General features: G+C 36.6%; 3 protein-coding genes and 1 non-coding gene across 7 annotated transcripts; 2 read left to right on the top strand and 2 right to left on the bottom strand.

Annotated features, from left to right (window-relative positions):
- The first annotated feature begins 19,047 nt into the window (after positions 1–19,047).
- On the top strand, positions 19,048–21,801 carry LOC127797762 (PLASMODESMATA CALLOSE-BINDING PROTEIN 3-like). Its single transcript, XM_052330902.1, has 4 exons — positions 19,048–19,332; positions 19,916–20,155; positions 20,260–20,296; positions 21,126–21,801. Exons 1-4 carry the CDS (start codon positions 19,275–19,277, stop codon positions 21,388–21,390), a joined length of 600 nt encoding a protein of 199 aa, XP_052186862.1. The 5' UTR covers positions 19,048–19,274; the 3' UTR covers positions 21,391–21,801.
- Positions 21,802–42,668: 20,867 nt separating this feature from the next.
- TRNAN-GUU (transfer RNA asparagine (anticodon GUU)) lies at positions 42,669–42,742 on the bottom strand. The gene has a single exon. It is a non-coding gene; the product is annotated as a tRNA-Asn (tRNA).
- A 1,439-nt stretch (positions 42,743–44,181) lies between these two features.
- On the top strand, positions 44,182–46,522 carry LOC127797761 (uncharacterized). The gene is made up of 3 exons (XM_052330901.1): positions 44,182–45,222; positions 45,684–45,746; positions 46,269–46,522. The coding sequence occupies exons 1-3, from the start codon at positions 44,409–44,411 to the stop codon at positions 46,301–46,303; spliced, it is 912 nt and encodes a 303-aa protein (XP_052186861.1). The 5' UTR covers positions 44,182–44,408; the 3' UTR covers positions 46,304–46,522.
- Positions 46,523–46,982: 460 nt separating this feature from the next.
- On the bottom strand, positions 46,983–52,884 carry LOC127797760 (ninja-family protein AFP2-like). Of its 4 annotated transcripts, XR_008022277.1 has the most exons (5): positions 51,838–52,884; positions 51,610–51,682; positions 47,946–48,155; positions 47,708–47,804; positions 47,432–47,580 (listed from the first exon to the last, which is right to left on the bottom strand). XR_008022277.1 is itself a non-coding variant. In XM_052330900.1 (2 exons), exons 1-2 carry the CDS (start codon positions 52,508–52,510, stop codon positions 47,165–47,167), a joined length of 1,089 nt encoding a protein of 362 aa, XP_052186860.1. In that variant the 5' UTR covers positions 52,511–52,882; the 3' UTR covers positions 46,983–47,164. The 4 variants fall into 4 exon arrangements, 1 of the variants encoding a protein (XP_052186860.1); XR_008022275.1 differs by having other exon boundaries at positions 47,530–47,580; positions 47,708–48,155; XR_008022276.1 differs by having other exon boundaries at positions 47,530–47,580; positions 47,708–48,155; positions 51,610–51,664.
- Positions 52,885–72,089: the final 19,205 nt, after the last annotated feature.

Genomic DNA, 72,089 nt, shown 5'->3' with positions numbered 1-72,089 from the left:
AGACAGAGAGATTGAGGTGTGTTGGGGTGGTGGGTGGGGGCATCTTGGCATTGTGGGTGGCTGTGATATTCTCTTTTTTGAGTTGGTAGGAATTTTCAGAGGTCCATCCAACCAACAATAATAGAGACTGATGATGGGGGAAAGCTACACAAAAAGCAAACCCCCCTCCCCCCTTAAAATTCTTAGAATACAACCAATTATTCTCTGGCTTTGCCTAAACTGCTAGCTTTTAATTTAATTGCCCTCACCCCTTAATAATAAAAGATAACAAGAAATGGCCCTCCTTTGCTTTCTTTCATCCCTTTATTCTTCTTCTGGGTTTATCCGTTGTTTATTTTGATGTGGGTTGTCATAATTGATTATAAATTTCACATAATAGTTTATTATAATAAATGATGTATATATATATATATATTGTTGTTCGGTTAATTACTTTTGAGTGGTGCTATATGTACATCATTTATGTATATTTTAAACTACACAATGCATATAAATGACATAAATATCTCTCGCATCACTGCGCCTTAGCGTCTTAGGTGAGTGCATTTTATACATTGAAACATTATTATGTAGCTCAAGATATACACCATGATATACTAATAATATTTTTTATTATTTTTGTAGCATTAGGCATTGGTAAGATAATAAATATGCAACAGGATTAACGTTATTCAAAATCTTTTTAATTATTTTAGTCACTTATGGAGATAGATTTAACGATCAAGTAAAACAAAAAGTTTGAAAATATTATTTAACTATATTTGCTAAAATAACCAAAGTAGTCCAAGTTATTGTTTTGGTGGTAATTGTTAAAGTTTTTGTATCATTGAGAGTTATCTATTCAATGGAACACTCCGAGGACAGTAATGAGGAATTGGGGGACTTTAAGGGGGGTGTGGGTGGAAAAGTAAACAAATGAGATCAAGACTTCCCCTGTTTAGCGTCGGTTGGCATTAATTATTATTAATTGTTGTTTTATATGAATTGCATTTTTTTATAATTTATATATATATATTTAAATCGTCAAGCAATTACATATCACTAATTATTCCGTTGAAAACAATCAATCAAAGCATCAGATTATAAATTAATTAAACCAAGAGTTCTAATGTCTCTACTTTGTGCTAAACTAAGTTTTCTTTAGTTGTAAGAATCACTCTCAAAGAAAACAGTTTAAGGTTTATTGGTTCAATTATTAGAAAAAACGCTTTCAGTGAGTGATTGATTAAAGTGTCTCTTTTAGAATAAAATTATTAAAAAAGATATATCACAAAAGTGTCTATATATGTAGTTAAAACTACATAAGTATATAAGAATAAATTTACTATTTTTAATTTTTATGATTAAATATTACTACTTTTAATTATAAAACTAACTTAAACCACATAATCACATTAATTAAGCAATAATAAGATTTTATGAAAATGGGTTATTATTTTTAGAATTATTATTTTTACGCGATCTCTCATCGCTTGTGTCTTTGATTTTAGCAGAGGAGATAAATCGCAGATAAAAATTTTGTCTCATTGTGCAAAATAAGAAATTGAACCTGACTCCTAATTTATTATAATTCAACCACTTAATTTATGAGTTTTTATTTTTCATTTGTAAGTACTTAAAAGTTGAGCAGAAACATAATTTGATAATTTTTTTGTGAGAAATATATGATGCTCTTAGAGTTGAGAATTATGATACCAACATTACCTATATATACAGATCAAACCCACATTTAGCATTTTAAAGATTAAAAAAAGAAGTCATAGGCACACTGACCTACAAACGTTTTTCAATGTACAACCCATCAAGTACAAATGTTGCAATTTAGTTTTTTTTTTATTATTAAAAAAATTAGCATATTATATATTAATCTCAATTTAAAATTACTTAATAAAGGGATTTGTGTTAATTTAACATTAAGCAATTTTTAAGTTTATATTAATATATATCACATGCCGGTTTTGGTTAACAAAATTTGATGAATATTAAAAAATAAATTAACTTATAACAAAAATTAAATTTAATAACTATAACAATAAAAATTAAAATATAATAATTAATTTATTATAAAGTGTAAATTTTAAAAATTAATAATATAATTTATCCTCTGCATTGTGAAAAAGCATCTTTCAATTTCCACCTCACAATCAATTAGGGGAGTTTGATAGCCCTTTTTTTTAAAAAAAAAACACATTTTTTTTATCTAATTTTTCATTTGTGGTTGTGTTTGACAATCAAATTTTTTCAGGAAACTCATTTTCTCATTTCTTGTCACATGATTGTTTTTTTATTCAAATATTGAAAACCAAATTCTTTAGGGAGGGGAGGAGCTCCGATTGGAAGTTTAAGCAATCATGTGATTTGAAGTTTAATTGGAAATGCAATTACTTGAATTTGTGAAATTGAAAGTTTAAGCTGTTTTATTAGAAATTAAAAATATTTTTTTCTTCAAATAACATTATTTTTCAAGTAAAAAATTATACCAATTAAACAGCTTATTTTTCTAAAATTTAATCTCTTAAAATTCATTTTTTTTCTATCCAAATTTTACCCTTACAATTAAATGCATCCTTAGACATAATAAAACATAGTGCTTAGTTGAGAGGGAAACTTGTTTTTTAATAGATTATTTTGTCCTTACATCAACCATCACAATTTTTATCAATACTAAGTCTAAAATGAAAAAGAGAAATTTGTTATGATTCATAATTGTTGTACTAATAAAAAAATTAGATTTAACTTTAAAAAGAGAAAACTCAAAAAGAAAAGCTCTAGAAACTAAGGTGGTGTTCTCTATGTGTTTGAGTTTTGTGTTTTGAATTTTGAATTCATTTTGAGTTTTATATTTTGAGTGTCTGTTTTGAAATTTTTAAAAATGCGTTCTTTTTGTCATTCTGAAAAATTATTTCTCAAAATAGGAAACTAGAAAACGCGTTTGCTTTAAAATTTTAAAAACGATTTTTTTTTTGTTATTATGATATTTTATTTAACAAATTATAAATTTGATTCAAAAATTTTAAACTATAAAATAAAATTCAAATAAAATAAAAAAATCAACAACCTTAGAAATATCATTTAAAAAAATTAATACAAATAAAATATATCACATATTTAGTTTAATAAATAAATAAAATAAAAAATTTAAATAACATAACAAAAAATCAAATCAGCTGCAACCCATCTCATCTTCTTCGTTCTAGGGTTTTCTGTGTGTGTGTTGGGGGGGGGGGGCAAGTGGTCGAGGTGGCTGCGGCGGGTGGTCGTGGTGGCTATGGCAGTGAAGGGCGCTGGTCGCGATACTGTCGCGGTGGCGATGGGGGGCTGGTCGCGGTACTGTCGCGGTGGCGATGGGAGGCTGGCCGGGATGGCGGTGGGGGGGTCTGGTCGCGGTGGCGGTGGCTGTGGGGTTGAAGGTGGTGGAGGGAGGTGCTGGTCGCGGTGGCGACTGTGGGGTTGAAGGTCGATGACGGTTGTAACGGCCCGCCTCTCGGAGCCTCTACCACCAAAAGGATCCATGAGAGAGTCATTACTAAAAAGATATCGAACAATGACACAACTACAACACACTCACAATAACATAACCCTTATTTAAATCATAATCTCTTTTTATTATAACATCTCATAAACATCTTTACAAACCTTTCATCACTTGGCCCCACTTGGGCTTACATAATATGCCTCCATCTCACAAACATAAAGCATTACTTTCATCCAGACACACGACACTCAGGATCTAGGTTCAGGAGAGCTCTGCACTTGCTACCATGACATGTCGATCTGGACCCAACCCCGATGAACGTACCTGGAATGATGTAAAACAATATGAGTCGCGAGACTCAGCAAGCTCTAGAAAAGAAAGGCTGAGGGCTTAGGATAGGACTCTTCCCATGACACCCCATGCAACCCATGCCAATGCAACCACACCATGCCATGATCCACATGTACCTTACTTCTACATGTATAACATAAAATTAACTGCACATAAGGAACCAATGGCCCACATAAGTCACACATTGGCACCCGAGTCCCGTATACATACCTGTTGGCAGCCTTTTATAAGCTACCTCCATACCATGTCCTTAACCTGCCCATTCCTTGCTCACATCATAATCTGTTGCCGTGGGTCTCACCCCAAGGTCTTTAGGTTGCCGTGGGTCTCACCCCAAGGTCTTATCGTGGACCACGCCGCCGTGGGTCTCACCCCAAGGTCTTACCGTGGCCATATCGTGGATCACGCCGCCGTGGGTCTCACCCCAAGGTCTTACCGTGACCACGCCTACCACCCATACTTATCACCTAAAACGCACATTCTCACCATGCAACAAATAAGAAATGCAACGGCTTTTGTAGCATAAACGTGATGACAAGGCCCCATAAACCAAGCATCAGGCCATGCTAACGCCCACATAAGAATTCACACATGCGAGATGCCTCTAAATGTATATGCTCACCTAGGGTACCCAAATTGGCTCTTAGACCAACCGGGTCATGTAAATGCTCACACATCCCATCACACACAAAGCATGTCCCCACGTGAATGCAACCCAGCCCTTTGTAGCACACACATCATGAAATGCACAAACCAATGCGGGAATCTGGAGTACTAGCTCTTCTGGCCGTCTAGCGCTTATCGTAACAACCGATGACTGGCGCCCATACATTCAACCATCAACTGCCACGACCCACGATCAACAGTCAGTGGCTTTGTACCGATACCCTTAGACACACTTACCGACACTATTGACTTTATAACTTCCCAGCTTAACTTTACATAACATTTCTCCATAACTCATAACTCTTCATGTACATATCCACATATCATCAGATTACCATTCTCATTCCTTTTAATTCACATAAAGCCATCTCAACATACATAATAAATTATTAATAAAACCCCATTAAACCATAAACAACTTTTCTAAGAACCTAGCCCAACGGGTACGGCATCATTCCCAAGAAAAGCGGAACGATACGAAGCTCCGTAACGGTTGAAATAAAAAACGCCATGACATCCTTTCTTAGCTTATCCCATTAACAATAAACTCATTAATAAAATAAAAGTCGTAAAATGGTTACTACGCGGATTATTATTATTTATGCGTAGAATCGAGTCACAGTAAAGGAGGGTTTAGAGTACAAGAAACCTGAAAGACTTTCACGGGAAATAAATAATGCGAGGGGAGGGTTAAGAGCTTGCCTGAAAATAGCTGCTTTCAGCCTCTCTTGTACTCCCGATGCGAATTAAATCATTTCCTAACAAATAACACAACCGGAATTTAAATTAATTATTTCTAATCGCGCAAAATTTATAATTTACACATATCACACTTCTACTAATTTTTACCCACGTACCTGATCATTTTCTATGCCAAAAAATTCTAAAATCCTTTTATTTTTCTTTATTTCCTTTTCTTTCCTCTCTTTCCTTTCCTTTTCTTTTTTTCCTTCATTTTCTTCTCATTCTTCATTTCTTCTCCTCCTCCCTGCGCCCACTGCCCCCTACGCGCTGCTTCTTCTCCCTTCTTTCCTTCTTCTCCTCCCTTTTTCCTTCTTCTTCTTCTTCTTCTTCTTCTTCTTCCCCGCGCACTGCTCCTTCCAGCTTGCTGCCCAAGCTTCCCTCAATTCTTATCACTTTTGAGTGGCTTTTAAGCCATACAAAGCTAAGGCCAAGAAATGGCCACGCACACACACATACAATTATATATATATATATATTAATTAGTTAACTAATTAATTTAATTTAATTAAATATGTTATTATCATTATTATTTTTGTTCTCATTATTATAATTTCTATTATTATTGTTATTATTTTTATTATATTTCATTTTATTATTCTTTTCATAAATACATCCAATTAATTTAATTAATCATCTTAATTTTCTATTTCTTCAAAATATCATAAATAAATATTTTCTTAAAAATCTTCAAATATTCTAAAATATCCTCAAACACTCAAATTAATTATTTTTACTTGTCTCCAAATTTTTGGGATGCTACAACGGTGGTTGTGGTACTGGTCGCGGTGGCGTTGAGGGGCGCTGGTCGCGGTGGCGACGGAGTTGAAGGTCGACGGCGGCAGTGGTGGCTATGGCTGTCGATGGCCAGAAGATGAGAGCGAGAACAGAGAGAAGATGGGGGGAGAGAGAGAGAGAGGGGGGGAGTGGTTCTACGTGTGCTCGCGGGGGGTTAGGGGCTGTTTTTCGCGTTTTCAAATTGTTTTGTGTTTTCAGTGTAGTTTTACTGAAAACGCTCAAAACAACAAAATGTTGTTTTGAGTTTCTTTAACAAAATTTTTAGTTATTTTTTAAAATGTATTTTGAAAAATGACAAAAAAAAATGTATTTTCAATATTTTCAATATTTTTAAAAATTAAAAATAAAAAAACGGGAAAAGAACAGCCCCTAATAATTTTCAGGAAACGCTATCGAAAGGCCACTCCCGGGTACTATTGGGAGATGCTCTTGTGGGCCTTTCTGGGAATCTTGGGAAACTCTCGCGAGGATCTTTTTTTTGGGTATCTCAAAAGAGACTTTCCCTTATGTTCACTAGTGTTTGAAATTTTTGTTTGATAATTCCTAAGAAATAATTGTAAAGAATTAAAATGTCTCATTATTTGATAGTCTCAATCTCTACAAATAAAAAATAATTTTTTAGATCGAGAGATGACCAAAATTTTAGTTAAATTATATTTCTATTACTTTTACATATTCTCTGAAAAATAATTTAAGTATTGAATTGTTCAAGTAAGGAACACTTCACCTTTGATTGTCTTCTATTTTACAGATTTCTCGAAAATCGAAAGTTCAGGATAGATACTCTCAGTAATTATAAATTTATTATTATATCTAAAAAATAATAATAATTAGAAAGATGCTTAAAAAATTAGAGTGTAATCTTCAATAATTAGTAATTACTTCAGCAATCACTTTTGAAAAATTATACATTTGAAATTCAAGTGTTGAAAAGTCATTTCTTGTTGAATCCATAGTTTCCAAACTCACTTAAATAACATATTGGGTTAGAAAATAACAGCTTAATCCACAGACAGACAAATTAGCGGAACTTTTTTCTTGGCAAAAAGATAAGTTTAATGTTAAAAAGCTCAGTTTATCTTACAAAGACAATCTTTATCTTAGGGGATTGAAAAGACCATTTGGCAGACTTAGGCTCTGTCCCTTCATAACTTAAACTCAGCAAACAATAAGAAAATTAAATAAATAAATAAAATAACATGTTGGAGCCTTGTTTAAAAGACAAATCTGCCATGTTTCATAATCTCATTTTTAATTCCTCATCCTAAACATTTTTAAATCATTTTGCTTGATAATTTTTCTGTCTTGCAAGATTTTCTCATTTGGTTTAAAAGATAAACCCATGAATCACCCTGAGACATTAATAACTTTCATTGAAATGGGGTTTGCAACTTTGATTTGCTCTCAAAATTTGCTTGTTGCATGTGACAATCTTGTTCTAGAACTATCTCCCTTTTTTTTATTTTTATAAAATTATTTATTGATGTTGTTTTATTTATCTTTTCTACGTCTCTAATTTTCAATTTTTTTACTTTGCAAACCACCAAACTTTCTTCTTCTTCCTTGTTGTCTCTCATTTATTGTGCATATATAGTGACCTCATTGTTGACTCAATTTTAATTAAGTTAAGATTAACTTGCAAAACTTTTTTTTTTTTTTTGGTTGTAAAAATTGGAAATTTGTCTTGGTTTGGTGAAAACTTGACATAAATTCAAACTTCACCTTCCGTTGTGGTCTCCAACAGCTAAAAGATTGGAGGATTGTAAGGAAAATTTTTGAGAGATAAACAAGTTAACAAATAAGCTTACAGAATTTGGATTAAAAAATTAAAATGCTCTCGTCCACATTACATTTCACTTTTTTCAATATAATATGAGTGATGACATTTTAATATTTTAGCCCCTATTCTGTAAACTTGTCTGTCAATCTGTCTGAACGTGTAAAAGAACTCGGATTGTAAAGAGTCTTAACTACTACCAATTGAACTCACTTATTGAGCATTGAAATTGGCATTCAAAGATAAGGTATTCAAACAATTAATTATGTTTGAGTATTGTAAAAAGTAATGCTATTCATCTTCCTTGTCCCTTGCATGCATTTTCAATTTAATTGATATTTTTTTTATTGAAAACTAAAAAAGTGCAAGTATTCATATTTACATGTATATCTCATCATTTTCCAATAAAAAAGTGTCAATTAGACTAAAAATCTATCTCCATGTCCACTTTAGATGAATAACATTATTCATTGTGAAATAATATGTGTGAATTTATTTTATTTTATCTCATTATTTTTGTGAGATGGGCTTATTTTATAAGAGTTTTATCTTTATTATAAGCCTTATCTTATTAGCAAAAAAGTTTATAATTCGAGATTTTAGTTCATGTGCAAAAGCTATAACTTATATCTTTATACTTGAATCTTCAAACTTTTGCTTGCAGAAAGAGGACATAGATTTTGTAAGTGAGAGACATATAAAAAGTTTGTTATCTACTTGCTTAATCATTTCATCAACAAATTAGACTTGAAGTCAAACTCATTAAAATGGAGACTTTTTGAAAAAAAAGTCTTTAAACTTTCATAAAATTCTCTCTATTGTTAGACTGCCACCCAATGACGATGAGATCAATCCCATTGTCATTTTGTGAAGTCATTTTACATAATTAATTCCTAAATAAATATTTGATGATTAATAAAATTTAAGTTTATTAAATGCTTAAAAGGGACTTCTTTCAATATGTTTTAATGTCTAAAAGTCAAAATTTAGAAGTTTAGATTTGAGATTTGAATCTGCTAAACAAAATAAAACGATTTTTACACTATAGTTGAGGTTAGAACTGAGGTTTAGATCCAGGCATGGATGTACGCGTAAATAGCCCACTATTAAAATTAATTTTTTAATATATAAAAAATTAATTTTTAATATAAAACATAATTTTGTTTAAAAATTATTGAGGTTAGAATTGAGATTTAAATCTAGGGCGCAGATACACGTGTGAACTATCCTGAATTGAAGTCTTGGGCAGTCTACTATTAAAATTAATTTTTTAATATATAAAAATTAATTTTTAATAATAACTCACTAAAAAAATTATACCCCACCATCCTTTACATAGATTTTTTAATCTGCCCCTATTTAGATTACTAAAAAATGACAATTGAGTTTAAATCTACTAAACCAATATTTGACTTAAAAAACATTATGACTTTTGGTGCGGCTTAATACATTCGGAAGCCCAGCCCCCTCAACAGTTAATAAGTATGACATTTTAAAGTACAAAACAGTCAGATTTAGTACGTAAATCGTTAAGAATTGTTGATTTAAATTTTTACTAAAAATAAATTGAGTTGTTATTTGTGTCATATAAAATATCATATCACATAAAATAAAAAAAATACATTAACGAGACAAATCATATTAGGTTTAATATATAAATATGACATTTGGTCCCTCAACAAATACAAAAATTAACATTAGATCCTTAATATGAATATTAAAAACTAAATTTGAATATAAAAAACTTAAATTTTATAAAAAAAAGTCTAAAAATTTCATTTAATAAAGGTCAAGATATTAAAAAACAAAGACCTAAATTTCGTAAAAAAAAAAATCAAAAAATAAGAAAAGACCTAAATTTCACAAAAGAACCCTAAAAAATTCATTAAAAACCCAAAAATAATAAAAAGTCCTAAATTACATAAGAAGACCTAAAAATTTCATAAAAGACCTAAAAGTATTTTTAAAAAAATATCTGAAATTTTTAATCAAAAAACCTAAAAGTTCAAAAAATACCTAAATTTCATAAAAGACCTAAACATTTCGTAAAAATATATAAAAATAATAAAAGACCTAAATTTCATAAAAAAAACCTAAAAATAATAAAAAAAGACTAAAATTTCATTTTTATCTTTTTTATTAAAATTTTAGTCTCTTTATGAAATGTTGTTTTATTTTTAGGTTTTTTTAATGAAATTTAGGTATTTTTTTTGAATATTTTAGGTATTTTTTAATAAAATTTTTAGTACTTTTTAATTATTTTTAGATCTTTTTTATGAAAATTTTAGGTCTTTTATTATTTTTGGGGTTTTTAATGAAATTTTTATGTTTTTTTAATGAAATTTTTAGTTCCATTTATGAAATTTGGGTATTTTTTTATTATTTTTAGTTTTTTTTTTATAAAATTTAAGTATTTTTAAAAATATTTTCATGTTCTTCTATGAATTTTTTTTGTATATTTTTAATAATTTTGTTTTAGTTTTTTTAAAATCAAATTTGATTTTTTTTTTCATATCAAGGACCAAATGTAAATTTTTTTAATTAATGAGAGATCAATTACTATTTTTTTATATGATGTGACATTTTACGTGATGTAATAATTATTCTATTTACTTTTAGTCACGATGAAATTTTAAAATAATAATTTTAAATTGTTAAAATATCTAATCTTCATGTTATACATTTTGTAGATGTAAGGACATATCTTTTAATTATTAAGGGTTCTGTATGAATTAAGTCATTTTTGTGATGTAATTATTGTGCATTGAATGCAATTTAAACTGTTGGCCTCGCGGACTTTAAAATTAGCATATGAAATATATAAATAATTTTTTTAAAAAAATAAAAATATTATGTAATATTTGATCTGAAGTGAGGAGTTAAAAATTAATTTATCTACAATTATATCTATTATTTTTTGTGGTGTTAGATTCATAGAGGTTGATCAAATTTAAGGGACTGTTTGGAAACCTCAATGTTTTGATATAATAATAGAACACAAAATGGGTTTGCCTTGTTAAAGCGCGAAGATGGCGTGGTAGATGCAAAATCACTATAAGTTCTTTATATATTTTATATAATTATTTTAAATATCTTGCAGTACTACAAATTGCATGTTCATTCTTAAACATAAATATAATTAAATAAAATTTAAAAAATAAAAACTGGAAGAAAATTACATTAGACTCCTCAATTTGCCTCGTATCTAATTACAAATAATAACCAAAATCTACAATACCTTGTCACCAAATTTTAGTGGGTTATTATTATTTAAAATAGATTATCTGTAACGAAGAGTAATAATCATTTTTAATTGTCTAAACTAATAATAATAATAATAATAATAATAAATTGAAGATAATTTAAGAAATATATATTAGAATTTTTAATGATGTTTGAATGAATCTAAACTAAAAACACTAGAAAATGGAAGAAAAAGGCCCAATTCCAAGTTGGAGGAGAGGCAAAGCCATCAAGAGAATTCCTAAATGACTGCAAGGAAAGGATGGATGTCTCTTTTTGACTTTGGATGGAGGCCTTTTTTCTTGTCTGGACCCATACTTACATACATTTAATAAATTGCATCTGTTAAATAAAATTTACAATACTAACTAAGTATCCTTATAATGTAACAACAAAAATATTAAAGTTTTCCCATTTAAAATATAATAAACCGTAAAATACATTGTGCATTCTTATCCATGCATACAATATCCCTCACTTTTTAAAAATTAAACTAATTATCTCTTCTCTTCAAAAAATTATGTCACCCCGCCCCCCCCCCCCCCCCCCCCCCCCATTAGTATTAGGTTCACCATAGACATCATATCTTTATCATCTTAGGGCTGCTCAGTTTATTGTTTTCAACCGTTAATTAGTTTTTTAAAACACTCAAGAAGAGTTTATTTACCCATTTTTAAAAATACATTTTGCAAAACACAAATAAAAATTTGTACAAAAAACCCATAACGGTGAAATCACGTTTTGACTATTTTCGGCCAAAATCAATCAAAACACAATCACTAAATCCAAAACACATAAAACATTCCATTCTCTTCCACCTTTCTTCTCTTTCTCTTCAATCTTGGTCGCCACCATCATCCACGCTCGCCACCGCCCTTCACACTCGCCACCGCCATCCAAGCCCGCCATGCCCAAATCCGCCATCGCCCACCACATCTAGATTTGTCATTCACGCCCAGATTTTACCATCACGTCCGTTACCTCCAGCTATTTCTTCTTTCTGCCCTTCTACCATTTTTTCCTATCGCTACCACCCTCCACGCCCAAATTGAATATGTAATATGGGTTTTTTAATTAATTTTTAATTTTAATGATATTTTTAAAATTTTAGATAAATCAATATTTTGCTATTTTATGATTTATATTTGTTTTTAAATTTATGTTGTGGGTAACTAAATCTCAAAATTAATGTTAGATTTCAATTTGTAAGTAAAAATAAATTTATCATGAAATTAATAGTTGAGTCAAATTAAAAATGGCTTTAGAAAGTACTTTGTAATTTTAATATATTATATATGATTAAATTATCAGTTATCTTTTGTATTATATTTTGAATTTTTTGAATTAATTTTATAATTAATTAATAAATATTTACAATTTACTTTGAATCAAATTTATTAAATAAAATATTATAAATTAAATTTTTTAAAATTTTAAAATAAACGCGTTTTTTAGTCTTTTATTTTAAAAAATAATTTTTTAAAATAACAAAAAGGACACGTTTTAATAATCTCAAAATAGATATTTAAAATACAAAAATAAAAATAAATTCAAAACTCAAAACTAAAAACTGAAATATAAAGATAATACCACCTTATATATTTGACCAAATATTTTAATGTATATTTAAATACTTAGAAATCAATGTAGTTTAGTTAGACTGAGTTATTTTGAATTAAAAAAATAAGAGGAAGGATGAGAACAGGAATGACTATTCTATTACATGGTCATGTTTGCTACTTGTATGAATAAAATAATTATTTTATTTCATTATTATTATTATTATATTTAATACATCTTAATTTTGATGGAATAGAATAATAAAAATAATTAGTTAACAAGAATTTCTTTTATATTATAAAAGTGATATTTAATTTTAAAAATATATAATTATAGAATATGTGTTAAAAATTATGTTCCTTTTTTTTAGCCGGAAAAATTGAATAAGAATAAAATTTTATTTAATTGTCCAAAAAAATTCTTTAATGACAAAATACATATAGAGTACTATTTAAGTAACATTTAGAGTGTATTTGATTGTACATATTTTTCATAGAAAATATGTAATTATTACACATTTTTTATGAAAAACAATCAAACATTCTTAATTTTTTCATAAAAAAATATGTATGGTACAACCATTTAAAGTTTCTTTCCATGGAATTTATTTTCTAAGGGGGTGAGATGGTTTTTGTTTTCTACCTAATATTACCTAGAATTAAATTTTAAGTAATGCAATCAAACACACCTTTAGAGTGTGTTTGATTGCACACATTTATCATGAAAAATATGTAATTATTACATATTTTCTATGAAAAACAATCAAACACTCTTAATTTTTCTATAGAAAAATATGTATGGTACAAGCATTTAAAGTTTCTTTTCATGAAATTCATCAAACACACCTTGAAAGTATAGCAAATACTAATTATTCGAAAGTATAGATGTATTAATTGAATACAACTTATGAAATTCATTTTTACTGTAGCATCCCAAAAATTTGGAGACAAGTAAAAATAATTAATTTGAGTGTTTGAGGATATTTTAAAATATTTGGAGATTTTTGAAAAAAATTACTTAATTGTGATATTTTAAAGAAATAGGAAATTAAGGTGATTAATTAAATTAATTGAAAGTATTTATAATAATAATAATAATTATGATGATGATAATAAAAAAGGTAATCAAATCAAATTAAATTGAATTAATTAATATATATATATATAGATAGATAGATATTTGTATGTGTGAGTGCGTGGCCCATCCTTAGTCATTTCATTTTGTGGCTTAAAAGCCAGTTAAGTTGATATATAAAAGGCAAAGCTTGGGCAACAAGCATTGGAGGCAATTTAAGGCTATTCTAGTGGCCATTTTGGCCACATTTTTCTTCCAAATTAGAGAGGAAAAGAGGGAGAGGAAGGAGAGAAGAATTGAAGAAGAAAGAAGAGGCACGTGACAGTGAAAAATGGAAGAAAATGAGGGAAATTAGGGTGATTTTGGGATTAATTGGTGTCTAAAATTTTTAGATAAGTGGGTAAAAATTAATTTTAGTGTTATATGTTCAAATTACAGTTTTTATATGGTTAAATTATACAGTTTGTGCAGTTAAAATTAATTAATTTAAGTTACGGGTGTATTAACTGCTAGGAAATATTTTACTTCGCATTGGGAGCACAAGAGAGGTTGAAATCAGTCGTTTTCAGGCAAGCTCCTAACCCTCTGCTCGCGTTATTTATTTCCCGTGAAAGTCTTCGAGGATTCTTGTATTTTAAACCTTCCCTCACCTTGACTCGGTTCCACGCTTTAATAATAATAATTCGCGTGACAACCACCTTGTGATTTATATTTTATTAATGAGCTTATTTTTAATGGAATAAGTTAAGCAAAGTTATCTTGGTATCTTTCATTTTGACTGTTACGGAGCTTTGTATCGCTCCATTTTCCTTGGGAATGATGTCGAACCCACTAGGGCTAGGTTCTTAGAAAATGATATGATATTATGAAAATATGTTAAAAGTCTATTATGTAAGTTGAGATGGTTTTTCTGCGAATGAGAAGGAAATGAAAATGGTATTATGATGCTATGTGGATATGTACATGAAAAGTTATGGAGAAATGTTGTGTAATGTTAAGTTTAGAGGATATAAAGTTAATAGTGTCAGTAAGTGTGTCTAAGGGTATGGGTACAAAGCCACTGACTATCGACTGTGGGTCGTGACAGCTGATGGCTGGATGTATGAGCGCCAGTTATCTGTTGTTACGATAAACGCTAGACGACCAAAAGAGTTGGTACTCCAGATTCCCACCTTGGTTTGTGCATATCATGATATGTGTGCTATAGGGGATTGGGTTGCATTCACGTGGGGACATACTTTGTGTGTGATAGGATGTGTGAGCATTTGCATGAGCTAGTTGGTCTAAGTGCCAATTTGGGTATCCTAGGTGAGCATATGCATTTAGAGCATGTCGCATGTGTGAATTCTTATGTGTGGGCGTAGTAGGGCTTGATGCTTGGTTTATAGGGGCCTTGTCATCACGTTTATACTACAGAAGCCCTTGTATTTCTTATGTGTTGCATTGCATGGTTCTAATGTTACTGTTATTCTGGACGGGAGTACCGTGCCAGGTGTCGGGAGTACGGACTCGGTGAGCTTCGGCTCGGCTTAAATATTAGGTCGTGGTTGGCCCGAGGGAAGACCAAGATCAAGTATGGGTGGCGGCGTGGTCCACGATAAGATCTTAGGGTGAAACCCACGGCAACATAAAGACCTTGGGGTGAGACCCACGGCAACAAAGTATGTTGTGAGTGACAGGAATGGACATGTAAGGGAAATGGTATGGAATGGTAGCCTATAGAAGGCTGCCAACAGGTATGTATGTTGGACTCGGGTGTCAGTGTGTGTTTTATGTGGGCTTCAAGGACCGTTTATGTGAGATTTATTATATGTTTGTGCATCTAGAAATAAGGTAGGTATTGGGCATGACATGATATGACGTTGCATTGGTATGATTTGCATGGAGTGTCATGGGAAGAGTCTTATCCTAAACCTATAGCCTTTCTTTCAAGAGCTTGTTGAGTCTCGCGACTCATGTTTGTTTTACATCATTCCAAGAAAGAGAAACGTTTGTGATAGCAGGTACGTTCAGCAAGGTTTGGGCCCAGGCCGTCGTGTCATGGTAGCAAGTGCAGAACTCTCTAGAAACTAGATCCTAGGTGTCATTGTGCTTTTGTTAAGGTTAATGTTTACGTTTTTTAGATTGTCGTATATTATGTAATCCCAGATGGGCCCAAGTGATGAATGGTTTTGTAAAGATGCTTATGAGATATTATAATAAAAAGAGATTATGATTTAAATAAGGGTTGTGTTTTTGTTCGGTATCATTTTAGTAATGACCCTCTCACGAATCCTCTATGCTAGCGGGGGCTTCGAGAGGTGGGCCGTTACATTTACATTCTTAATAACTAAAAAAATATTTAATTAATAAAAATTAGTTGGATGTCAAATATACATCATAGATAAATTTCAATTCATATATGTAATAATATATATTTTTAAATAAAATTTGAGGATAAAATTAATTCTATTCTCCCGTTAGAATCAAATGCTATTCGGAAGGAATTCTATTTTTATTCTCATTCTCATTCCATAAGTCTCCATTTTTTGGAACCAAACGCAGTCTTAGAACGTTAAAATCTCCATTTAATTTATGAAAATCAGGTGACGTAATTGTTTTTTTTAGGCTTAACGTTCTTTTCAAATTTGAGGATAAATGCGCGTTATTTTCAAGTAAGAGACTTTATTGTATTTTGTTTTTAGTTTTAAAATATTTTTATTTATTGATAAAAAATTACAAAATATGATACATTTATCTTCAATTAATATAGGTGTTTTGAGACTAAAAATAAGACATAATAATAATGCTATTATTGCCAAAATATAACAATTAAAATTTGTGATATGGGGTCCACTCGAGCTCGGTGTCGGGTGAAATTAGGTTGCCGTAAGAGATATTGCTTCAAGGGAGATTGCCGTTAGGATGCTCGCCGCAAGGATTTGCCGCTAGTTCTCGCCACTAGCTCTCGCCGCTAGCTCTTGCCACAAGATTTTGCCACAAGCTTCGCCGCAAGGCTTTGCCTTCGCCGCTAGGTTCGCCCCAAGACTTTGCCTTCGCCGTTAGGTTTGCTGTAAGACTTTCCCTTTGCCGCTAGCTTCGTCGCAAGACTTTGCATTCGCCGCTAGCTTCGCCGCAAGACTTAGCCTTCGTTGCTAGGTTTGCCGCAAGAATTTGACCCTGTTGATACTCAAAAAATGGGTTAGAGGGCTCGCGGGAATCTTCCCCCGCGAAGGCCCTCCGATGCCAAAGTCAGTCTCGGATCCCAATGACTATTCACAAAAATCGTCAAAGTGAATTCAAAGTGACAAGATTTACCGAACTTGGAGGAGGTCCCCATCAATGTCCTGTAGCTGGGTATTTATAGGGCACGATTCTCAAGGGTGTCTGGAGCCGACACGTGGCGATTATTAAATGGAGACAATTTCAACGAATAAGGAGTATCAACACGAACCTGCCGTGGGGCAACTTGTGACAAGGTGCCGCGGGGCTAGCCCTCGCGGCCAGCCAACAAATGGCCGCAAGGCTTAAGCAAGGCTGAGCCTTGCGGCCAGCCAACAAGCGTCGCAAGGCTAGCAGCCTTGTAGCCAGCTTATGTGGGGCCGCAAGGCTGGCAGCCTTGCGGCCAGCCCTCTGTGGGGGCATCAGCCTTACGCCCAGCATTTGTGGGGAGACTTGCGACCATCCTTCCCCTTTTGCTTTTATTTTTATTCATTTTTCACCTCCCCTTTTTTCCATGGCACCACAAATGCATTATCTAAAATATAAGATGCATTTACATATTAAATTTTTATCTTTTTTCTTTAACATAATAAAATATATTACCTGATGCCATCTCCAATAACTTCGCTAAGTATATTCACCAAAGCAAATATAAGGAGTTAACCCTAAAATTAAGCCTTCAACAAAACTTGCCAAGCCAAATCTCAATCGCCAGATATGACGAACTAAAGTAGTAGTAGGATCATCGCATCTCAATGCAGAAGAGATTGACCAATCAAAAAGGAGAAAGTTCACATGCAACAATAGCAAATCAGAGAAGACGACTAAATAAGAGAAAATGCAAGTGCTGCGGAAGATGAACTCGACCACTAGATCCAGCAGAAGCATCAACGGCGGTGACAAGTAGAACGATCGGTGGTGGGTTGTTCATCGTCCATCCTTTGTGATTTTGTTTCTAAACTTTTTATTTATTTGTGTATTGAATGAGTGATATTATATATTTTTATATTTAGTTATTGATTATTGAGTTTGTGTATGTGCGCATTTGATTATTTTGTTTATTTGATTATTAATTTTTTATATGTGTATCTGATTATTTTATATATTTAATTATTAATTTATGTATTTAATTGTTAATTATAAATAACATAAATAGAATAAAAATTTATTAATAAATAAATAAAATAAAAAAATAAATAAAGAAGAGAACAAAAAATCTGATTGAAAGACGCATAATTTTTGAAATAAAATTAATAAATTATTTTTAATATAATAGGAATTGGGAGTGGAATTGACATTGAAATTGCCTAAGACGTGATGAGAGAAGCAGGGTAATTTGTGAGGCTTCAACCATCCTCATGATAAAATCACGTTTAATTAAAAAAAATAAAAGGTCTCCCTTAAATTAATAAGAAAATATAACTTTACAACAAAATAAAAAGAAAAAGGTAATAAAAGAGGTTCATATACATACATATATATATATATATATATGGTGGGTGGATGCACCAAAAAAACAGATGCTGATGCTTCAATGAAAGAAAGAAAGAAAGAAAAGCGAGCGCAGAGCAGCTGGGCATCCCACCGGACCAGACCACACTGTTCTGTGAGTGCTGGGTCAATGTCCCAACACCACATCAATTACATCATCAAAACAATTATTTTCTAAAAAACAAACCGGGTACGGTACTACCGGGTACTGGGTTCTCGTGGTAACTGGGCTAAAGCTTAATCCAGGTTGGGTTAACTTTTGACCATGGTGCACATGGGTGGGTGGGTTTATGACCGTTGGAGAAAAAAACCCTCACGTAACTAAAAGGGCATTATACGACGAGGGAGTGGCCGCCATGCTGGCCATTTGCTCAATTCCCAATGCGCTTCACCCTTTATTATTATTATTAAACTACAATATAATAAAAACATTAACCAGTATAGATTGTTAAACTGAGCATAGTAACGTGTGATGATTATATACATACATATATATCTTCAAACATATACTTGCATTTTGTTATTTTAACTATAAACAAATAGTTGATATTTTATTAATTAATAAAAATAAAATTTAATAAATATACTTTATTTATTTAAAAATAAAATAAAAACTGAAGAATTATTAAAAAATATGGGAAGAAAAGAGACTATAAACAGGAAGGAAAAGATCCACCACCACCGCCTCCCCATCCACCTACCGTCGGTTCTCGCGTATTATTGTTGTTGTCTAGAAACCTCCGGGCTCTATTCCAGTCCCCCACGCACCTCCCTCTCCCTCTCTCTCTCTCTCTCTCCGCAACCCGTCTTGATTTCAAGCTCAACCAACCTTGTAAAAGCACGCCTTTCTGGTTTCCCTTGATTTCCTTTTCCCCCAGCCTAAATCTTCCGACAATCATGGGTGCTGTTCTGGTGGTGTGTTTAATGCTTTTCCTGGCTTTGACTGGTCGCTCAAGTAAGCTCCTGGATAGGTCCCTTTTCTAATTAGGGTTTTAACTGGCTTATTCTCATCGTGTCTCGTGTGTTCGGAAATGGGTTTTTATGATGTTTCTGTGTGGTGTCCCCTGTTACAGTCACTCTCTCTGCCTCTGGTGATACTGGAAATTTTGTTAATATTTGTTCCTTTTTTTTTTTCCTTCTTCTAATATTTGGTCCTTTTCCCTTTACTGGGTGTTTGATCTTAGTTTCTATTCTGTTTCCTTCTTCTATCAATTCAAATCTTTCAGATCAAACAAACTCTTTCCGGTGCTACTGGAAGATTTGAAGAAATGTGTTTTTTTTTTTCCCTTTTTTTTAATATCTTGGTCCCATTATTCAGTGGGTGTTTGAGCTGAAATGGGTTCCTGGTTCTACTGCAAGATTTAATGAAATGTTTTATTTTATTTGCTGCTTCTACGGTTGAAATCTGTCAGATCAAAAGGCCTTTTATTATTATAGTTATTATTATTATTTTTCCTTTCATCATGTTCTTTATTCAGGAAAGACTGGGATGTAGATGAGCTGATTCTTTATTATGTGGTTGGAAATTTCGAAAACAGGTGCTACTTACTGTGTATGTAAAGATGGAGTGAGTGATTCTGTTCTTCAGAAGAACATAGATTATGCCTGTGGAGCTGGAGCTGACTGTACCCCAATCCATGAAAATGGTGCTTGTTACAACCCTAACACTGTCAAAGATCACTGCAGCTATGCCGTCAACAGCTACTTCCAGAAGAAAGGCCAAACTACTGGCAGCTGTGATTTTGCAGGCACTGCTGTGACTTCCCCTACTTCCCCAAGTAAGTCTCGATACAGAAAAAATTTGGCGTGGTTCGGTCAAAATTTGCATGTTTTCCGTGGATGACTGATTTATGGGTTTCCTCCTTTCTTGTGATATTTGTAGGCCAAAGCAGCACATGTGTTTATCCTGCAAGTGCCAGGTTCGCCCTCTCTTTTCTTCTCTTAGGATTGCTTCTCACTTTTCCCCAATATTTTCATTTTCATTAGCATGATGAATGATGTCTCCCTTTTCTCAAGCTTTTTGTGATGGCTTCAAGGGAAAAGGGCAGTTTTTGATTGATTGCAATTCTAATCGCTTACTTTTTACCTGCGTATGAACTAGAGGATCTTAGTTTAGTTTTAGGTAATTCTTCTTTACTTGCACCAGTTATTTGGTTCAAATTAAGTTCTGTGTTAGCAATAGATACGAACTATACTCTCTCTTGCCTTACAAATTCCAATCTTTCTGTACCAGCAATAGATATGAATTATGGTTTCAAGTTGGGTACAAGATATTCTTGGCAGTGATCATGGAAAGTAGATCTATATAATACTCATCTTATAGGGGAAGCCAGGACCAGATCTGATCTGTGAGCTGTCATGATGTAGAAATTTTGTATGTCGACCTGTCCTTTTATGCACCAAAATACTGATTGCTTTCACTTTCAAGTTGTTGTATTCTCCCCTCAAGTTAGGTCTCCTGCTGCTGCCAGGCCATCATTATTTTTTTGTGTTTTGTTGACATTTTTTAACATATATAAATAGTTAAAACATTTTTTCCTTAACCATGTTAAAGAAATCAAGTTGTGATATAATCACCACACAGAGCTCTCAAACTGTGCCTGAGATAATCACCACCAAGTTCATACAAGCCTTGTGATATGGCAATCCTTTTTACTTTACAACTATGGTCTAATAGGGTTGGATTTCGATTTGGTGTTTGATATTTCGATTTGGTCTAATCTTTGAGTGCACTCGATGCTTGATCAGCGCTGCCGGGACCCCATCGACGGGGACCCCATCGACAGGCACGGCCACGGGTCAACCCAGCACCACCCCTTCAACTGGAACAAACACGGGCACCGGCAGTGGCATCGGCACCAGCACTTCTCCCTCAACCTTCGGGATGGCTCCAAACGGGAATGGAGGCATCACCAACACCGACAGCGCCGTCAGCCAAAACCCGAACTTGTTTTGGCCTTTGATTCTGACCCTTTTGCTCTCAGGGCTCCCGGCCATGGCTTTGAGGCTCTGAAATGGTGGTGGGGGGCTGGGGGGGAGAGGAGTTTGGAGGACGATGTCTTGCCATCATCGCCGTAATAGAGATATGATGAGGAGGTGAAGGCCATGGATGGGGATTCTTGAGAAGCATGAATCATGTGGATAGGAGACAGCTTCCACTAGCGTGATTTTTGTCTTTGTATGTGAAAAAGCTAGGAGGAATTTGATTCCTTTTGAGTGGGTACTGATATGCTGCTAGTACTTGTGGGTAGAAAGAGCCTCCATCTCTTTCTTTCTTTCTTTCCATCTTCTTCTTCTTCTTCTTCTTCTTCTTCTTCTTCTTTCCATCTTCTTCTTCTTCTTCTTTTGTAGTATAACTCACTAGAGAGAGAGATGCCTGTATTTTTTCTTTCCTTCTAAATTTTAATGAGGATTTTCTGCCCCATCTGCCCGGCTCTTTACCTTACATAATTTTGCTTTGCTGGAAATGTGTGTAGAAAAAGTTCCCTAGAAGAATGCCAGTAATTTTATAACTTGTCCGGGTGGGTGGTGGTGGGCGCGTTGAGATGAATTTAACGTTAAGACAGACATCATAAACAATGTATGTCCAACTTAAAAGAGAGTTTCTTAATCACATTAATAAGTGCCTCAGAGAATTTAAACTGAACTCAAATTTAAGTTTTAATTTTATGTAAATATATTTTTCCCTTAATTTTTTTTTCTTTTAAAATATTTTTTTATTTACCTAGTTCGAGCTTTATCCTATTAATTTTCGTCTTCCAAAGATGTGGCTTTCTTCTCTAATGTATTCTCAAATAAATTTAAATGCGATTATAATTTATTTATATTTAGAGTTGGTATTCGAGATGGTTTATGTAAGATTTTTGTTTTTTAATTTTATTGTTATTTTTTTAATTAAATATTATTTTTAATAATAATTTTACTTTTTAAATCATTATATTAATTTAAATTTTTATTTTTTTTTTATGTAAAATTTTATGTGTTTTACCTGTATTATGGCTCTTTTAAATTTTTCCAGTTTTGGATGGGTTCTGTCTTTGTGATTAATCCAAATACTCAAATCTGAATTTCGAATCAATTGCTCTCTCTTAGTGGTGAGCAATCATTAAAACTCATTGATTGTTTTCCTTTTTAAAAGTTAAAAGAGAGAGAAAACACAAAAGAGAAGGAAAAATGTAACATCCCAAAAATTTGGGAAATAAATAGTGATTATTAATTTTGACGTTTGACGTCATTATGGAGTATTTGAGAAATTAAGAGAAAATATTTACTTATGTTATTTTGAGAAAATAAGTAAATAAGATAATTATTAATTCTTGCATTTATGGAAATTATTAATTTATTTGGGAATTTGGAGATATAAGAAAAAATAAATTAATTTAATGGATTTTTGAAAGTTTTCGGGTGTAAGTGCAATAAAGGAAATTGGAGTCTGGGGTGTGTGTGCCAATAATGAAAGTTCTGGGGGCTGAAATGTGATTTGACGAAGTGGCCGCAAATCACCTTAAATATAAGTGAAGGCATTATATGGTTAAAGGAGTCGGCTAGCGCGGGCGGTCGCGAGTGCTCGTGTGCTGGGTGAGGTCGCGGGTTCGAGCCCCCTCGGGTGTGCGCGCGCGCTGGAGAATTTTGGCTGATTTTTCAGCCAAAATCCTTGCCCAAAACGGCGTCGTTTTGGGCAAGGCGGTGGCAGCCATGTGCAGCTGCTGGGCGCGCCACGTGGCGCGCTGTGGGCCGCCCATTTGCCTCGCGTTAAAGCAGCATTTTTGCTGCGATTTTAAGGCCGATTTCGGCCAAATTTGAGACAGAACCAGAGGAAGAAAAATGAAGAAGAAGCAGCGCGCGAGGGTCATTTTTTAGAGAAAAATTGAAGATTAAATTACGTTTAATCGTGATTTAATTAATCAGGTAAGTAAATAATTATGTATTAATAATTTTGCTCGGTTAGAATTTAATTAAAAGTTTGATTTATTTAGTTTGGGTGATTATGCTTTGTTATGTGTAATAATTTGTTGTATAAATATATATATATATGTATATATATCTACACGAGTGCATTGTGTGCAAGTGATGAGCTTTGTGTGTGTATATTAATTTGATTGTGAGGATTTGTGAGGCAGTGAGTGTGCCGTATGTATATATGTGTAATCAAAGTGAGTGTGAATCAGTGGTGAGTCCAATGAAATTGAAATGAAAGAACAATTAAGGAAAGCTAGCCGTATGTGCATATAGGTGAGTTATTATTATTATAAATTAATTAATTAATTATATACATTGAGAATGTTATTGGTGTGATATAATTTAAATTAAATTTAAGATTCGTTGGGATTTTATTTATAGAGTGCCTACGTAGAATTTTAGACGGTTAAATTATTTATATTACACTGTTAGATTTAATTAGTGCGAGTTAGGGTTTTATTAATAATCATCAAACGTTTTACTTCGCAGCGGGAGTGCAAGAAAGAGAAGAAACGGTTTTGTAAAGGCAAGCTCCTAACCCTCTTCTCGTGTTCTTTAATTCTCGTGGAAGACCCCGTAATTTCCTGTATTTTATCACCTCCCTTACTTTAATTCGGCACCTTGCCTTATTGGTTGAACTATTATTCATTTGTTTTAATTTAAATTAAATCCGAGGCTTCTATAATTTTATTCGTTGTGAGCCTACGGGGGTTTGTACCACCCCTATTCCTTTCGGGAATGATGCTGAACCAGTTTGGGGACTAGGTTCCTAGACGTGAGGGTTTATTTACGATTTTATTGGGTTTACTTACAGTTTTTCTCAGATTTATTTATGGTTCGGTTAGAGCTATCGAGCAGTAGGGCAGGGGTCGGTTGTTGGTGACGCTGGGGTAGACTATTGTACGGCCTTGATGTGGACCGTCGGGTGGACACCCCTAGTCACTGACCGTTGACCGGTGCCGGGCATTGCTGACTAGCTCTGCCGGTATGTGATTTACTGCATGATTAGATACATTGTATTACTGTTCATGATTTGATATGCACATGGGTACGGGATGCATATTGGGATATCCATTTATTGAGAATGCTTGGACACGGACATTCTAGTTTAGTTAGGTTGCATCCAGCACGAGCATATGCATGGCGTGTGGTTTACTATGTGGGCGGAGCATGGCCTGATGCCTGGATGTATGGGCGCCTTGTATCACGTTGATGCTCACTACGCCATTGCATTTCTATGTGCATTGCATGGATACTGATAGTATTTAGTTCTCGGACGGGAGTACCGTTCCGAGGGAGCCTATGGCTCGGTTGTCGGGAGTACCGACGGATACAGGTGACGGGAGTACCGGCCTGGGACAGCGCGCGCAGGTTTGTGGAGACACTTGTTGCCTTTCAGGGCAGCGACAGGTTGGTATGGGACTTGGGTGCCAAGTGTCTTATGTGGGCCCCAAGGACCGGTATGTGCTTTTATTTTGTTATGCTATTGAGCTGTTGTGTTGTAGCGTCTCATGGCTTGTGTGTACCTGGGGTTTATTCTGGGGTGAGATTTCTGGTTTTGTGTAGCCTTCAGCCTTTTCTTCCTTATGCTTGCTGAGTCTCTCGACTCACCTTGCTTTCCATCATTCCAGGTAGTGGCGGCGTGGGCCATAGCAAGGGAGTCAACTTTAACGGCAGAGTCGGTGTGGTGTACAGGCAGTCTCGTCAATCCCTATCCACTCTGATGTCTAGGTAGAATTTACTCTATTATTTCGTACTGTGCCAGGTCTTTTCTCGAGTCTTGTGTATGTCGGCACAGGAGTTTGTGTTTATTTATTTATCTTGTGACCGCTGTGTTAGCGGGGTACCCATAGTGCATGCATGTCTTGAGCTTTGCTTCCGCTGTTCTTATTTTCGTGTATGCATGCCGGGGTGGTCTTTGTCTCTGTGTTTATTACTTTTCTCCTCCCGTAGGCGCTCCAGTTCGGATTGTCCGGGCGGCTGGGATATCCGGGCGGGGGTGCTTACAATGTTGGTATCAGAGCGTAGTTTGAGTCAGTTTTTGAGGACGAGTTCCTGTACACCAAAGTTGTCGGGTAGAGTTAGGGATGTTTAGGTGAATCGAATAGGGTTAGGCTATGTCCCAGTTGAATCGAATAGGGTTAGGCTGTGTCCAAGTTGAGTTTTGCTGATTCGTGTGAGAGACTGTATCTCGATTTAAATTCGTGCAGGGGTGATAAGTGCACGTTAGAATGGGACTGTGAAGTGGTATGAATAGGATTTCTTTAGAACTGGTGCCTACCCCTAGGTGTTCAAGTAAGAGGTTGGTTTAGCCTTAATAAATTTACTTGATATTTGATGTTATATGTAGATTTTGAGTATTCCCGATGGAACCCGAAGGCCTAGATCCCAGTGTACCCCTACCCAATTCGGATGCCTTCCCAGAATTGCATTGTTTATGGTGTCAGTGGCAACAGGAGTTTGCTTCTGGATGGGGAGGCGGGCAAGACGAAGAGGAGTACCTAGTGGGTTATGTGTATCGGCTTGACGAGTTGTCTCAAGAGATGATTCACGAGATCTTTTGGGGACTGTCAGAGAGACAAGTCATGTTCGCCCGCGAGCACATGAAGGACATGTGGAGGCGACTGACTAAAGTAGTGATGAATGATGGGAGCCTTACTAGGGATTGATACAGAGTGTGCCCAGGATTGGAACACTACCTGACACTCAGTCAGTCTGAGCCACTGTGAGGGTGTCGTCATAACCACCGGAGGGACTTGTTGGACTTAGCTTACTTGGCAGATGATTTGCCGGGCTAACTCTGAGGTGTTTTCTAAAGAGGTCTGGAGTTCCTTGGTCTCGCTAGGTGTTGTCGACGTCCTATTAAGGCTAGCGTCAATGTCATGAGAGATGAGGTCATGGTAAAATGTGAGATGGAGGTCCATGATTGGATTTTGCTAGGGGTGATACGGGAAGGTCCCACATGGTGGAAAATGTGCTATAGGAGTCTGATGGTAAATGGTAGACCCGTAGGTACCAAAATGTGTATAGGGGGTACTGAGATGAGAAACTGAAGGTTGGGTAATGCGGTAGCTCGTGTGTAACAGTTAAATTGTCTGTACATATTTGGTCGAGAGACGTGTTATTTGATGAGGTATGGAGGTAAATTGAGGTTCTGAGGGGTTTGCATTTTCTTGGAGGTTTAGGGCATCCACCCTAAGTTTAATCGAATCTAGAAGGATAAATTGGAACATTAATACGAAGTCCCAAGAGAGATCTATGATGGGAATTTATTGAGGGATTATTATGGACTTATGAACTTGGAGTTTACAGTGGTTATGCTGTTTGGAGATTTAGCATCACGACCTGGCTATGGTGTGTAGGTGTTTAGTTTTCACAAGTGGAGCGGAGTACAGGTGACGTCGCGGTTGGCGTGACGAAGAGCTAAGGCTGTGAGGTTCTGTAACAAATAGGGTAAAGTAAAGGTGGTAACAGGTGTTTTAGGCTATCGTGGTGCATCCGTGATAATGTGAATTAGAAGTAAGGAAAACCCCTCTACGTTTGGTGTTGTGGGAGATACCCCGGTGTATGGCCACGGCCGAAATTGGATACAGGTCTAAGTAACTATTGGGTTCTGCTGCAAGGATAGTAGTTGCTATGAGTACGCGCGGTGCTAATCACGGACCACATGCCCTAGGGTCGGATTATTGACCGAGAGAGGAGATGAGACTCCTTTGGGTGCTGGTCAAGTGGTACATCGGCAGAAACATGAGATGGCTTGTTATGCCAATCAGAGGAACGCTTAACCCACATCGTTAGGTTGCTTTTCGTTTTTGAGGCGACTTATGAGATGTCGTGGGAATGGAATAGTTTCTGATACGGTGAGGTGTTTTTAGTCGTACAGGCTATAGAGTAAATAAGATCGGTTCTAAAGATCGAGTCCCAACTACCGTATAAGGTTTTGAGGAGGTCAGGGTTAATATTTAGTGATCGAGAAGAAGTATGGCCAATTAGCTATTTGGAATTAAGATCAGCAGCAAGACCAGACTAAGGTTGGGTGGTCACTAAATAAGTCATCGTGGGTAGGTCGATTCCTTTAAGGAGGGGAGAACATTTGGTGACATCTTAGATCTCGAGATGTATTGAGTGGAGAATGTCTATTCCTAGATAGTCCTGGTTAAATGATCACCCCTACTTATTGACGGAACCTCGAGCGTGAGCGGCAAATTGGGGGAGAAAGTACTGCCGAGAAAATGATGTGTATCTGGTTAAGAATCAGTTGGCAAAAGTCAGACTAAAGGATATTACTGCTGAATCCTTGAATGAGGGTGTCGTATCGTTTCCATGTTCCAGTGCGTCGTAAGTACGTGGCAGGTTTAGGTCACGTTATCGAATATTAGCTTCTCGCCATGCAAGAGAATGGCCCTACTCCTATCGTTATCAGTTGAGTTATGAGATGGTAATAGAGGAACCTTGATGATGTCTCTTAAGCTGGTTAAGGTATTAGTGGTCATATCGTGGTTCACTTGAGGTGATGGATTAGGGAGATGTGCTAATGTATTAAGTCAAATCAGATGTGTAGTAGACTTGGACTTGTGGGAACTGGAAAATGATGATATGGTATATCCTGGAGGTGATGTTGGGTAATATCACGAGAGGTGTGAAGCGTATTTTGAGGGCATGGATTGAGCGCGAATTTCGAGGACGAAATTCTTTTAAGGAGGGGAGGATTGTAACATCCCAAAAATTTGGGAAATAAATAGTGATTATTAATTTTGGCGTTTGACGTCATTATGGAGTATTTGAGAAATTAAGAGAAAATATTTACTTATGTTATTTTGAGAAAATAAGTAAATAAGATAATTATTAATTCTTGCATTTATGGAAATTATTAATTTATTTGGGAATTTGGAGATATAAGAAAAAATAAATTAATTTAATGGATTTTTGAAAGTTTTCGGGTGTAAGTGCAATAAAGGAAATTGGAGTCTGGGGTGTGTGTGCCAATAATGAAAGTTCTGGGGGCTGAAATGTGATTTGACGAAGTGGCCGCAAATCACCTTAAATATAAGTGAAGGCATTATATGGTTAAAGGAGTCGGCTAGCGCGGGCGGTCGCGAGTGCTCGTGTGCTGGGTGAGGTCGCGGGTTCGAGCCCCCTCGGGTGTGCGCGCGCGCTGGAGAATTTTGGCTGATTTTTCAGCCAAAATCCTTGCCCAAAACGGCGTCGTTTTGGGCAAGGCGGTGGCAGCCATGTGCAGCTGCTGGGCGCGCCACGTGGCGCGCTGTGGGCCGCCCATTTGCCTCGCGTTAAAGCAGCATTTTTGCTGCGATTTTAAGGCCGATTTCGGCCAAATTTGAGACAGAACCAGAGGAAGAAAAATGAAGAAGAAGCAGCGCGCGAGGGTCATTTTTTAGAGAAAAATTGAAGATTAAATTACGTTTAATCGTGATTTAATTAATCAGGTAAGTAAATAATTATGTATTAATAATTTTGCTCGGTTAGAATTTAATTAAAAGTTTGATTTATTTAGTTTGGGTGATTATGCTTTGTTATGTGTAATAATTTGTTGTATAAATATATATATATATGTATATATATCTATACGAGTGCATTGTGTGCAAGTGATGAGCTTTGTGTGTGTATATTAATTTGATTGTGAGGATTTGTGAGGCAGTGAGTGTGCCGTATGTATATATGTGTAATCAAAGTGAGTGTGAATCAGTGGTGAGTCCAATGAAATTGAAATGAAAGAACAATTAAGGAAAGCTAGCCGTATGTGCATATAGGTGAGTTATTATTATTATAAATTAATTAATTAATTATATACATTGAGAATGTTATTGGTGTGATATAATTTAAATTAAATTTAAGATTCGTTGGGATTTTATTTATAGAGTGCCTACGTAGAATTTTAGACGGTTAAATTATTTATATTACACTGTTAGATTTAATTAATGCGAGTTAGGGTTTTATTAATAATCATCAAACGTTTTACTTCGCAGCGGGAGTGCAAGAAAGAGAAGAAACGGTTTTGTAAAGGCAAGCTCCTAACCCTCTTCTCGTGTTCTTTAATTCTCGTGGAAGACCCCGTAATTTCCTGTATTTTATCACCTCCCTTACTTTAATTCGGCACCTTGCCTTATTGGTTGAACTATTATTCATTTGTTTTAATTTAAATTAAATCCGAGGCTTCTATAATTTTATTCGTTGTGAGCCTACGGGGGTTTGTACCACCCCTATTCCTTTCGGGAATGATGCTGAACCAGTTTGGGGACTAGGTTCCTAGACGTGAGGGTTTATTTACGATTTTATTGGGTTTACTTACAGTTTTTCTCAGATTTATTTATGGTTCGGTTAGAGCTATCGAGCAGTAGGGCAGGGGTCGGTTGTTGGTGACGCTGGGGTAGACTATTGTACGGCCTTGATGTGGACCGTCGGGTGGACACCCCTAGTCACTGACCGTTGACCGGTGCCGGGCATTGCTGACTAGCTCTGCCGGTATGTGATTTACTGCATGATTAGATACATTGTATTACTGTTCATGATTTGATATGCACATGGGTACGGGATGCATATTGGGATATCCATTTATTGAGAATGCTTGGACACGGACATTCTAGTTTAGTTAGGTTGCATCCAGCGCGAGCATATGCATGGCGTGTGGTTTACTATGTGGGCGGAGCATGGCCTGATGCCTGGATGTATGGGCGCCTTGTATCACGTTGATGCTCACTACGCCATTGCATTTCTATGTGCATTGCATGGATACTGATAGTATTTAGTTCTCGGACGGGAGTACCGTTCCGAGGGAGCCTATGGCTCGGTTGTCGGGAGTACCGACGGATACAGGTGACGGGAGTACCGGCCTGGGACAGCGCGCGCAGGTTTGTGGAGACACTTGTTGCCTTTCAGGGCAGCGACAGGTTGGTATGGGACTTGGGTGCCAAGTGTCTTATGTGGGCCCCAAGGACCGGTATGTGCTTTTATTTTGTTATGCTATTGAGCTGTTGTGTTGTAGCGTCTCATGGCTTGTGTGTACCTGGGGTTTATTCTGGGGTGAGATTTCTGGTTTTGTGTAGCCTTCAGCCTTTTCTTCCTTATGCTTGCTGAGTCTCTCGACTCACCTTGCTTTCCATCATTCCAGGTAGTGGCGGCGTGGGCCATAGCAAGGGAGTCAACTTTAACGGCAGAGTCGGTGTGGTGTACAGGCAGTCTCGTCAATCCCTATCCACTCTGATGTCTAGGTAGAATTTACTCTATTATTTCGTACTGTGCCAGGTCTTTTCTCGAGTCTTGTGTATGTCGGCACAGGAGTTTGTGTTTATTTATTTATCTTGTGACCGCTGTGTTAGCGGGGGTACCCATAGTGCATGCATGTCTTGAGCTTTGCTTCCGCTGTTCTTATTTTCGTGTATGCATGCCGGGGTGGTCTTTGTCTCTGTGTTTATTACTTTTCTCCTCCCGTAGGCGCTCCAGTTCGGATTGTCCGGGCGGCTGGGATATCCGGGCGGGGGTGCTTACAATGTTGGTATCAGAGCGTAGTTTGAGTCAGTTTTTGAGGACGAGTTCCTGTACACCAAAGTTGTCGGGTAGAGTTAGGGATGTTTAGGTGAATCGAATAGGGTTAGGCTATGTCCCAGTTGAATCGAATAGGGTTAGGCTGTGTCCAAGTTGAGTTTTGCTGATTCGTGTGAGAGACTGTATCTCGATTTAAATTCGTGCAGGGGTGATAAGTGCACGTTAGAATGGGACTGTGAAGTGGTATGAATAGGATTTCTTTAGAACTGGTGCCTACCCCTAGGTGTTCAAGTAAGAGGTTGGTTTAGCCTTAATAAATTTACTTGATATTTGATGTTATATGTAGATTTTGAGTATTCCCGATGGAACCCGAAGGCCTAGATCCCAGTGTACCCCTACCCAATTCGGATGCCTTCCCAGAATTGCATTGTTTATGGTGTCAGTGGCAACAGGAGTTTGCTTCTGGATGGGGAGGCGGGCAAGACGAAGAGGAGTACCTAGTGGGTTATGTGTATCGGCTTGACGAGTTGTCTCAAGAGATGATTCACGAGATCTTTTGGGGACTGTCAGAGAGACAAGTCATGTTCGCCCGCGAGCACATGAAGGACATGTGGAGGCGACTGACTAAAGTAGTGATGAATGATGGGAGCCTTACTAGGGATTGATACAGAGTGTGCCCAGGATTGGAACACTACCTGACACTCAGTCAGTCTGAGCCACTGTGAGGGTGTCGTCATAACCACCGGAGGGACTTGTTGGACTTAGCTTACTTGGCAGATGATTTGCCGGGCTAACTCTGAGGTGTTTTCTAAAGAGGTCTGGAGTTCCTTGGTCTCGCTAGGTGTTGTCGACGTCCTATTAAGGCTAGCGTCAATGTCATGAGAGATGAGGTCATGGTAAAATGTGAGATGGAGGTCCATGATTGGATTTTGCTAGGGGTGATACGGGAAGGTCCCACATGGTGGAAAATGTGCTATAGGAGTCTGATGGTAAATGGTAGACCCGTAGGTACCAAAATGTGTATAGGGGGTACTGAGATGAGAAACTGAAGGTTGGGTAATGCGGTAGCTCGTGTGTAACAGTTAAATTGTCTGTACATATTTGGTCGAGAGACGTGTTATTTGATGAGGTATGGAGGTAAATTGAGGTTCTGAGGGGTTTGCATTTTCTTGGAGGTTTAGGGCATCCACCCTAAGTTTAATCGAATCTAGAAGGATAAATTGGAACATTAATACGAAGTCCCAAGAGAGATCTATGATGGGAATTTATTGAGGGATTATTATGGACTTATGAACTTGGAGTTTACAGTGGTTATGCTGTTTGGAGATTTAGCATCACGACCTGGCTATGGTGTGTAGGTGTTTAGTTTTCACAAGTGGAGCGGAGTACAGGTGACGTCGCGGTTGGCGTGACGAAGAGCTAAGGCTGTGAGGTTCTGTAACAAATAGGGTAAAGTAAAGGTGGTAACAGGTGTTTTAGGCTATCGTGGTGCATCCGTGATAATGTGAATTAGAAGTAAGGAAAACCCCTCTACGTTTGGTGTTGTGGGAGATACCCCGGTGTATGGCCACGGCCGAAATTGGATACAGGTCTAAGTAACTATTGGGTTCTGCTGCAAGGATAGTAGTTGCTATGAGTACGCGCGGTGCTAATCACGGACCACATGCCCTAGGGTCGGATTATTGACCGAGAGAGGAGATGAGACTCCTTTGGGTGCTGGTCAAGTGGTACATCGGCAGAAACATGAGATGGCTTGTTATGCCAATCAGAGGAACGCTTAACCCACATCGTTAGGTTGCTTTTCGTTTTTGAGGCGACTTATGAGATGTCGTGGGAATGGAATAGTTTCTGATACGGTGAGGTGTTTTTAGTCGTACAGGCTATAGAGTAAATAAGATCGGTTCTAAAGATCGAGTCCCAACTACCGTATAAGGTTTTGAGGAGGTCAGGGTTAATATTTAGTGATCGAGAAGAAGTATGGCCAATTAGCTATTTGGAATTAAGATCAGCAGCAAGACCAGACTAAGGTTGGGTGGTCACTAAATAAGTCATCGTGGGTAGGTCGATTCCTTTAAGGAGGGGAGAACATTTGGTGACATCTTAGATCTCGAGATGTATTGAGTGGAGAATGTCTATTCCTAGATAGTCCTGGTTAAATGATCACCCCTACTTATTGACGGAACCTCGAGCGTGAGCGGCAAATTGGGGGAGAAAGTACTGCCGAGAAAATGATGTGTATCTGGTTAAGAATCAGTTGGCAAAAGTCAGACTAAAGGATATTACTGCTGAATCCTTGAATGAGGGTGTCGTATCGTTTCCATGTTCCAGTGCGTCGTAAGTACGTGGCAGGTTTAGGTCACGTTATCGAATATTAGCTTCTCGCCATGCAAGAGAATGGCCCTACTCCTATCGTTATCAGTTGAGTTATGAGATGGTAATAGAGGAACCTTGATGATGTCTCTTAAGCTGGTTAAGGTATTAGTGGTCATATCGTGGTTCACTTGAGGTGATGGATTAGGGAGATGTGCTAATGTATTAAGTCAAATCAGATGTGTAGTAGACTTGGACTTGTGGGAACTGGAAAATGATGATATGGTATATCCTGGAGGTGATGTTGGGTAATATCACGAGAGGTGTGAAGCGTATTTTGAGGGCATGAATTGAGCGCGAATTTCGAGGACGAAATTCTTTTAAGGAGGGGAGGATTGTAACATCCCAAAAATTTGGGAAATAAATAGTGATTATTAATTTTGGCGTTTGACGTCATTATGGAGTATTTGAGAAATTAAGAGAAAATATTTACTTATGTTATTTTGAGAAAATAAGTAAATAAGATAATTATTAATTCTTGCATTTATGGAAATTATTAATTTATTTGGGAATTTGGAGATATAAGAAAAAATAAATTAATTTAATGGATTTTTGAAAGTTTTCGGGTGTAAGTGCAATAAAGGAAATTGGAGTCTGGGGTGTGTGTGCCAATAATGAAAGTTCTGGGGGCTGAAATGTGATTTGACGAAGTGGCCGCAAATCACCTTAAATATAAGTGAAGGCATTATATGGTTAAAGGAGTCGGCTAGCGCGGGCGGTCGCGAGTGCTCGTGTGCTGGGTGAGGTCGCGGGTTCGAGCCCCCTCGGGTGTGCGCGCGCGCTGGAGAATTTTGGCTGATTTTTCAGCCAAAATCCTTGCCCAAAACGGCGTCGTTTTGGGCAAGGCGGTGGCAGCCATGTGCAGCTGCTGGGCGCGCCACGTGGCGCGCTGTGGGCCGCCCATTTGCCTCGCGTTAAAGCAGCATTTTTGCTGCGATTTTAAGGCCGATTTCGGCCAAATTTGAGACAGAACCAGAGGAAGAAAAATGAAGAAGAAGCAGCGCGCGAGGGTCATTTTTTAGAGAAAAATTGAAGATTAAATTACGTTTAATCGTGATTTAATTAATCAGGTAAGTAAATAATTATGTATTAATAATTTTGCTCGGTTAGAATTTAATTAAAAGTTTGATTTATTTAGTTTGGGTGATTATGCTTTGTTATGTGTAATAATTTGTTGTATAAATATATATATATATGTATATATATCTACACGAGTGCATTGTGTGCAAGTGATGAGCTTTGTGTGTGTATATTAATTTGATTGTGAGGATTTGTGAGGCAGTGAGTGTGCCGTATGTATATATGTGTAATCAAAGTGAGTGTGAATCAGTGGTGAGTCCAATGAAATTGAAATGAAAGAACAATTAAGGAAAGCTAGCCGTATGTGCATATAGGTGAGTTATTATTATTATAAATTAATTAATTAATTATATACATTGAGAATGTTATTGGTGTGATATAATTTAAATTAAATTTAAGATTCGTTGGGATTTTATTTATAGAGTGCCTACGTAGAATTTTAGACGGTTAAATTATTTATATTACACTGTTAGATTTAATTAGTGCGAGTTAGGGTTTTATTAATAATCATCAAACGTTTTACTTCGCAGCGGGAGTGCAAGAAAGAGAAGAAACGGTTTTGTAAAGGCAAGCTCCTAACCCTCTTCTCGTGTTCTTTAATTCTCGTGGAAGACCCCGTAATTTCCTGTATTTTATCACCTCCCTTACTTTAATTCGGCACCTTGCCTTATTGGTTGAACTATTATTCATTTGTTTTAATTTAAATTAAATCCGAGGCTTCTATAATTTTATTCGTTGTGAGCCTACGGGGGTTTGTACCACCCCTATTCCTTTCGGGAATGATGCTGAACCAGTTTGGGGACTAGGTTCCTAGACGTGAGGGTTTATTTACGATTTTATTGGGTTTACTTACAGTTTTTCTCAGATTTATTTATGGTTCGGTTAGAGCTATCGAGCAGTAGGGCAGGGGTCGGTTGTTGGTGACGCTGGGGTAGACTATTGTACGGCCTTGATGTGGACCGTCGGGTGGACACCCCTAGTCACTGACCGTTGACCGGTGCCGGGCATTGCTGACTAGCTCTGCCGGTATGTGATTTACTGCATGATTAGATACATTGTATTACTGTTCATGATTTGATATGCACATGGGTACGGGATGCATATTGGGATATCCATTTATTGAGAATGCTTGGACACGGACATTCTAGTTTAGTTAGGTTGCATCCAGCGCGAGCATATGCATGGCGTGTGGTTTACTATGTGGGCGGAGCATGGCCTGATGCCTGGATGTATGGGCGCCTTGTATCACGTTGATGCTCACTACGCCATTGCATTTCTATGTGCATTGCATGGATACTGATAGTATTTAGTTCTCGGACGGGAGTACCGTTCCGAGGGAGCCTATGGCTCGGTTGTCGGGAGTACCGACGGATACAGGTGACGGGAGTACCGGCCTGGGACAGCGCGCGCAGGTTTGTGGAGACACTTGTTGCCTTTCAGGGCAGCGACAGGTTGGTATGGGACTTGGGTGCCAAGTGTCTTATGTGGGCCCCAAGGACCGGTATGTGCTTTTATTTTGTTATGCTATTGAGCTGTTGTGTTGTAGCGTCTCATGGCTTGTGTGTACCTGGGGTTTATTCTGGGGTGAGATTTCTGGTTTTGTGTAGCCTTCAGCCTTTTCTTCCTTATGCTTGCTGAGTCTCTCGACTCACCTTGCTTTCCATCATTCCAGGTAGTGGCGGCGTGGGCCATAGCAAGGGAGTCAACTTTAACGGCAGAGTCGGTGTGGTGTACAGGCAGTCTCGTCAATCCCTATCCACTCTGATGTCTAGGTAGAATTTACTCTATTATTTCGTACTGTGCCAGGTCTTTTCTCGAGTCTTGTGTATGTCGGCACAGGAGTTTGTGTTTATTTATTTATCTTGTGACCGCTGTGTTAGCGGGGTACCCATAGTGCATGCATGTCTTGAGCTTTGCTTCCGCTGTTCTTATTTTCGTGTATGCATGCCGGGGTGGTCTTTGTCTCTGTGTTTATTACTTTTCTCCTCCCGTAGGCGCTCCAGTTCGGATTGTCCGGGCGGCTGGGATATCCGGGCGGGGGTGCTTACAATGTTGGTATCAGAGCGTAGTTTGAGTCAGTTTTTGAGGACGAGTTCCTGTACACCAAAGTTGTCGGGTAGAGTTAGGGATGTTTAGGTGAATCGAATAGGGTTAGGCTATGTCCCAGTTGAATCGAATAGGGTTAGGCTGTGTCCAAGTTGAGTTTGCTGATTCGTGTGAGAGACTGTATCTCGATTTAAATTCGTGCAGGGGTGATAAGTGCACGTTAGAATGGGACTGTGAAGTGGTATGAATAGGATTTCTTTAGAACTGGTGCCTACCCCTAGGTGTTCAAGTAAGAGGTTGGTTTAGCCTTAATAAATTTACTTGATATTTGATGTTATATGTAGATTTTGAGTATTCCCGATGGAACCCGAAGGCCTAGATCCCAGTGTACCCCTACCCAATTCGGATGCCTTCCCAGAATTGCATTGTTTATGGTGTCAGTGGCAACAGGAGTTTGCTTCTGGATGGGGAGGCGGGCAAGACGAAGAGGAGTACCTAGTGGGTTATGTGTATCGGCTTGACGAGTTGTCTCAAGAGATGATTCACGAGATCTTTTGGGGACTGTCAGAGAGACAAGTCATGTTCGCCCGCGAGCACATGAAGGACATGTGGAGGCGACTGACTAAAGTAGTGATGAATGATGGGAGCCTTACTAGGGATTGATACAGAGTGTGCCCAGGATTGGAACACTACCTGACACTCAGTCAGTCTGAGCCACTGTGAGGGTGTCGTCATAACCACCGGAGGGACTTGTTGGACTTAGCTTACTTGGCAGATGATTTGCCGGGCTAACTCTGAGGTGTTTTCTAAAGAGGTCTGGAGTTCCTTGGTCTCGCTAGGTGTTGTCGACGTCCTATTAAGGCTAGCGTCAATGTCATGAGAGATGAGGTCATGGTAAAATGTGAGATGGAGGTCCATGATTGGATTTTGCTAGGGGTGATACGGGAAGGTCCCACATGGTGGAAAATGTGCTATAGGAGTCTGATGGTAAATGGTAGACCCGTAGGTACCAAAATGTGTATAGGGGGTACTGAGATGAGAAACTGAAGGTTGGGTAATGCGGTAGCTCGTGTGTAACAGTTAAATTGTCTGTACATATTTGGTCGAGAGACGTGTTATTTGATGAGGTATGGAGGTAAATTGAGGTTCTGAGGGGTTTGCATTTTCTTGGAGGTTTAGGGCATCCACCCTAAGTTTAATCGAATCTAGAAGGATAAATTGGAACATTAATACGAAGTCCCAAGAGAGATCTATGATGGGAATTTATTGAGGGATTATTATGGACTTATGAACTTGGAGTTTACAGTGGTTATGCTGTTTGGAGATTTAGCATCACGACCTGGCTATGGTGTGTAGGTGTTTAGTTTTCACAAGTGGAGCGGAGTACAGGTGACGTCGCGGTTGGCGTGACGAAGAGCTAAGGCTGTGAGGTTCTGTAACAAATAGGGTAAAGTAAAGGTGGTAACAGGTGTTTTAGGCTATCGTGGTGCATCCGTGATAATGTGAATTAGAAGTAAGGAAAACCCCTCTACGTTTGGTGTTGTGGGAGATACCCCGGTGTATGGCCACGGCCGAAATTGGATACAGGTCTAAGTAACTATTGGGTTCTGCTGCAAGGATAGTAGTTGCTATGAGTACGCGCGGTGCTAATCACGGACCACATGCCCTAGGGTCGGATTATTGACCGAGAGAGGAGATGAGACTCCTTTGGGTGCTGGTCAAGTGGTACATCGGCAGAAACATGAGATGGCTTGTTATGCCAATCAGAGGAACGCTTAACCCACATCGTTAGGTTGCTTTTCGTTTTTGAGGCGACTTATGAGATGTCGTGGGAATGGAATAGTTTCTGATACGGTGAGGTGTTTTTAGTCGTACAGGCTATAGAGTAAATAAGATCGGTTCTAAAGATCGAGTCCCAACTACCGTATAAGGTTTTGAGGAGGTCAGGGTTAATATTTAGTGATCGAGAAGAAGTATGGCCAATTAGCTATTTGGAATTAAGATCAGCAGCAAGACCAGACTAAGGTTGGGTGGTCACTAAATAAGTCATCGTGGGTAGGTCGATTCCTTTAAGGAGGGGAGAACATTTGGTGACATCTTAGATCTCGAGATGTATTGAGTGGAGAATGTCTATTCCTAGATAGTCCTGGTTAAATGATCACCCCTACTTATTGACGGAACCTCGAGCGTGAGCGGCAAATTGGGGGAGAAAGTACTGCCGAGAAAATGATGTGTATCTGGTTAAGAATCAGTTGGCAAAAGTCAGACTAAAGGATATTACTGCTGAATCCTTGAATGAGGGTGTCGTATCGTTTCCATGTTCCAGTGCGTCGTAAGTACGTGGCAGGTTTAGGTCACGTTATCGAATATTAGCTTCTCGCCATGCAAGAGAATGGCCCTACTCCTATCGTTATCAGTTGAGTTATGAGATGGTAATAGAGGAACCTTGATGATGTCTCTTAAGCTGGTTAAGGTATTAGTGGTCATATCGTGGTTCACTTGAGGTGATGGATTAGGGAGATGTGCTAATGTATTAAGTCAAATCAGATGTGTAGTAGACTTGGACTTGTGGGAACTGGAAAATGATGATATGGTATATCCTGGAGGTGATGTTGGGTAATATCACGAGAGGTGTGAAGCGTATTTTGAGGGCATGGATTGAGCGCGAATTTCGAGGACGAAATTCTTTTAAGGAGGGGAGGATTGTAACATCCCAAAAATTTGGGAAATAAATAGTGATTATTAATTTTGGCGTTTGACGTCATTATGGAGTATTTGAGAAATTAAGAGAAAATATTTACTTATGTTATTTTGAGAAAATAAGTAAATAAGATAATTATTAATTCTTGCATTTATGGAAATTATTAATTTATTTGGGAATTTGGAGATATAAGAAAAAATAAATTAATTTAATGGATTTTTGAAAGTTTTCGGGTGTAAGTGCAATAAAGGAAATTGGAGTCTGGGGTGTGTGTGCCAATAATGAAAGTTCTGGGGGCTGAAATGTGATTTGACGAAGTGGCCGCAAATCACCTTAAATATAAGTGAAGGCATTATATGGTTAAAGGAGTCGGCTAGCGCGGGCGGTCGCGAGTGCTCGTGTGCTGGGTGAGGTCGCGGGTTCGAGCCCCCTCGGGTGTGCGCGCGCGCTGGAGAATTTTGGCTGATTTTTCAGCCAAAATCCTTGCCCAAAACGGCGTCGTTTTGGGCAAGGCGGTGGCAGCCATGTGCAGCTGCTGGGCGCGCCACGTGGCGCGCTGTGGGCCGCCCATTTGCCTCGCGTTAAAGCAGCATTTTTGCTGCGATTTTAAGGCCGATTTCGGCCAAATTTGAGACAGAACCAGAGGAAGAAAAATGAAGAAGAAGCAGCGCGCGAGGGTCATTTTTTAGAGAAAAATTGAAGATTAAATTACGTTTAATCGTGATTTAATTAATCAGGTAAGTAAATAATTATGTATTAATAATTTTGCTCGGTTAGAATTTAATTAAAAGTTTGATTTATTTAGTTTGGGTGATTATGCTTTGTTATGTGTAATAATTTGTTGTATAAATATATATATATATGTATATATATCTACACGAGTGCATTGTGTGCAAGTGATGAGCTTTGTGTGTGTATATTAATTTGATTGTGAGGATTTGTGAGGCAGTGAGTGTGCCGTATGTATATATGTGTAATCAAAGTGAGTGTGAATCAGTGGTGAGTCCAATGAAATTGAAATGAAAGAACAATTAAGGAAAGCTAGCCGTATGTGCATATAGGTGAGTTATTATTATTATAAATTAATTAATTAATTATATACATTGAGAATGTTATTGGTGTGATATAATTTAAATTAAATTTAAGATTCGTTGGGATTTTATTTATAGAGTGCCTACGTAGAATTTTAGACGGTTAAATTATTTATATTACACTGTTAGATTTAATTAGTGCGAGTTAGGGTTTTATTAATAATCATCAAACGTTTTACTTCGCAGCGGGAGTGCAAGAAAGAGAAGAAACGGTTTTGTAAAGGCAAGCTCCTAACCCTCTTCTCGTGTTCTTTAATTCTCGTGGAAGACCCCGTAATTTCCTGTATTTTATCACCTCCCTTACTTTAATTCGGCACCTTGCCTTATTGGTTGAACTATTATTCATTTGTTTTAATTTAAATTAAATCCGAGGCTTCTATAATTTTATTCGTTGTGAGCCTACGGGGGTTTGTACCACCCCTATTCCTTTCGGGAATGATGCTGAACCAGTTTGGGGACTAGGTTCCTAGACGTGAGGGTTTATTTACGATTTTATTGGGTTTACTTACAGTTTTTCTCAGATTTATTTATGGTTCGGTTAGAGCTATCGAGCAGTAGGGCAGGGGTCGGTTGTTGGTGACGCTGGGGTAGACTATTGTACGGCCTTGATGTGGACCGTCGGGTGGACACCCCTAGTCACTGACCGTTGACCGGTGCCGGGCATTGCTGACTAGCTCTGCCGGTATGTGATTTACTGCATGATTAGATACATTGTATTACTGTTCATGATTTGATATGCACATGGGTACGGGATGCATATTGGGATATCCATTTATTGAGAATGCTTGGACACGGACATTCTAGTTTAGTTAGGTTGCATCCAGCGCGAGCATATGCATGGCGTGTGGTTTACTATGTGGGCGGAGCATGGCCTGATGCCTGGATGTATGGGCGCCTTGTATCACGTTGATGCTCACTACGCCATTGCATTTCTATGTGCATTGCATGGATACTGATAGTATTTAGTTCTCGGACGGGAGTACCGTTCCGAGGGAGCCTATGGCTCGGTTGTCGGGAGTACCGACGGATACAGGTGACGGGAGTACCGGCCTGGGACAGCGCGCGCAGGTTTGTGGAGACACTTGTTGCCTTTCAGGGCAGCGACAGGTTGGTATGGGACTTGGGTGCCAAGTGTCTTATGTGGGCCCCAAGGACCGGTATGTGCTTTTATTTTGTTATGCTATTGAGCTGTTGTGTTGTAGCGTCTCATGGCTTGTGTGTACCTGGGGTTTATTCTGGGGTGAGATTTCTGGTTTTGTGTAGCCTTCAGCCTTTTCTTCCTTATGCTTGCTGAGTCTCTCGACTCACCTTGCTTTCCATCATTCCAGGTAGTGGCGGCGTGGGCCATAGCAAGGGAGTCAACTTTAACGGCAGAGTCGGTGTGGTGTACAGGCAGTCTCGTCAATCCCTATCCACTCTGATGTCTAGGTAGAATTTACTCTATTATTTCGTACTGTGCCAGGTCTTTTCTCGAGTCTTGTGTATGTCGGCACAGGAGTTTGTGTTTATTTATTTATCTTGTGACCGCTGTGTTAGCGGGGTACCCATAGTGCATGCATGTCTTGAGCTTTGCTTCCGCTGTTCTTATTTTCGTGTATGCATGCCGGGGTGGTCTTTGTCTCTGTGTTTATTACTTTTCTCCTCCCGTAGGCGCTCCAGTTCGGATTGTCCGGGCGGCTGGGATATCCGGGCGGGGGTGCTTACAAAAAATGGGAGAAGAGAATAAATAATAAAATAATTCTTTTATGTCTTTATTTAATAGAAATTTTTTTTTATTGTTCACATTAAATTTAAAGAACAGTCATTATAATTTATTTAAAAATTTTCATAACAAGCAATTGTTAACGTCCATTTAATATATTTGTTTTCAGTAAAAAAATTAAATAATAAACATTTAAGTGTTTTAAATTATAAAGAGTGGTTTATATAACCTTTCAAGAAAGTATTGTTTTTAACATTTAAGTTGTTAAATAGTAAACACTAAAAACAATTATTTCAGATAATTAAAAAATATGAAACATAAAAAATATTTCAGATAAAAGTATTTTTTATTATATTTGTTAATTTTTTTTAAGAATTATATTACTTATTATCTTGAAAAAGATAAATTTATCTATTCTCTCATTTCAGATAATTTATTTTAAATTTTATAGATAAATTATTTTGATAGAATTTTTTATTTTATTTATCTTAATAAATATTATCTAAAATTATTTATAAAAAAAAGAGTAGAACCCAACCCATCAAATACTTTGGATTCGATTTGAGATGCACAATTAATGTCTATCTTGCACTAATTTCTAAATATTGGAATATGTTTCCAAACAAAGCCAGAACTGCAAGATTCCATGAAATATGAATCTGTGTGCCCCTCATTTTCCATTGAGATTTGAGAAAGACAGGCAGGCCTAGGCAAAAGCCTAGAGGTTGCAGCAGCAAGTAGCTAGCAAGCAGGCCAAGTTAACTGGGCCGGCTACGGTTCAGATTTTTATGGGCCCATTTGTAAGCTCCCGAAAAAGAGCCCAAAAAAAAGTGGGAGAACCTCGCTAGAAGGAGGGCTTGAACCTCCGACCTTGTGGTTAACAGCCACACGCTCTAACCAACTGAGCTATTCCAGCTTATGCCTTGGTTGGGTTATAGGTATTTATTTAGCATCAGAATCCTTCATGTGTTAATTTCAGACAAAATGATTGACCATGCATGATTGATGTTGAGTTGTACATCGAAGGGGCAGCCCATACAATTATTTCTCGCATAAATTAATATTATTATTATTATTAAATCGAAAATAATAATATTAATAAATCCAATAAATTCTACTAAGCCTTCCTTCCTTCCTGTTTTTTTGTCTTCCCCCTTTGTTCTTGAATTTTATATAAATTTGAGCTTAAATTTATTATTATTATTATGACTAAGTCTAAAGAGTTGTAAATTTAAACTCAAACCCACACAATTATAACAAAATCATATCAACTCGACACAATTAAATTAAATTCAATCTAAATTAGGTTGAGTTTGGATTTTAAAATTTGTAAAACTATATCAAATTTTTATTATAATCTTAAACCTAAAATATTAATATTTATAAAATACTTCAAATCAATTAAAAAGTAGAAACAAACAACCACTTGGGCTAAGCAAACAAATTCAAATGAATAGAAATTATTAGAAAAAAAAGCAAAAAGAAATGAACTTTATAATAATTAGTTGAGTGGGGTTAAATTCATAAATAAATTTGGACAATCCAACTTTTAAACACGCAACACCAATACCACTGAGATTAAATACTAAATATGCATTTGTTAAAATGAATAACATAAACGAGTATCAAGATAAGGACATAATATTTTTTGAATTAAAATATTAAATGATTAAAATAAATTTTAAAAATATTTTAAAATTTTTATCATTTTTAATTTTTTTTATAATATATTAAAAGACACAAACATTATTATTATTATTATTATTATTATTTTTTATTTTTTTTATCTGTAAAGATCAAAATATGCTTATTTTAATATATATATATATATATATAAATTAAGATAAGAAATCACGTCATTTCTTTTTTAATAATTATGAAATAAGTTTAATAAATACATTAAAAATAATAAATATTTAAAATATTTCTCATATATAATTTTTTTATCTTATATTTTAATTAATAAATACTACCTAGATAATAAAATTAGAGTGTAATTAAGTTAAAAAGAAAAAAATTCAAATCAAATGAAGGATGAGCGCTCTCTCTCTCTCTCTCGCTCTTGCCTTGTAACCTTGTTTCTCTCGTGAAAACACAAGACTGTGGCCCGCATGGGTAGCTTAGTTGGTCAGCAGTAGTGGAGTTGGAACAAATGACCCAGGATCGAATCTCATCAGCGATAGTATGGGAGCAATCTCTCAAATGAGGGGAGCTCCTTATGTACAGTGTGCACTAGTCTAACTACTATTGATTGGCTGAGTCATCATAATTAACCTCTCCTCGTATTCTTGTCGGACCAGGGTAAAAGCGTTCGAAATAAACGATTTCGGCTTTTGGAACAAACAAACAGAAGACTGTGGCCATTGCCTAGTGCTTGTCAGCTAATAACCCATATGATCATGGTTCATGGAAGAAGAAGAGGCTCTGCTTTTTAGGAATGTTGAAAACTCTCTCTCTCCACCGAAATATCATTCAGATTCATTCTTGGTCCAATGGATGTCTAATCCACTGCAGGAAAGTCTTATTGACGAACTACCTTTCCTTCCGTCCCATCTCGACTCTACACTCGAGTTCCAAATCGAATGTCAACTCTAAACCTCCATCGTCCATGGCCGCTTCTCCTCCTCCTCCTCCTCCTCCGCCTCTCTGCTGCCCATCTCCGCCCACCAACCCCCGCCAGCTGCCACCCCACCTGCGGTACCCTCCCCGTCAAATACCCCTTCGGCACCGGCCCCGGCTGTGGCCACCCCGCCTTTGCCACCTATATCAAGTGCTCCTCCGCCGGCACCCTCCAATTCTCCACCGCCGCCGGCGTCTACACCGTCGCCTCCATCGACTACCCATCCAGCACTGTCATCATCACCGACCCTCTCATGTCCAACTGCACCTCCATGCAGAACTCTGGCAGCTTCAGCCTCGACCGCTCCGCCCCCTTCACCCTGGCGGCCGCCACCACCTTCGCCCTGCTCGGCTGCTCCGCCACCTCGCCGGTCTTCGACGAAAGAGAGGAGTTCTGCGACACCGGCTCCGGTTCGCTCATCTGCCGGGGCTTGTACTCCTGCCAAGGCGTCGTTGGAATAGGGCTGGCGCAGGATGCCCCGGTGTCGAGCTGCTGTGTTTACGAGCCGGAGATTGTGCTTGGGTCGGGGTTCGGTCTGGATCTTCCGAAGCTGCAGTGTTCGTCTTATAGCGCCATTTATGGGTTTGGAGGGCATGAAGGGGAGCCCATGAAATGGGAGTATGGGATTTCATTGCAGTACAATGGATCGTATTACAATGAATCGTGCAAGAACTGTGAGGACAGTGGAGGATTGTGTGGTTTTGCTGGGGCGGATGAGTCCTTCGCCTGTATCTGCAGCAATGGGGTCAACAGCACCAACAATTGCCTTGGCAGAGGTTCCTTCTTAATCTATCTTCATATATACATAGACATATTTGTTTTCTTATCGATGAGAACTGAGGGGGTGACCGACGGAAACACGTAATCACTGCTAGCAAATTGTTCACAAGCTATGTGTACTGCTATACATATACAACTAGTAATAAAAAAAAAAAAAAAAAAAAAACTCCACAAATGTTCATAAGAATGAGTGAGACTTATAACATTTTACCAATATATCAATCAAGTTAATATTGTTTGTTGGAATGAATGGTACTCTTATATATAGTACGTCGGTCAACTTAAAATGATATCAGATCATATATTATTCTTCTTATATATAAAAAAATAATATGCTATATCTATCTAGTAACATTTTTTACGAGTTTTAATACATTTGTTAGAAAACTGCATGTTATCTTATTTTTCAAGTTTTGGAGTGACATTTATTTATTGTTTAATGTGATTAATTAATTAGGGTACGCTTGGAGTGGAACGTGGAGACCCACAAATACAATTGAAGCCAAGATGCTCGTTGGAGGTACATAAAAAGCACCGACCTTTTTATTTTATCTTCTTTCTTACTTTTGCCTGTTTGGCTTAGTATTTTCTTCAGTGGGACCCTGCCTTTAACCCAGGGCCAGCCAGTCCTATAGGAATAATACATCCCATCCGCACCTGAATCGGGTCCAAATAATAAAGATGATAAGACCCTTAATGGTTGCCAATAGATTTGGTAAAATAATCAAAACTGACATTAATTATCCCATTAGTTTAGTTTTATATATTATAAAGAATATTTAATTTAAGTATTTTATAAGTCATGTGCTGTTCTGTTAAATTTAATACAAAAATGTATTTATATTTCAATTTAATTCAAGATATAGAAAATTACGTGTAAGTCATGGGCAATGCATCTTTAAATAAATTGTATATCTTTTTAAGTATGATAACTCATACTTCACACAATTGACTATTTTCTTGAACTAATATGTTGGGAAATTCGAGGGGTTTCTTATAATATATATCGTGTATTCATTGTTTGCTCCAAATTTGGTTGCAGGATATCTTCTCTTGTGGATGATGCTGGTCATGTGAAGCAGATGTATTCATGTACGGAAGAGCCATGCAGCTGCCGAGAACTGAGCTTGTTTGTCGCCCATCTAATAGATAGGGCTGGCTATATTTAGTATTTGATTTTTGTACCATTCTAATTTCTTGCACCTTTGAAATAGATTATTGATATTTTGTTTTTATACAGTCAATGATTGAACCTACCTACGTTATTGAAGCAGAAGCAACAGTTGTTTTTTTTTTTTTTTTCAATAAAAGCACTTAAAAACATAATAAGCATTCTCAATAATGAACAAAAACCAAAAAAAAAAAAAATAAAAAAATTCGTGTTTGTATGCCGTCTTATTGTTAATTAATAAAATAATTATTTTTATCACTTAAAACATATATACAGTTTTATTTTTATTTTTATTATCCTAGAATTTTCAAACTTACGCCCAACTAATTTTCAAAAGTAGGTAAGCTTTTCTCCTTATACATCTTCCATATAAATTCAAAATAAACAATAAATTTAAAAAAAAACGCTTCCCTCTATGAACTTTCACAAACATATACACAGTTAATTCTTTTGAATGCTGCATTTGGCCTAATCTTTGATACGAGGAAGGCAGCATGCAGCAGAAACCCCGACTCTCTCTTGAGCAATCACTTGTGCATTTTCCTGTTCCAACCCCCAAGACACAATTTCATCAAATTCTACTGATACAATGAAATCTGCTCTGCTTGGGTCATTCTCACTTCCAAACACGATTAGTTTACTCCATAAACAGAAGTTACTTTCAAAATGGATGAAAGATTAATGAAAAAATAGCTACCAATCCATCCTTGTGGATGCTTGTCTCCTTCTTCCCCCCCCCCCCCAAAACAACATTCTTGCAATCAGCATTACAAAAAGGGGGTCGCCGAAGGGTTGACGACTATATGCTTGAGCGGCTGAGCGATGTCGGTGCCGCCAGCATGTCTGACGAACTCTGCCGGCGAGTGAAAACTGCCGTGGCATATGCACATTATCCTAACTTCCTCTCCCTTCCCGTACTTGTACAGAATCCCCTCTATTCTTCTCCCGTTGGGGCCATCTCCTTGTGTGAAAACACAAGGCATGTCTTCCATCGAGCTCAACCCAGTTTCCCTCCCTCGTCTTTCCACAGTCTCGGTTCTCTTTGATGAAGATTCTGTCTCGGCACTGGACTTGCCCGGATTCTCCTTTCCCTTTGCCCGGGAAGAACCTGCTGCCTCCTGGCTGCTGCGCTCTTGCAGTGAATGAATACTCGACGGACTTGCTTCGCCACAGCTACTGGATCCTGTTGTGCGAATGAAGATTAAAGAGATTAAGCGCTGGAAACAAAGAACTAAATAGTTCTTTCTCTACATGAATCATATAGTTAGGATACGCTACCAACTTTCATTTCTTAACAAAATTGAAATTACCCTATCATAAAACTGGGATAATTAGCACCGTAGATCGTTTCGCTTATTTGCCAACATAACTGCATATTCTCTGGCATCTCACACATAAATCTGTGAACTGATTATTTATATGAAAGGTAAGGAGAATAACTCAATTAATGCTTTGTAAAGTCATCATATCAATCTATAGCCTCCCACAAATGTATCAATATCTCAGTGTTCCCAAATAACAGCAGGCTTAATTGCTAGACACAGATACCATCTAAAAGTGACGTCTTGTGAAAGTTGTCTCATCATCAGCCGAACCATTACCAAGGCGGCCAACTCAATTTGATGTTCCCAATGTAAGTTCAACGAACTGCTTTTCAATAAATTCATCAAGCCACTGATAAAAGCTTGTCCCTTTAAAAAACCGCTGTACTGTAAGAACGAAACCTGGCATGTGCTTGAACTAGCTAGCAGCTCTTCCCTTGAAAAGAAAAATCAAATGTTGCTTCATATCTCTGCACATTATGTAGGGGCATGCATGGGGCAACACTTGCCGACAATATCATTTATTTCCAGAAGATTATGCTGCCATGATAATAGCACGTTTAGGGCAAACAATTGAAGCAATTGGAAGTAACTTTCATTTGCTAACCCTATGAACTAGTTCTACCAAGATCCACGTCCACAAACACTTCTGTTAATTAGTAGTATGTTTAGGAGGAAAACAGTGACTTCGTAAATGTACGTTTTAATGAGGTGGAGCCCGCATTTCCCTATTTTTGCAATCTAGGTGAGGCAATAAGGCGTGTCAATCAATAGAGACTGCCCTCCCAAAATGACTAAGCTCTTCCACCAAAATGTGTTGCCTGAAACATAAAACGCTCAGTACTAGTTGAGAGTGCTTTTCATTTTTCATTTGAACATGGAGAAATCCACAATATGCCACATGCTGATTGGAATATGGCTTCAAGAAGAACAGATCATTAAATCACTTCAACGGATTCAATATGATGTCGAGCAAAGTCCCTTCTTCCTCCCTCACTATAAAAAATTACTAAGAGAAGTTTCTATAAAACAGTTACATATCAACGTTTTGCTATAAAAGACCACCCTTGTTTGGATGGAGGGGGCGGGAAGCTCTATTCCCTTTGTGTGGGTTGACTTGTATAATAGATGGAAGGATCCCCTCCTATCCCATGTCCTTATTTTCCTTGCACCCTCTGTGTGTGTGTGTTGGGGGGCGGGGGGGACACCTAATAAATATTTTTATTATTTTTCTACTGTTTTGTTCTTATTATTTTTATAGAAACACAATATCATCTGTAATCTTAAAAAAAAATAAAAATCATACAGTTAGTTTTATAATTTAAGGATATACATTTTTTGAAGATATTCAACATGAAATATACATATCTGTTCAAATAAAATAAAGTCATTTTACATTCTAGTCTGCGCAAACAAAGGGAGAGTAACAACTAACAATCTTTACGCTACATCCCTTTTGGTTCCATTCTAGAAAAAAAGTAATTCTGCCATTATGGGTTCAAATTTATACAAATGCTAGTTTTAGATCTGCATCTTAAATATTTTATATAAAATAAATAATTCACATATTTTTTAAGAAAATGATTATGCTTAAAAAATATTTTATGTAAAAAATATCTTTTCCTATTTTTTTACATAAAATATTTAACGTTAAAATGCTAAACACTAGAAAATTTGACAATCTTTTGTGTGAATAGTGATGTTATAGTTTTGGTGTCAAAAGAAAAAAATGACTTGCCAAAATTTTCTAAGACATTTTTATATTTTGATGTGTAATATCTTTGCTTAGAAAAACATTTTACTTAAGTGCAAGATGTAATGCTCTCTGATTAAAGGGGTTAACCAACCATCTCTGAGATGCAAAAAGTCACCATAACATGCCTTCTTGAGCACAGGAAATCAAAATCAGAAATACCAATATGCCCAAAGGAGAATTTAAAGAAAGGACAGAATTGCAAAAGTGAAAATTATGTAACTTTCTTTCTTAAGTACCATATCACAAAAGAGGAGGAGAAAAGAGCAGAAAATAATAAGACAAAGAGAAAGAGGAAGAAGAAAATAAAGAACAAGAACAGAAAAAAGACACCACGAGATGGTTGGCCAAGTGGTCAAAGGCTTACTCCCACAATGTTTTTCATCATGTACGGTCACATTCCACTCTCTTCTTATGCACCAGTTGTGCTTTAAGTCTCACGACCCAATCCCACATTGGTAGTAAGTGGAGGTCTCTAGGTAAGCTACTTGGCCTCGTGAACCATGGGGTCATCTTTAGATAGCTCTTCTTGGTGAGGATCTATGGTGTTCCAAGAGATTGACTTCAGTTAAATTTAGACATGAGATTTTTGGCCTAGTGAGGATGATAGGTAGTAAAGGAGTAGAGTTTGGCGTGACTCAATTCCACAGAGGCAGTCTTCTAAGGAGGTCTTAGGTATATTACTTGACCCTGTGAACTCACAAGTCACCTTGGAATTAGTCATTATCCAATCCTACACTGATAGTCTTCTAAGGAGGTTTTGGTATATTACTTGGCCCTACAAACTCACAAGTTACTTTCAAGTAACACTTTTTGGTGAGGACCCATGATGTCACACTAAGAGAGTTGGATTCAACGGGCATCTTTTGAGGTTAGGTTCAAACTATAGTAAAGCTATGGCTCAAACACATCAAGTTCCCATTCTTTGTTTCAATTCCCTAATGGGTACACACTACTATGATCATGTTTAGCAAGGTTGCACTAATCACCCACCGACTACCCCTCTTATTAGGCAACAAAAGAACCATAACGCATTTGATACTTATTCCTATCCAAATCTGAGTACCAGTCCATTCTGCAGAAACAATAGTACACCCTCTTGGATAACGAACTATTATCAAACCTGTAGTTAGTTTGAGGAAAGTTATTAACAGTTGCACACAGTTACGAATAAACCCTATTATTGTCGTATAAAACAACCTGATTTGTCTTTTCCTCCATTAATGCATGTTCATCATTTATAGCTGGAAGCACTAAGGAAACATCCATCAAATTCATCAAGTTCGTTGAAAACTGAGCAGAGTAATTCAAAGAAGTTTTGTAACAAACTCAAGTTGACTGCCGAAGTATACTTTTTTCTAGTCCTACGTGAGTGCACGTTGAGTCATTTTAACTTCCTGGCTACAAATTAGTGTATTTGTCTGATTGAAGGAGCATTTTATGCTCTCATCTATCAATATGGTATGAAAGGGCGACATAGCCATTTATTTGCATGAATGAAAGCAACCACTTTTAACAGGTTTAATTCACAAAACAACTTCTTATCTAGTCTTAAAAGTATACCTCCTCAAGCCATTGTCTATCACTCGCAGGAACTTATATTGCTCAACTTTTTGCACCACATTTGTGGTCAAATCTTTGAGCGCAAATATCTTCAATGATCACAAGACCACTTCCTTCCATTGACCTATAGTCTTTTTACTGATCCAGTTTCCCATCTGTTGTTTTTATCAATATAGAATTATCCACATTAATACCAATTTCCAAACTCAGTGTAGGGACTAGGAACTTTCTTCCCAAATGACATATACTGTTCAAAACTCAACACTAATCGGGTGGTTTTATCTCTTTGTACCAAATTTGAGTATAAACAGTTCCATTAAGGAAATGGCATAATTGTCCAATGGATTCCTTGGCCTTTAAAGGAAACACAGTCAGTTTAATGGAACTCGGTGATGGAAGATGTATAATATAAACAAGAACAAAAAGTAGAGTCCTCCAAAACTAAGCCCCAAATGAAAAGCTAGGGGACAGCAAAGATCATCGGACAGACCCATTAAACTCCAAAAGTAGAAAAGTTAAACAATTAAACAAGAACTAGAACTGTGCTAAACAATAATAACCCAATTGCACTCACAGAACAACAGGAAAAGGAACTTCATATCTCATCTGAAGTATTGAATCCAGAGAATCTGCCAAAGGAAGATAAACTCAAAAAAAAAAAAAAAAAAACCTACTAAGTCTGAAAAATCCGTCAATGCCCAATATCAAACAAAATAAATTAAAAGAGGGGGGGGGGGGGGGGGGGGGGGATGAAAAATCATTCAGATCACCAAAACTAATTCAGATAAAGCTAATGTGGTACCTTGAAATTGCCTACTCTCTGATTCTGACATCCCCGAGGAGCTTCCACCTTGAGACTCCACGGACCCTAATGGTCCGCCGCCGCCCATAACCTTCCCACCGGAAAAAAGAGCTTGTCTAGCCGCAGCAGCCCAATTGGGCAACCCACACGGCGGCAGCGCCCTATTTGCCGCCGCCATATGCTGCTCTCTCTCAATCTTGCCCCTCAAATTGGCCTCAGCTTCACCCTCCTTCTCACCCTTCATATTCCTCTGCTTCTCCGACCGCCGCCGCTTCGCCGCCATCCGCCGCAGCATCTGCAACTCCTTCCTCTTCCGCCACGCTTCCGCCGACTCCACCGGCAGCGAGGAAGTCCGCGTGAGCGCCGGATTCGAGACCGGAAGCGGCGCCACCGCGTCGTCCTCTTTGACTGTCGGAATAATTCCGGCAATGGAGGAAGACCTCATCAACTTCCTGTTCTTGTCCACTCCAAATCTTCCGCCCAGTGACAAGCCGAGGCTCAATTCAATTTCCTCCGATTCGTCCTCTTCGCTGGCCAAACTTGTCCCGGCCAATTGGACAGGATTGATGGCTGTGAACATCTGAAGCAAATCTCTGGGGTGGCGCCTGTTTGTTTCCAGGGAAAGTTTTTCCATCCCGCTGAGACTTCTTTTGCCCTCATTGCCTTCGTCCATCTCGCCAACCAAATCTACAGCCGCAATATATGAACTATATATGCAACTTGAATATGCTATGTATATGCAGATTTGAACACTCTGTGACTGGATTCAGACTTACCCAGATGCGAAAACTTCAAAATTAACTCCATCAATACTCATAACCCTCAAAGATCAGAACTTTAATCACCACCAATTCAACCACAAAATCACATCCAAAGCAGGATGATTAGACCAAAAAAATTAGATAAAAAACAGGATAAATCCCCGGCTTAATGGAAAGAGAGAATGCATCATTTGGCCTATTGATTGAGAGAGAGAGAGAGAGAGAGAGAGTGAGGTCTCCCCATATTTTTTCCTTTCTTTGTGTGTGTGTGTGTGTGTGTGTGAGAGAGAGAGAGAAAGAATGCGACGAAAATACCCTTGGGGGGAAGGTGCTTGGAACGGACAAGTGGCCGTTCTGGGGAGCGAGCGGGTTGACACGTGGCGTGCCGCAGCGGAGACACTTTCTCTGGTCGTCTGAAAGTATAGAGCTGTCGAGTCAACAAAATGCCAACGAGGTCCGTTGCTATTACGCGACACGTGTCGACTAGGAATAAAGGGAGTACTTTTCTGCTGCGGCGGTCGTAGCTTGCGAATGCATATCTCATGTAAAATGCAAATATCAATTATTGTATCCAAGTGGGGGGTGTGACGTACAAATTAAAAAAAAAATCACCGAATATATATAATATTATAAACCTTTACTTATTCCTTTCCTACCTAGCTAAACATTAACTTATTTCATCGAGGCATTATAATTTACGGATTTCGTTGGATCCTGGCCAGCTAGGGTGGTTACGGGATTCCTGGGTATTTAATAATTTAATTAAATTAATATAATCAAGTTAGTCGACTTGAAGTTTTTATTATTATTATTATTATTTAATTTAATTTTGATTTTTTTTTTAACTAAACTGAAATTAAGCTAGATTTGGTAGAAATGTAAAGTGGGTAATTTGAGGGTCAATTGATTATATATATATATATTTAAAATTATTTAAATCACAATTTAATAATTTGTTTCACTTTATGCTCGCATGAAATTACCATCAAATCGACTTAGTTGATTTTTGAAAATTTTAGACCGCAACTTAACTACAGTTCCAATAGTTTTGATTTAGTTTAAAATTTTAATATAATTTTATAAATAAATTTTGCATTGAGACCCGACCCATCCACTTTACTTTGTTATTGGTTCGGGTTTGCTTGCAAAATTTTTACCCGATTTTCAGTCCAATCTCAGACTTATAATTATTTTCCTTGATTTTAGGTTTTCATTGACATGAAATCTGAAACAATCTAAAAGACGAGCGCTTCTACTTGTGACTGTAATTTGTGTCGGGGTGTGCAAATTAAGAAGAATCACGTCGCGTTCGGGATAATAGAAGCCTATTATTCTGCCGGAATGGAGAAGACACGTGTCGAAGAGGCAGGGGAATGCTGAGGATTCGCCACGTGGGGAGGAGAACTTGGGCCTCGTAAAGGCGCGACCTTGTTTTTGTTTTTGTTGTTGGGTTTCTATCAATGATGTCTTCCACTGAGCTGCTGTTTGTTTGCCCGTAAAAGGCTGTTCCCATAACACGTGTGAGGTCTTCACACGTTCCGCATAACCTAACCATCCGTCTCTACCCTTCAAGTCTCGCTTGATCCTTACGTCTTGACTCACATGGGACTCAAAAAGATAAAATTTACACACAAAGGTATAACTCACCCTGAATAGTAGTAGCAGCTTATTAAGAGTAGGAGAACTCAAAAAATATCACTTTTGTAAGTTCAGTTATGTACACAACTTTGCTAGTGCGGGGAACCAATAACTTTACTAATAAATTTTGTAAGGCTAACCCCATCATCATAAAATAAAATATTTAAAAAAAAAAACATCAATATTCATTTTTTTTTTCATTTTATATATAATTTACTAAATCGTCATTGATTAATATAATTTAAAAAAAAAAAGAAAAGAAAGCCCACGAGTAAACTGGGAAGGAATTGCTTTGCCTGCAGCAGCTATCTTTTCCCACTTTTGGAATATGGTTGGAAAATGAAGAACACTGCTGCTGGTGCTGGTGTGATCCAACACATGTGGCTCTTAATTTTTTCGATCTGTTTGTTTGAGGCGGGAGAAAAGGACGGAAAATGATGGAGAGTGAAAAGAAATCCTCTTATATATTTATTAGGATGATAATAGAAGTGGACACGTAACACGGAGGACCATCATCATGATGATGTTGAGATGAAAGGATTAATTATTGGCACTGCCTTGGCCCTTGGAGCCACATGTTGCCACACTGACACTTGGATTCATATCTCGAACTTTCTCGCCTTCCTCTCTCTCGTTTGGCCGATGGGGAAGTAAAGGCATAAAGGGGGAACGGCTGAGAGGGAGGGAGGGAGGGAGGAGGGTCTTCCTATTATTATAATCTTTAACTTTTATAAAATTAATTATTTATAATATCTTCACATTAGTTTATTATTAGTGATCGTGATTGCTAAAATTAATGTTAATACAAAACTAATTTCGATATTTTATTCAGTAAAATGATCCTTTAGTATTTTGAAATAGCATAGGATTAAATATTATTATTATTATTTTAATATGCTCGTACAACTCACGATGGTGAATAGTGATATTATTAATTTGTTATATAATTTTTTGAATTAGCGATTTAACTGGTGAGCCATTGGTCGACTAATAAACTAATATCTTGGATGGTTGAAATGAACTAAATTAAATATATATATATATAAATAGTATTGTTTTAAGACAAAATTTCACCAAGGGACTGTTATTTTTACACGAATTATTTGGCCGCCATAGACCTTTCACACATTTTGTTTCTCACGAAAATATCTAAGAGATGGTGAAAATTGATTTCTTAAAAGATTTTTTTAAGATAAAAATTTTTAATCTTAAAATTAATGAAAAACTATTCAATATAATGAAAAATCAAACAATACAACAATAAAAGAGTTTTACAAAGATTTAACTTTTGCAAGCCGACACTCCCAATTCAAGATGAATCTGGAAAGTTTCACTATGAAATGATATCAATAATCTTTAACTTTTGTTCAATAGTTAAAATCTCATTACAATTTTTATAACAAAAACACTTTTTATGGCGTGGCGAGAACATCGAATTCTATCACTTATAAGTGAGTAAAAATACATACTAACTTATACAATCGATCATTTCTTGTGACAAGAACAACTCTTTTGTGCAAGCATGTGAGAACCTTATCAATTATAAGTGAGTAAAAATAAACCAACTTACAAAGCCTTGATCAATAAATGGTAGAAGATCACAACTCATTTAATGTTTTAAGTTTCAATCATTTTCTCTGTAAACATATCTTAATGACATTGTAAGTTGCAGGAAAATTCTATCGCGAACCCGAAAAATTACTCTTCATAACCCACGTCCCATCAAAATTTCTAATAATTTTAAAATACCTATTTTATACCCCCACAACCACAGCCAACCCTCTTCTCCGATCACCTCTCATCGCCGACCATCATCTCGCATCTCTCTTTTCCTTCTATATCATATACACACAAACACATATATAACACATATATATATATATACACACAGCAACCTAACACACACACACATATATATATATACACACACACACTCATACACACCTATATATATATATATATATATACACACTCACACACACAAAAGCATGGCCGCGGCCATGGCAGCCGTGACCATGAAAACCTCCGCACCTCGCGGTGCGGAGGTTTTTAGTAACTCCCGCACCGCGAGGTGCGGGGATTTCAGCAATCTCCGCACCTCGCGGTGCTGGAGTTTCAGCAACCCCCGCACCGCGAGGTGCGGGGATTGCTGAAATCCCCGACTGCCAGCAGTTGGGAAAGCCAGGTTTCCCCGACTGCCAACAGTCAGGAAGACTTTTTATATTTTTATTTTAATTAAAATTTTTATTATAATAAAATAATACAAATAAATAATTTTTAAATTTTTGGATTTTAAGTAATTATAATTTAACTAATTTTAAATTTTAAATCATGGTGTTGAATTTTTAATACTTAAAAGAATTTAAAATTAATTAATTTATCTTATTAAATTACTTAAAGATACACATATCTAAAAATTCTATCATCATTTAAAATATATATTTTTTATAATTACATATATTTAAAAAGAATATATTTTAAATGATGATAGGATTTTTAAATTTATCTTATTGAATTAGGTAAAGATATATATATTTAAAAAAAATTATTTTAAATGATGATAGGATTTTTAGATATGCATATTTTTAAGTAATTCAATAAAATAAATTTTAAATTTTTTTAAGTATTAAAAATTCAACACTTAATTACAATGATTTAAAATTTAAAATTAGTTAATTTATAATTACTTAAAATACAGATATTTAAAATTTATTTATTTATATTATTTTTTATTTTATTTTATTATAATAAAACAAATTTAATTAAAATAAAACAAATTTAATCAAGCCTTCCCAGCAGTCGGGGAAGGCTTGATTCCCCGCACCGCGAGGTGCGGAGATTTTAGAAATCTCAGCACCTCACGGTGCGGGGGTTGCTGAAACCCTCGCACCGCGAGGTGCGGGGATTTCAAAAGCTCCCACACCTCGCGGTGCGGGGATTGCAGAAACCCCCGCACTGTAAGGTGTGGGGGTTTCCATGGCCGCGGCCATGGAACTTGTATATATATATATAAGTGTGTGTATATATATTTATATAGGTGTGTGAGTGTATATGTGTGTGTGCGCTGGGTTGCATGGTCGCGGCTATCATGGCCGCGGCCATGCTGTGTGTATATATATATGTATAAGTATGCGTGAGTGCGTATTTATATATTTAGGTGATGGCTGGGGATGAGAGGTAATCGGAGAAGAGAGTTTGTTGTGGGTTGTGAGGGTAAAAGAGGTATATTAAAATTATTGAAAATTTTGAAGGGACGTGGGTTTTGAAGAGTAAATTTTTGGATTCTGAATAGAATTTCCCTAAGTTGCAAACCAAAGATACAACTTAATGGTTAAAATCCATTACAGTTAAAAGGTGTAGTGATTCAGCTAAATCTTTAGGTTTAATTGTCTAACTATATTGAAAAATGTCTTTGTTTCACCTCAGTTTAATAGTTCCATCACCAAAATTAGATAAAAAAGAACAAACATTTAAAGAGTAAGCATATACAATAATTTTATACCTCAATTTAATAGTTTCATCACCAAAACTAGATAAAAACAAATATTTAAAGAATGTGCATATATATAGGATAAATTCATACCAAGAGTGATTGGTACGTTTTTCATAGTCAAACAAGGCCAGAAAATTAATGTAAACAACATTAGGCATACACAACAGAAAAATATATACTATTTACCTACTTTAAACGAGTGTTTGATAGTATAAAAAATATATAAAAAATATCATATTCAAGAAATTAAATTTCATTTTTGGTGTTTGACACAGTATATTTTTTATAGAATTGAATTTTATGGTACAATCATTAAAGCATGTTTTTGCCTCTTTTCCATAAAAAATTTATCTAGGGGGAGATGATTTTTGTTTTCCATGCAAGTTGGAAAATATTTTCTTTTCCAATTAAATGTTATCAACACATCCTAAAGGGTGTGTTTGATTGTATTACCTAGAATTAAATTCTAGGTAATATTGCCTAGAAAATAAATTTCATAGAAATAAATTTTAAATGCTTGTACCATACATATTTTTCCATAGAAAAGTTAACAGTGTTTGGTTGTTTTTCATAGAAAATGTATAATAATTACATATTTTCTATGGTAAATATGTGCAATCAAACACTCTTAAGGTGTGTTTGATTGTATTGCCTAGAATTTAATTCTAGATAATATTGTCTAGAAAATAAAAACCATATCACCCATTTAGAAAATGAATTCCATGGAAAGAATATTTAAATGGTTGTACCATACATATTTTTCTATGAAAAAATTAAGAGTGTTTGATTGTTTTTCATAGAAAATATGTAATAATTACATATTTTTCATGAAAAATGTGTGCAATCAAACACACTCTTAGGGTGTGTTTGATTGCATTACCTAAAATTTAATTCTAGATAATATTACCTAGAAAATAAAAACCACCCTACCCCCTTGGAAAATGAATTTCACGGAAATAAGTTTTAAATGGTTGTACCATGTATATTTTTCTATAGAAAAATTAAAAATGTTTGATTGTTTTTCATAGAAAATGTATAATAATTATACATTTTCTATGAAAAATATGTGCAATCAAACACACTCTTAGAGTATGTTTGATTGCACACATTTACCACAAAAAATGTGTAATTATTATATATATTTTTTATGAAAATAATCAAATACTCTTAACTTTTTATGAAAAATATGTGTATGATACAAGTATTTAAAGGTTCTTTTCATGAAATTCATTTTCTAAGGGGGTGAGATGGTTTTTGTTTTCTAGGCAATCATTACCTATAATTTAAAATTAAATTCTAGATAATACAATTAAATATACCCTAATAGTTTCACGACCAAACTTCTACTACCAACTTTTGGGAGTTTCAAAATAACAAATTTTCAATATTTCTAGTGTATAATTATTACCAGAACAACTACTAACACCCATGGTATAATTCCACAAAGCCTACCTCTTGGATAGCATGTGGGGGGAGAGAAATTTGTCTTTTCAATTATGTCTAAATTTGTGGGACAAGGTACTTATTTATAGGTTGGTAATATAGATAATTGACTTTTTTTTTATTTATTTTAAATAAATAATTAAATTAATCATATTCCTAATAAAATGAGATAGTCTGCATCTCTCAATTATAATAAATAAGAGAGATAACTTAGTGATTTATTTGTTATCTATTTATTTCACAAGATAATCATCATTTAAAAATAATTAAATTCATGTGAGTGCAATTATGTTTCTAATATCTCCTATTCGCACACTCAGACATAAATTCTCTCAATCTACATATTAATACTTCACTACAAAAAATTTAAAATTTAGCGATGTTTTTTTAAAATCGTCGCAGATACAACCGTCGCGAAGCATTTAGCTGTAGTTTTCAACAACCGTTGCAGTAATTGCAGTAAAGTTATGTTTTTTGTGACGGTTTCAGAATTGTCGCTAAAATTCACTAAATCATTGAACTTTGCGCTTTTAGCCTTCAGCAATAAAATCTTTAAGTTGATCCATATAGATCTCTTTAGACATTTTTCTATTAAGAAACATTGTCTTGACATTTTTCTGATGGAGTTCTAGGTTTAGTTAAGCTACAATAACTAATATTAAGCAAATTAAGACAAACCTAATGATGGGTGAAAATGTTTTCTCATAATTTATACCCTCAAATTGAGTATAGTATTTTGTTATCAAACAAGACTTATATTTATATATGGATCCATCCGTATTTCTTTTGATCTTGAGAACCTATTATGTGTTCCCAGCTTCTTTTCTATTTGATAGGAGGTCTACCAAGTCCTAGACTTAGTTTTCTTTTTTTTTCTCATAGACTCCATTTCACCTTTCATAGCTCTAGTAGTAAAAGGTGATGAAATAGCAACTTAGTAGTTCTTAGGCTTTTTATCATCCAGTAGAATGCATATTAGTATTTTCCTCTGAATCTCAAAACAATGATGAGATACTAGATCGTATGCACTTCTGTGCACAATAGGTCCATCTTAGCTCTATGTGTTTTCCTAGTCTAATACACTCTCACTATTTTATACACTCCTAAACTGTAACACATTCTCACTTTGAATGAGAATGTGTTACAGTTTAGGAGTGTACATATTAGAGGTTCATCTCTTATAGAATTCAAATTGAACATTGTTTATTTCACCTTTGTTGGAGAAATCGTCCTTAATAAAATCCATATCTCTGGATTCTAATTCAATTAGTCCACCATTAGCATGTTCACTTAGCCTTTTGATGTTTTAGAATAGCGAACAAAGATACATTTATTCGCTCGATGTCCTAATTTTTCATATTTATGGGAAGAATTATGGATATATGTTATCGAACTCTCCGTGTGCACTACTGCATTGGGTCGTTTTTAACTTTTAATAACTAATAAGGGCTTATAGTCTTCCATAGTTCCATTGTTCTACATCATTTGACCTTACTTTTTTAGCAGTATCCTCCCCTTCTCTATCTTTGGCTCTAGATTGAGACATTGACATCTATTTCATCTCCATCCATTCTTTACCTTCCTCCATTCTTCATCCATCGTTTGTTTTTTTCGTCCCTCTAGTTTACAACTTATTGCCATTGGCGATCCTTATCTTTTTGGTCTTCTTCATCCTTCTCCTTTGTGGCTCATTGTCACCAAACCACAACCCCTGTATGATTCCTCACCTTTGTCGATCATCATCATTTTTGTCTATCTAGTCTGCGACTTGTCGTCGCCGACCCATACCTCCCACAACTCGCTATCGTTGCCTGCTGTAGTCTTTTTGTTTTAGCTTGAGGCTTCAACCTTTAGGTGAGTTTCTAAATTTTAATTCTTTTTGTTTTAGTTTAGCAATTCAGTCTATTCGGTTAACCAATTGAATCGAATTATTCTTCATCTTGTTTAGTCTTTTTGATTTGTATATAAATTTAGTCGGTTATGTTTGATTTTTTGTTGGATGTCGGTTCATTCGATTATAGCAATTCAATCAGTTTGGTTTACTGAACTGATCGAATGTTCACTCTTAATTTCAAGTAAGGTTATATTTTTTTTTTTCGTTACACTATTTGGTTGTGGAGTTATTGGCATAGTTAGTTACCTTACTATTCATTTTCCATCAAAATATCTTTGAACTAGGTGTGGTAAGTATTCGCGCCTCTGGTTAGTCCAAAGAGTTTTTACTTTCAAGTTCAACTCATTCTTAACTAAACTTAAAAACTTGTCTAGAGCAATCCAATGCTTTAAACTTTTGGGAGATCAAGTATATTATTTTGTAGTGCATATAACGTTGATAAAAGTGATGAAATATGAACCACCATTATGTGCCTTAACATTTATAAGTCCACAGATGGCAGATGTCAGAATAGAATAGCCTTTGAGGGGTGGATGCTCTTTCTGTCCTTCCAAAGGACTTCCTCTAAATAACTTATCCATTAGACAAAGTTCACAAATGGACAATTTCACTTTAGCCAGCGTGCCTAATAGACATTCTCTAGTTAGTTTTTTCATGTGGTCTTGCCCAACGTAACCCAATCTAACATGACATTTGATATATTCAATCATAATATTATCATGTGAAGTCAAATAAGAAACATTGTAATTAAAATTAAAATAAGCATCCTCAACATTTAACATAATCAAACCGTTAGAAATAACACAGCACCCATAAAACGACGTTTCATGAAATTTTTAAAGAAATCCTAAGATAACCTAAATCTATAGTCTAATTTAAGCAAAACAACTACTAAAAGAAAATTTTGCCTAATTCTAAGAGGAGAAAGAATGTTATGAATAACTAATGTGCAATCATCTTGTAGCTTTAGCTAGTAGGTACCAATTCCTAGCACCTTTTCATTGGTGCTGTTTCGCATGTATATTTTTTGTCACTTCATCAAAAATCAACGATACTTCATATATATACCTTTCACGATCTCTCATCATGTGGCTTGTTGCTCCTATGTTTACAATCCAACTATGGAGAGAATGAGTGACAAACACATTTGTACAAATAAAAATAAATGTGCTAGAGATAGGGTCAAGGAGTAGCTTTTCTTTATTCGTCTCAATTTAGTTACAAGCAAAGTGTCTTTGCTTTCTACAATTGTAACAAATGTTCTTTACTTTCCTTTTGCCTCCACCACACTTCTCCTTGCAGCGCTTAGTGGTCTTGTCCTTCTTGGGACTAGGTTCTTTACCTTGTCTTTAAGGGCCTTTCTCCGCTATTGTTTTGATTTAGGACCACATATCTTATCCAATTTTGACTTTGTGAGAAATCGTGATTGCCTTTTGCTACTAGGCGCTTCGCTTCAATCTCAAAGCGTCAAGACACGCCTTTGAACATTTTAATGTTCTTGTCATGTGTCAACAAGAGTTTTATTTGATCCCAAAAGTTGAGAAGAGATTGGATGACAGCTAGGAGTTGCTTCTCATCAGTAAGGTAAGGTTGTTTCCAATAGCCTTTAGAAAATGAATCATATTTGGCATCATTCTTAAATGCTTATACATTTGTGGATATCTTGTCAGTGTCAAATTTGAGGGTCAAATCGTGCAAGCTTGTGGCACTAATACCACCATATTATGCCTTCAAAGTAATCCACATATTTTTTGTTGTTTTATATTCTTAAAAGTCTCCAGTGAGATCGTGCAAAATACTTCATATTGTAAAACTCAAGCAATGATCATTCATTACCAAGCTTGGTAAGTTGAGAGTGCTGTTTAATATGCTGGAGATTTTTTATCTATCTGAATCATATGTTAGTTAGAGTTTTTAGAAAACTCTATTCTACTAACAACTATTGAATTTTTAGGATTCTCTCCCTTGTTAAGATAGCCAATAATATTTTTTTGAGACTATAACTACAACCGATAGTCATATAAAAATTATTTTGTAATTAAAACACATGCACAAGTAATTGTAACAATTAACATAAATTAAAAAAATAAATTCATTATAAATCGCAGGATCAAAATTGAGTACATATCCCAAAATTATTTTTGCTTTGTCAAATAATTTAATATTATTTTACTAATTTATTTAATGTGCAATTATAGAGGGCATTAAGGTACAATTTAAACAATTCAATAAAATTACACTCAAAAGGATTAAAATCAAAAGTGTACATACACCTTAGTATGTCTCTTTATATTTAATAATTTTATTTAATTAGAAATTGTGTAGCATTAAAATAAATACCTAGATTAATCCAAACGCCTATATCTTAAAACATAGGAAGATAGCATTATACTTTCATGAAGGCTATGAAAATTAACTTCGCAAAATTTTCATGCATTTGAATAATTTTTTGAAACTAATTATGCTATTTTTTTTATTCCCTTAAATAAAATGGGTCTTTATTTTTATTTTTCTTAATGGGCTTGTCCAGGGAAAGTAATCCAGCCCAGCTGGAATTTCTATTTCAGCCTTAGTCCTTAAAAAATCTTGGCCCGCGAAAATTAATTAAAAAGGAAGACTCAAAATGGGTTTTAACCCAGCCCAGTTAGGAAAAACAGCAAAAATAAAAAATGGGGGCTTGTTCCTGGGACAAAATTAAAAAATAAATAAATAAATAAATAAAAAACCCAAACAGAGGGAGGCAACAGCCACCGCCACCCGCCGTCGCAGAATCCCGGTAAGGGCGCCGGAGGGGGCTACAGCTATCGCTGTCTCCGGCGTCTCTTCGCAATCTTTCGTCTTCGGATGCCGGAATCGGGAAGGCAGAGGGTCGCATACAGGGGTACCTACCAACGTCGACCCGCCGCTGCACTCCGACAGATGTTCAGGCTGCCTCCGCCGCCGTCCCCGACGCACTTCGCCGTCATCGCCGACCCCTCTTCGCGTTCAGTCGCCGTTGAGTTCCTGAACCTAAGGGTCGTCGTGACCGATGGCGACTGCTAACGCCTCTTCCCGTCGTCGCGTTGTCCCGTTGCCGTTGCAGTCGCCCCGGCAGTCCATACCTGCCTCGTGTTTCGTCTCCGTCAAGCGCAAGAACCGGGAAGCCGAAGGGTCGTGATGACTGCACGCTGCCGGGGTTTCGCTGTCCCCTTCTTCGCGTTCAGTGGCCGTCGACCGCCTGAACTGAAAGGTCCGGTCACCGGCGGCGAGTTGTTGCAGCCTCGCAGTCCGCCGTCGTCGCCCGCTGTCGCCTCAGCAGGTCGCGACCACTGCGACTTTTTATTTTCTGGCGAAACAACCGGCTGCAGCGGGGAAGACGAAGCGGCACGGGGTTTAAGGAATAAGTAAAAACGTTCTGCATAGAAAACACGCTACAGAAAAAATATAGTTGAAAAAATAATTAAAAAACAATCCTAAAATGTTTTTTGGTCCAAAAGGTGAAATCACTCACATCGAGCGTCCCCACACCTAACTCGATAGAACGTGGGGGAGGTTAATCACGGTGACTCAGTCAGACGCAGTGACTAGACTCGGGCTCACCACGCACAAAGAGCCCCTCACTTTGGAGAGAGGTACCCTACACTGTTACTTTACGAGACTCGATTCTCGATCTTGGTCCAAAATTCACCACAAAAGATACTTTGTGCCCCCTTCTTGACCAACTGGGCTGCCCATGCGGGCAATCCTAAAATGTTTCTAATAGCAAGATGTAAGTAATTTGGCAATGTAAATAGTTTACAACAGAAAAATATATTATTTCTATACCTTAATAGTTTTAGGATCAAATTTGTACAAGGACTTTATGGGCGTTTCAAAATAGTAAATTTTCAATACTCTCGATATATAATTTTTATTAGAACAACTCTTAGATATAAATATTATTATTTCCTATAAATATAAAATAATCATTATTTATAGATAATTAATTCCACGAGGCATGATCAAATTTAGACGAAACATGTTTGATAATTAATTCCTTGAATACTATTACTTTTTGAGTCACAAAATATTAAAATATGTTTAATTTTAAAATTAAAATTTATTATGTCATAGACAAAAATACATTAAAAGATCAAAAAAGCCTAAAAGTCCAAAATAATTTTTTGGGCTAAAAAGTGTAAATTTTTTCATACGTGGGGGGTCCCACATAATGTGTAAACTAGATAATTCCGATATCTGAAAAGTTCTCTAAGAAGATAAATGTCATTTAATAGAGATAAACATGATCCGAAAAAATTCTAATTATAACAGAGTTAGGAATAGTCAAAAGGAACGTTATTTGTAAGAATCCTAATCCTGACAGGATTAGGAGATATTAAAATAGATGTTATCTATAAGAATACTAATTCTTATAAAATTAGGAAATGTTCAATTATATGTTATCTATGAGAATTCTAATTTCGGACTACTTAGGATTATTCCATACCCATCTATAAATAAGCAAATACTTATTTCAGAAAATGTACGCTTCTAATATTAGTTTCAATACGGGCTTATTATCTTCAATGTTTGAGTTAAATATTGAAGTGTTTGCACAGGGATCTTGTCGGACCCTTTGATTGACTGACCCTTACGCTCAAATTGGGGAACTAGTGATATTATTCTAAAATGACAAGAAGGTTTTAATTAAGATGATCGACTTTTATACAATGGTTCATCTGTGAAACCATTGTATGGTGCTACTTAACACGTTCTTTCTATTCTAACCCTAATATATGTGGTTGAAAAATCTAAGGAAAGCATGTTCAAATTGCAAATTACAAAATCTTATTATTTAAAACCTAGTATTGAAGTGTGAAATATGCAAGAACGATCTAGGGCTCATTATCCAAAAATCTAGCACCAGAAATGCAGAAAGTGTGAGAATGATTTAGAATCAGAAATGCAAAAAGCGTGATAATGATTTAGAATCAGAAACGCAAAAAAGTGTGAGAATAATCTAGAATAAAAAATGCAAAAAATATGAGAATGATCTAAAATCAAAAACTCAGAAAATGCAAGAATGATCTAACATCAGAAATAAGAGTAGGCCATGACACAATCTACTATTTCCTTTGAGAAACTCGAATGAAAGAGTAGAGAGTAATTGTTGTGTCATAGGCAAAAGCTCATTAAAAGATAAAAAAAAGTCTAAAAGTCCAAAATAATATTTTGGGCTAAAAGATGTAATTTTCCTTATATATGGATGGGGTCCCACGCAATGTGTAAACTAAATAACTCCATCATTTGAATTTTTTTTTTGGAAAGATAAACGTCATTTATAAGAGATAGATGTTATTCGAAAGAATCCTATTCCTAGCAGGGTTAGGAAAAGTCAAACTAGATGTTATCTGTAAGAATCCTAATCCTAATAGAGTCAGAAAAAATCAAGATAAATGTTTTCTATAAGAATTATAATCCTAATAAAGTTAGAAAAAATCAAGATAAACGTGTTCTGTAAGAATGCTAATTTTGGATTATTTCAGATTACTTCATATCTCTCTATAAATATGTAAACACTCATTTTTAATTTTTTTTTACTACTGGTATCAATATGGCCTTTATCATGTTTAGTGTCTAATTTATGAATTGAAGTTTGTATGAGAATCTCTTTGTGTCCTCTGACTGTTTTATTTTTTTATAGATTTAGGCGGTCAGACGACGACGTTTCCAGTCAAATAAATTTATTATTGTATTTTGACAATAACAAAATTAAAAATTAAAAATATTTTCTATAACTTAAGAACCCTTATTATTTTCTAACGTGAGTCCTTATTTTTTGAGGAAATTTTTGTACTTCCCATTTCCCATATTTTTGGATATTTTGGTGAGAGAGAGAATGAAGAGTCATGGTTCTGGAAGTGGTGCTCCCATTTAATTCTTTTTATTAATTTGTAACCAATATTCAGAAGACGGGGCCGGGAAGGAGAGATTCAGGATTACTGGGTTGGTAGAAAGTTAAATCGGGGTACATTTTTATTAAATAAATATATATAACAATTAAAATTATGATATAAAACTTAAAAACAAAACCCATCACTTAATATTAATAGATTTTAAAAATATATTAAATAACATTGTCTTATAACTAGAAAGTGAAACAACAATATTAATCTAGATTTATGATGAAAATAAAATTGAAATATTAATCTAGATTTGAGTCAATTTGTTGCGACCAACACGACTGGGTTAGTTTACGTATTGTTACCCAGTTCAAGTTGAGCGATCATAACTTTAATTTGTTTCAAGTCAATCAATTTGTAGCTAATGAAATGATTTGGTCGTTTTTGATGATTGGGTTTGGTGATGATCTCTGAGACCGACCACCACACGCTACCTCGACAAATGGATCTCGGGAGCAAAAAGATTTTGACTTTGGTATTCTTGGCCTCAGATATGTGGCAATGTAGCCTATAAGACAATGGAGCAATAGGACTGGTCAGGTTGGGATTCCCTGGTCAAGCTGGTCTGGCTGGGATCCCCTCATCAAGCTAGGATTCCATGGTCTGGTTGGCAGGCTGGGATTTCCCCTAGTTAGGCTGGGATATTCCCTAGTCAGGCTGGGATCCCTTGGTCAGACTAAGATTGACCGCTACACGCCGCCTCGACGGATAGACCTTGGGCATAGAAGCTTCAGACTTGACTATGTCGGGCCTTGGGAATACAACCTGCAAGACAACGGAGTGACGGGGTTGAGATCCCTAGGATAGACTCTGACGCTCAAGTCAGTAGAATAAATACGGGTCTTAGAAAATATGAGAGTTGGAGAGTGTCCCCATACTTGGTGAGGACCTCTGTTTTTTACAAGCAGGTCCATTATGGAGTACCTGAGATGGGCGAGCATGACTCCCGAGGACCTCAGTCAAGCTAGAACGGGTCTCATAGTCTGGCCCGGATTTATCGGACTCTGCTCCGGATTGTGAACTTGCCACGTGTTAGTCTCTCGGGCAATCTAAATGGCGAGCGAGACTACTAGCGCATGGGGGATATTCTTGTAATTTAGGTAGTGCCACATCACTTTCCCCCCACTCCTTGAGCTGAGCTAAAAATCATGCTGGGTTGAGGAGTAGCTTAATTTTTGAGGTTGTCTGAGTGTGGACTTTCCCGATGTGTACAATATTATTTTTAAATATGAGATTAAAGCTTCCAAACTTTTGAAGTTACTCTTTTTCCCTTTCCCTTTTACTTCTTCTTTCTTCTCTGCCCTGCCCTGGTTGAACTTGACCAGGAAGGCGCTCCTCTATGAAGCTTTTTGCCTTACCTTTTTTTTTTTGAGCTATTAGTCCACCCCCTTTTAAAAGACATTCTACCATTCTAATATCAAGTAGTCAATAAATGTTCACCCCCTTTTAAACTAATTTCTTATATATATTAGAATAGACTAAAAAATGCAACTAGAAGATTTATGCAACATCTCTTTCTAGGAAACCCTAGGTCTAGAGATCTCTCATCGACAATACACCGCTTCATTCGATTTAGTTGGATCATTGCCTCTACCATCATTCACTCATCGTTTCTCCAACCATTATCTTTTCATGCCTTTCACCTTCTCTTCCCTCTTTGACATCAATCGACTATCTACCTTGGTTCTTCTTTCCGCCACCATCGTCTTTCTTCTTCCCAATTGTGTCCCTTTCTCACACAACATATGTAATACCCGAGAAATTATTAAGAGTATAAATGATATTTAATGAAGGGTATAACTGGAATTATCGAAAGAATAAGGCTATGACACATTAACGCAGTTTTAGATGATCGAATCAGTCGGAGGGAGTAACCCGGACCTTAGATAGCCAAAGAAAATTGTACAGTATCGACAAGTGATTCGAATTATGATTTTTAGTGATGAAGGAAATTGGATCGGGAACAGTTTTCGGTACAACTGTCGACAGCGCTGAGAAAACTGAATCGACGTTAGAGATATCCGAAAAGTTAACGAAACGTGTTAAGGACTAATATTTTATGTATAGAACAACCGTTAAGTGATTTTGGGTTAAAACAAATGGATTTAAGGTCAAAATGATCAGTTAGGCCAAAGTGTAATTTTCTAAATTTGCCCGAGGGAGGTTAAAACAGTAATTTTTTAGAAGTTTCAAGGACTAAATGAAGAATACTAATATTGAGGGTCTTAATGGTGTAGTTGAATTTATCAGGGGTGTCATGGAAAAGAGAAAAATGGCATTTGAAGAAAACAGGGGGGGTGAAAGTGAAATAAACTAAAAGCTAGTGTGAACACAATCGGCCGCCGCAATCAACCGCACGTGGAGGCCGAATCCGACGATGGGACGGCCGAGGGAGGTGCGGGGAAGGCTGTATCCGGCGCTAGGGTCCTTGGTGGCCAAGGAATGGCCACTGATTGGCCCATTTTTGGCTGAAAAACAACTATAAAAACCTAGGGTTTCGGTCAAAACTTTGCACCAAAAATAGGCCGTGATTTGGTGTGAATCGAGGAGAGTAAATAGGGGGCTTTTCATCCTTGCATCAAGGCAAGCGATTCTGGAGCATTTCGTGAGCTTTGGTGTGCATTTGGAGGCTGTTCGAAGAAGCGAGGCGGTCCGCCTCGCCGGACCTACAACTGCCGATTTGGCAGCTTTTCCGGCGTCCTTTTGGCCTGAAAATGGCACCATTTGGATCGAATTTGAGAGGGCTTTCAGGGGGTACCCTCAGATCTGGAATCGGAGACGTCGCCGGTGGTTGGAAAATCAGAGAAGATGGTGGCGCGTGGGTTGCACGCGCCACATGCCAACCGCACCCACGCGCTGAGCGCTTGAGGGCGCGTGACAGGGTCAAAATCGGTATTTCCAATTCCAATATTTTTAATTATTTATTTTAGGATTTATCATGTTGAAATATTTTGGAAAATATTTGAGGAGATAATTATTTTGGAATTATTAAGGTGAAAATTGAGAGAAAATAGAGAAAATTGTGGAAAAATTGAGAAAAATAGATTTTAATGTTTCCTTAATTGAATATGGTGTTTAGGGAAGATTGTGGCTGGAGGTTGAGCATAAATTCAAAGGTTTGTGGTTTGGCACGCAAACTGAGGTAGTGCACGAGGATCGAGGCGATCCGAATATGTTCGAGGTGAGTGGTTTGATTCTAGCTTTACCTTGTCTTGGAAGTGTTTTTAAATGCTTGTGGTGAGTTCTAGCGAGCGGTTTCGCCTTCCTAGACTTAGATTGTTTTACCAGGCTTTTACTTATGAACACTGTGTCGACATTCGCTGCATTGCATTAACTGATTTACTTTAAAATGTTGGTGCATGGCGTGTGAATTTTCATATCGTTTGGGGACAAGTTTCATTGCATTGTTGGGTTCATACGGGGCGGGTCGGGGTCTTCTTGGGAATGAGACACGGTTAGTCCTGGTGATCGGGTGACACGGTAGGGCACCCGGGGCCAGTACTAGTGATCGGGTGACACGGTAGGGCATCCGGGATTGGTAATCGAGTGACACGGTAGGGCACCCGGGGATTAAGTATGTTAGGGAAATTTCTCAAGTTTGACGTGTCATGCATGTTGTCGTTTAGTATGCCATGCTCATGTGTCTTTCATGCATTATATAAACTGTTTCATGCCTTCACTTAGATGTTTCATCATCTAACCTGGGTTATGCCCCTGGAACATTCAACGTTCCAGTTAGGGACAGCTGCGAGGTCAAGGACAAGGCCGGAGAGCCAATGGTGTTTATGTGATAGTCGTTGTAACATTTGGAGGCTTTAATACGTATCTCAGGTTGTAAATGAACAGTTGTATATTAGCAATGTTATCATTTGATCTGTATAGCGTATTTTGCTAAGGAAATGCAATGTAAGAACTACGGTGTTTTGATATTAATGTATCTGCTGCGTTGTATTAAGTTTCGTTTAGTTTAAGATTATTGGTCTTGATAGTTAAACGGGCAAGGTTGGGGTTCTTGGGGTTTGTATCTGCATGTGAAGATTGTTCTTGATACACCGCGCGTGTTGAGCTTGAAGAGAAAAAAATAAAAAAAAAATCTTGAGAATACCCTTATAGTGACACGCCTGGCGAGACGGGGTGTTACAACATACCCCTTTATTTCATACTTCTTGAAACACTTTTTCCTCTTCAAATCGATCATGTTTTATCCCCTTCCTTGATCTATCTTTTATTCCTTGTGAAATCCCCTCTCTATTTTTAGATATGCCCCAATTCGTTTATCCCCACAAACCCTAATTAGAACCCAAATCCCTTTGCCCCTTTTCATGCTACTGCCAGCATAAGGTATTTTTCTAATTTTTTATTTAATGTTTTGAGAAAAATATTTTATGATTTATGGTGGTGGAAAATTTGAGAAATACTTGAGGTGATATTTATTTTGGAATTATCGAGGAAAAAATTGAAAAAAAATAGAGAAAATTTATGAAAAATTAGGAAAAAAGATATTGATATTCCTTTAAATAAATGTTATGGCTAGGGATCGTTGAGGCTCAAGGTTGAGTAATAGTACACCTGGCATGAGAATCGAGGTTGGGCATGAATTTCGAGAAATCCTGAATTAAGTTCAAGATGAGGCTCCTATACTCCAAATCTTATTTTTCTCTTACGTGAGACTTCTATTACATGAAACGAGTTTGTGAGACTCCGACACTTATACTCCTATTTTGTGTAGAGCTCTTGTATGCTAACTCTAGTTGTTTTTTTGTACGAAATCATGTTGGATGAAATAGTTGCTGAGAAATACTTTTTTTCTTTATTTTTAACACTTAAAAATAAAAAGGTTAAAGACATGTAGATTTTGTTCATTTCTAAATTTTTCTCTACGATAATTAAACTCTCATCTCTTGAAATTTAAAAGATATTCCATCTTTATTTTACAAAATTACACTAGTCTTTTGTAATGTTAAAAATCGTAAAAGGATCATTTTATCTCTCTTCTCATCTAATTAGAAAAATAAAAAAGGAAAAAATAACAATGGATGATATCGACCCTCCAATTTTTGTTTTTAGGTATCTCTCTTCACTTCAAAATGGTTATATATCTT

Source organism: Diospyros lotus, chromosome 3 (assembly GCF_014633365.1).
Source record: "Diospyros lotus cultivar Yz01 chromosome 3, ASM1463336v1, whole genome shotgun sequence".
In the NCBI taxonomy this organism is placed as follows: domain Eukaryota; kingdom Viridiplantae; phylum Streptophyta; class Magnoliopsida; order Ericales; family Ebenaceae; genus Diospyros; species Diospyros lotus.
This window is presented reverse-complemented; position numbering and strand designations above follow the sequence as displayed.

Excerpts from the sequence above, each read along its gene's own strand:
- LOC127797761 (XM_052330901.1), top strand. The coding sequence starts at position 44,409 with ATGTCAACTCTAAACCTCCATCGTCCATGGCCGCTTCTCCTCCTCCTC. Across the intron at positions 45,223-45,683 it reads CAACAATTGCCTTGGCAGAG|GGTACGCTTGGAGTGGAACG; the intron begins GTTCCTTCTTAA and ends TTAATTAATTAG. Across the intron at positions 45,747-46,268 it reads AGCCAAGATGCTCGTTGGAG|GATATCTTCTCTTGTGGATG; the intron begins GTACATAAAAAG and ends ATTTGGTTGCAG.
- LOC127797762 (XM_052330902.1), top strand. The coding sequence starts at position 19,275 with ATGGGTGCTGTTCTGGTGGTGTGTTTAATGCTTTTCCTGGCTTTGACT. Across the intron at positions 19,333-19,915 it reads GGCTTTGACTGGTCGCTCAA|GTGCTACTTACTGTGTATGT; the intron begins GTAAGCTCCTGG and ends TTTCGAAAACAG. Across the intron at positions 20,156-20,259 it reads GACTTCCCCTACTTCCCCAA|GCCAAAGCAGCACATGTGTT; the intron begins GTAAGTCTCGAT and ends TGATATTTGTAG.
- LOC127797760 (XM_052330900.1), bottom strand. The coding sequence starts at position 52,510 with ATGGACGAAGGCAATGAGGGCAAAAGAAGTCTCAGCGGGATGGAAAAA. Across the intron at positions 47,581-51,837 it reads AGAGAGTAGGCAATTTCAAG|GATCCAGTAGCTGTGGCGAA; the intron begins GTACCACATTAG and ends TTCGCACAACAG.